Source organism: Nomascus leucogenys, chromosome 6 (genome assembly GCF_006542625.1).
Source record: "Nomascus leucogenys isolate Asia chromosome 6, Asia_NLE_v1, whole genome shotgun sequence".
Taxonomy (NCBI): domain Eukaryota; kingdom Metazoa; phylum Chordata; class Mammalia; order Primates; family Hylobatidae; genus Nomascus; species Nomascus leucogenys.
In genome coordinates, this window is record NC_044386.1 from 90,169,084 (window position 1) to 90,221,092 (window position 52,009).

At 44.4% G+C, this 52,009-nt stretch overlaps 1 protein-coding gene and 1 pseudogene across 3 annotated transcripts; one reads left to right on the forward strand and one right to left on the reverse strand.

Moving 5' to 3' along the window:
• Positions 1-10,845: 10,845 nt before the first annotated feature.
• LARP6 (La ribonucleoprotein 6, translational regulator) lies at positions 10,846-33,203 on the reverse strand. 3 transcript variants are annotated; one of them, XM_003267168.4, is made up of 3 exons: positions 32,833-33,203; positions 15,608-15,818; positions 10,846-12,412 (listed from the first exon to the last, which is right to left on the reverse strand). In XM_003267168.4, exons 1-3 carry the CDS (start codon positions 33,030-33,032, stop codon positions 11,348-11,350), a joined length of 1,476 nt encoding a protein of 491 aa, XP_003267216.2. In that variant the 5' UTR covers positions 33,033-33,203; the 3' UTR covers positions 10,846-11,347. The 3 variants fall into 3 exon arrangements, with proteins under 3 accessions (XP_003267216.2, XP_030670533.1, XP_030670534.1); XM_030814673.1 differs by lacking the exon at positions 32,833-33,203 and adding an exon at positions 32,291-32,762; XM_030814674.1 differs by lacking the exons at positions 10,846-12,412; positions 15,608-15,818 and adding an exon at positions 30,344-30,658 and having other exon boundaries at positions 32,833-33,128.
• A 4,459-nt stretch (positions 33,204-37,662) lies between these two features.
• LOC100597654 lies at positions 37,663-39,151 on the forward strand (annotated as a pseudogene).
• Positions 39,152-52,009: the final 12,858 nt, after the last annotated feature.

The window sequence follows — 52,009 nt, forward strand, 5'->3', positions numbered from 1 at the left end:
TTTAATTTTGTAAGAAAATGTCAGCCTTTTCTAGAGTGCCCAGGAATCCTGTACCATTTTGCATTCCAACCAGCCACATATGAGAGTTCCAGTTGCTCCACATCTTTCAGCACTTGGTATTATCAGAATTTCTTATATTAACCATTCTAATTGGTATGGAATGGTATCTCATTGCGGTTTTCAATTTGCATTTCTGTAATGACTAATGATGTGGAAGCACTGTTCATATGTTTATTTCCCATCTGTATATTTTCTTTGTACGTTCAAATCTTTTATTCATTTGTTTTAAATGTATTGTTTGCTTATTGTTGAGTTTTAAGAGTTCTTTATATACTCTGGGCACAAATCCCTTTTCAGATATGTGATTTGCAAATATTTGACTTATCTTTTCACTTTTTAAGTGTCTTTCACAGAGCAAAAGTTTTTAATTCAATGAATTCTAGTTTGTTTGTTTATTTATTTATTTTGAGACGGAGTCTTACTCTGTTGCCCAGGCTAGACTGCAGTGGCATGATCTTGGCTTACTGCAACCTCTGCCACTCAAGTTCAAGCAATTCTTCTGCCTCAGCCTCCCAAGTAGCTGGGATTACAGGCGCCTGCCACTGCCCCTGGCTAATTTTTGTAGGTTTTTTTTTTTTTTTTTTTTGAGACAGAGTCCTGCTCTGTCGCCCAGGCTGGAGTGCAGTGGCGCAATCTCGGCTCACTGCAAGCTCTGCCTCCCGGGTTCACACCATTCTCCTGCCTCAGCCTCCCGAGTAGCTGGGACTACAGGCGTCGGCCACCACGCCCAGCTAATTTTTTGTATTTTTAGTAGAGACAGGGTTTCACCATGTTAGCCAGGATGGTCTTGATCTCCTGACCTCGTGATCCTCCCGCCTCGGCCTCCCAAAGTGCTGGGATTACAGGCATGAGCCATTGCGCCTGGCCACTATTTTATAGTATGTCTTAAATTGGGTAGTATGAGTCTTTAACCTTGTTCTTTCTTCAAAATTGTTTTGGGTATTCCAGTTCCTTTACTTTTACATATACATTTTATAATCAACTTGCCTATATCTACAAAGACTCATGCTGGGATTTGTTTGGAATTGCCTTAAATCTACAGATCAGTTGGGGGGAAGTCTGGCATTTTAACTATCATAACTCTTCTTTTTTTTTTTTTGAGACAGAGTCTCACTGTTTCGCCCAGGCTGGACTGCAGTGGCGCCATCTCGACTCAATGCAAGCTCCACCTCCCGGGTTCACCCCATTCTCCCACCTCAGCCTCCTGAGTAGCTGGGACTACAGGCGCCCACCACCATGCCTGGGTAATTTTGTTTTTGTATTTTTAGTAGAGACGGGGTTTCACCATGTTTAGCCAGGATGGTCTCGATCTCCTGACCTTGTGATCCACCCACCTCCCCCTCCCAAAGTTCTGGGATTACAGGCATAATCCACTGTGCTCAGCCAATAACTCTTCTAATGCGTGAGCAGGATATCTCCTCGTTTATTTAGGTCTTTGATAATTTGTAGTTTTTAGCACATTGATCCTGCATATGTACTTTGTTAGAGTTATGGCTGCGTATATCATGCCTTTTGGAGCTATTATAAATGGTACTGTCATGAGCCACCATGCCCGGCTTGTTTACTTTTCAATAGCATGTTATATTATAATAAAGATAATTTTTTTCAAGATGGAAAAACAAGCACCTAAATTCAGTTACCAAGTTCAGGTGATTAGATTATGGGCTATTTATATCATTTTTAAAATGTTATTATATAATGGTTAGTAATCATTTTATAACTTCTAATTTTATAATTATATGAAACATAATTTATATAACTATAATTACCATTAAAATGTCAAGTTATATTATATTATTATATCATTTATAAGTTTATAATTTATAGAATATAATTTTTATGAATTGTAAATTTATTTAAGCCAGTTCTTTAAAACTTTGTCTGGCCCTTAGAGATGCATACTTAACGTATATAGGGCTGAAATGAATGATAGCTGGGATTTGTTTTAAAATACTTTAGCAAAAAAAAAAAAGAAAGAGAGAAAGATAGGAAAAGGGACAACAAAAGTAAATGTAGAAAAAATGGATAATTGTTGAATCTAGGGAACGTACTAGAGTTCATAATATTCTCCATTTTTATGTCCTTGAAAATTTTTCATAATAAAAATTAAAAATAGCTCTGCACTCTTACCTACTGTCATTCTCTACCCCTTTACATGGTTTTATTTTTTCCAAATGATTGTCTGAAATTATCTTGTTTATTTGTGTATTGCCTGCCTCCCCCCAAGAAGGATATAAGCGCAATAAACACAGGATGTACCTGAGTCTTATTCATTCCTCTTTCCCTAGCAACTCAAACAGTTCCTGGCAGGGAGCAGATGTTCAATTAATTTTGCCAGCACATTACAAGTAACATGATTTTTCAAGCAGGTAGTGTGTTGTAGTTGATGGGTAGTTTATTTTTGATGGTTTTTAAACAATAAGACCTTAGTACAGCTCTACTCTTTGCCCCAAAGGGATCCCGGCTCTTTACATAAGTGACCCAGCTCTTTCCTCCTTGCATGGAGAGCATGATTTGGATTGAGGCAGAAACGAAATCCCCTCCAGAGTTCTTTACAATCATTTCATGGCCCCAAATCTGGTTATTTGCCAAACGGTAAAGGCTACAAGGCCCAGCACTTTAATTTGACCAACTGTTAAGTTCCCCTGTGAGGTTGTTATTTTCTGAGAACTTGGAGGTTTTACAGCCTCAATCTTCCTTTAATTGTTTTAAGGTTATACTAAACGAACAACAGATGTTGCACTCCATAAATCTGTTATTACTGGCTTCTGATCGGTTCTTAATGTCAAAGTCCGCTTCTTCCTCTTGTGAAGAAGACTCCGTCTCAAAAAAAATAAAAGTGAAACTGATCTACTCGTCTGTCTTGTTTATTTTCCTTCTTCTTTCCTTTTTTGTTTTTTTTTTTTTTTTTTTGAGCTGGAGTCTTGCTCTGTCCCCCAGGCTGGAGTGCAGTGGTGCAATCTTGGCTCACTGCAACCTCCACCTCCCGGGTTCAAGCGATTCTCCTGCCTCAGCCTCCTGAGTAGCTGGGATTACAGGTGCCTGCCACCATGCCTGGCTAATTTTTGTATTTTTAGTAGAGACGAGGTTTCACCATGTTGGCCATGCTGGTCGCAAACTCCTGACCTCAGATGATCCAGCCGCCTCGGCCTCCCAAAGTGCTGGGATTACAGGCGTAAGCCACTGCGCCCGGCCTTGTTTATTTTATTTACTGTGGGTTTGTAGACTTACAGTATTAGAAGAATAACTTTTGTATAAAGAAAATATGTATTCATGTTCATAACAGTTGCTATATGTTCTTCACTGAAGTCTGAAGTCATGGCTGACTTAACATACGACAAACTCAATTACATTTTTTTCTTTTTTTTTTTTTGAGACTGAGTCTCACTCTTGTTGCCCAGGCTGGAGTGCAATGACGCAATCTCAGCTCACTACAACCTCCGCCTCCTGGGTTCAAGCGATTCTCCTGCCTCAGCCTCCTGAGTAGCTGGGATTACAGGTGCCTGCCACCACGCCCAGCTAATTTTTGTATTTTTAGTGGAGATAGGGTTTCGCCATGCTGGCCAGGCTGGTCGCAAAATCCTGACCTCAGGTGATCTGCGCCTGCCTCGATTGCATTTCTATAATTGAAATCATCTGGGCATTGTTGATTGAGTTGGCCCATCAGAGTGTATTCCAGGGGCTTCAGGATGGGACCATCACTCTCATTTTACACATAAGAGAGGCGATACAGGAGGTCTCTTGGGTCCTGACTTCTGAAAGTCCCTACTGGCCTTTGGCCGCCACTCTTATTAACCAAGCTCTTCCCCATTCATCCCAGGAGCTCACTCATTTTTTTCAGATGCATCAGGGGGTCAGAGCTCAAGAGTTCTCATCCCAGATTTTATCATGCTGAATATGCTTTTCCATAGCTTACAATGAGACCTACAGCTACCCCAAGGTATATTCCAGAGCTGGAGTATTTCAGGACAAGGAGAAGTTGCCAAACAGTGTTGAATTATAGAGCCCTTAGGATTTACATGCTCTGCAAGAAAATCAGCTTGGATATTTGGAAACAATGAATTTATGTTACACTGTACAATATTTTTAAGGCCAGGAAAAATTCGTTTTTATTCAGTACCTATTCAACAAATATTTTCTGAGATCTTGCCACGGGCCAGGCACTATAAGATGTGTGGAGATACATGGTCTCTTACCCCATTGTTCATAATTCAGCAAGGAAATGATGCAAAAACAACTGGCTAAAATGCAGAGGGAGGAGTGTGCTAGATTAGTCTTTCCCACCCTTCTTACTTAGGATGAGTTTATGTCTGGGAGCTTTAGTGATGGTATATTTTTGAGAGCAATTTCTTTATGGTAGGATGGTGTCAGGCTTTCCACGTATCATCCTTTTAATTCCTTACAAAAAACCCTGATGTTGTAGGCATTCTCATCCTTATTTTACAAGTGAGGGAACTGAAGCTTAGAAAAGTGAGACAGACCTGAGAGTTCTGCAACTGGCAACGCTGGAATTTCAACTGGTCTTTCTTGTTCCCCAACCACAGGGGCATACCCTCAACTCGGAGCAGGTGCCAGGTTATCAGCTGTTTAGATAAGGCTATGTCCCGGTTGGACACTAGAGGGCACTGAGATAGCAAAACAATCGGAGGAATTTGCCTCTGGCTACCACTGAACAACCATAACAAATTGAAATTCCCAAATTCATCTCTGAAGGCGACTTAACTGTAAATACAGCATTGAGAAGGCAGGTCTGCACCTACTGTACTCTCTGGTTATAGGTAAGGAAAAGGATCACCTAGGATTTATCTTTCATCCAAAGCACTTCAGCCACAGTAGTTGCTCAGGAATCTTTGTGGTTTTTTTTTTGTTTTTTTTTTTTGAGACGGAGTCTCGCTGTTTCACCCACGCTGGAGTGCAGTGGTGCGATCTCAGCTCACTGCAAGCTCCGTCTCCCGGGTTCACGCCATTCTCCTGCCTCAGCCTCCCGAGTAGCTGGGACTACAGGCGCCCACCACCACTCCCAGCTAATTTTTTATATTTTTAGTAGAGACAGGGTTTCACCGTGTTAGCCAGGATGCTCTCGATCTCCTGCGCTCGTGATCCGCCCGTCTCAGCCTCCCAAAGTGCTGGGATTACAGGCGTGAGCCACCGCGCCCGGCCGAATCTTTGTGAAATTGAACTGAATATCTGGGTGCCATCACAAGGCACATATCTAGCTGGCTTCTGCTCCTCCCACAGCTGATTCCAAATCTGGGGTGTTGTGCAAACAGCTGCCCAACTGGAAATTGGTCCAAATGAAGGCAGCTTGGTTCACCAATGGGCTGTCTACACACTCCGGATATGTCTCCCACTACCCAGAATGAATCGCAAAGGACTAATGCAATCAACATGACTGTCATCCTGAGGGATGCTTCATGAGGATGAAATACTAAGATTGTAGCTTACAGGATTATTATTATTATTTGAGAGGGAGTTTCACTCTTGTTCCCCAGGCTGGAGTGCAGTGGTGAGATCTCGGCTTACTGTAATCTCCACTTCCTGAGTTCAAGAGATTCTCATGTCTCAGCCCCCGAGTATAGGCGCATGCCACCACGCCTGACTAATTTTTTGTATTTTTTAGTAGAGACGGAGTTTCACCCTGTTGGCCAGGCTGGTCTCGAACTTCTGACCTCAGGTGATCCGCCTGCCTCAGCCTCCCAAAGTGCTGAGATTATAGGCGTGAGCCACCATGCCCTGCCCAGGATTATTTTTTCATTAAGGGAATTAGCATTCACCAGGATCTATGTCAGTGTTGGGAATAAAAAGTCAACATTCCTTGTTGGTTTAATCCTTTCTTCCTTAGATCTTTGCTGTTAGTTTCTAGGTAGCTTTTCTGTCATGTTTACAACTTACAAGAAGTAGAGTATATGGATGAAAATTACTGGGAAAAGCTAGCTCACATTTTACGGAAAAAGTATTTAAAAATAATCGATGAACAATATGTCTTCAATGAGTACTTGCTCATGTGTCTGTCTTGTGTGGCAGAAACCAAACAGAGCCTTTTTCAACCCAGCCACACCCTGGAGTGATGCAATAGTAAATGAGACACAGGCATGGTCACATATTCAGGATATGAAGCTGGCCTGCCAGCTCAGGAAGTTACCCCAGAGTCAGACGGGTGGTGGATCAAGGAGGAATGTTCAGAGAGCCTTCCCCACAAAGCACACAGCACAGCAGGGCATAACAGGCAGTTGGGCTCTTTTTCTCTGTACAGGAAGAGGCAGACTGCAATTTTTTATTTTTATTTTTTGAAGTAAGGAAGTTATGTGACCAGAGCCCTATTTCAGTAAGATAGGTTTGGTAGCATGATAGGGGATAAGTTAATGCAGAGGCTTAGAGACAGAGAGACCTTGGGAGAAGGGTGTGTGGAACTAAGTAAGCACTGGGGAAGAAGGGAGTGTGTAAGAAATATCTCAGAGCCAAAAAATGACAGTTCTGGATTGTTGATTGAATACGGGAGATTTGGAAGGGAAAGGTATAATATGGTAGCCTCACGTTCTTTGAACATTTACCATGGGCAAATTACTAAGCATTTTACAGGTATTGACTCATTTAATTCTTTTTTTTTTTTTTTTTGAGATGGAGTCTCACTTTGTCATCCAGGCTGGAGTGCAGTGGCTCGAACTCGGCTGGCTGCAACCTCCTGCCTCAGCCTCCTGAGTAGCTGGGACTACAGGCACACACCATCGGGCCTGGCTAATTTTTGTATTTTTAATAGAGTCAGAGTTTCACCATGTTGGCCAGGCTGGTCTTGAACTGCTGACCTCAAGTGATCCACCCGCCTCGGCCTCCCAAAGCGCTGGGATTACAAGCATGAGCCACGGTGCCTGGCCTGACTCTTTTAATTCTAACAAATTGTATGAAATAGGAATTATTATTATCTACTATTATTATCTATTATTTATTGGAGAGGAAACTGGGACATAGGGAGGCTCAGTTGTTAGTCAAAGGTCACTAGGTCTTCAGAACCTGCATTCTTCACGTATTCCACATGGCCTCATCTCCAGTCTGGGTGACACGGGAGATGGTGATGCCACTGGCTGAGATGGGGAAGTCAGGAGAAGGAGCAGATGGGCATGTGTCTGGAGCAGGAGGGAGGGTGGACAAGGTGGTGTTTTGGATATGTGTAGCGTGTAGATGTTCTGCCAGCACCTCAAGTGGAGATGGTCACCAGGCCTCGTGTCCCAGTGTGGAGAAGGAACTGGTTTTCATTAAAAATAATGAAACATCTGTAAAAATACCATTGGCTGAGTTTCTCAGTCAAGCTATTCAAGAAAGGCTGGCTATGCTAACAAACAGGAAGCCCATGCCCCAGATGAAGATTTGGCCAGAGAGTTAGAAGGAGCAGGTTCATCAACAAGGTGCTCAGACCCCTGGAACGCCTACAAGAGACCAGGACTAAGCCTTGAAAAAGGAGGAGGGAATTAATGTGCCCCTCATTCCAGTGGCCAGAGCTTTCCGATGCTGCCTGCCTGTTAGAATCACCTAGGAGTTTTTTATTTTTTACTTTTTTTTGAGATGGAGTTTCGCTCTTGTTGCCCAGGCTGGAGTACAACGGCACGATCTCGGCTCACTGCAAACTCTGCCTCCCAGGTGCAAGCAATTCTTCTGCCTCAGCCTCCAGAGTAGCTGGGATTACAGGCACGCACCACCACGCCTGGCTAATTTTTTATTTTTAGTAGAGACGGGGTTTCTCCATGTTAGTCAGGCTGGTCTTGAACTCCTGACCTCAGGTGATCCACCCACTTCGGCATTCCAAAGTGCTAGGATTACAGGCATGAGCCACCACGCCTGGCCAAGTTTTTAAATTTTTATTTTAATTTTATTTTTTTGAGACGGAGTCTGGCTCTGTCACCCAGGCTGGAGTGTGGTGGGACTATCTCAGCTCACTGCAACCTCTGTCTCCTGGGTTCAAGCAATTCTCCTGGCTTAGGCTCCTGAGTAGCTGGGATTACAGGCAAGAATCACTAGGAGTTTTAAAAAATACTCATGCCCTGGCCTCACCCCAGAACCAATTAAATCAGAATATCTCAGGGATTGCCAGAGGCAGTTGGTTGTTTTGTTTTGTTTGAGACAGGGTCTGACTCTGTCACCCAGGCTGGGTGCAGTGGCATGATCTTGGCTCACTGCAGCCTTGACCTCCTGGGCTCAAGCAAGTCTCTCACCCCAGTCTCCCTAGCAGCTGGGACTACAGGCGAACATCGCCATGCCCAGCTAATTTTTTATCTTTGTAGAGCCACTGTCTTGCTATGTGGCCCAGGCTGGTCTCAAACTCCTGGCCTCAAGCGACTCTAAAGTGCTGGGATTACAGGCATGAGCCACCATGCCTGGCCCATAGGCAGGTTTATTTTTATTTTTTTGAGATGGAGTCTCACTCTGTTGCCCAGGCTGGAATGCAGTGGCGTGATCTCGGCTCACTGCAACCTCCAACTCCCAGGTTCAAGCAATTCTTCTGCCTCAGCCTCCCAAGTAGCTGGGATTACAGGTGCGTGCCACCACGCCTGGCTAATTTTTTTGTATTTTTAGTAGAGACAGGGTTTTACCACATTAGCCAGGATAGTCTCGATCTCCTGACCTCATGATCTGCCCGCCTCAGCCTCCCGAAGTGCTGGGATTACAGGCGTGAGCCACCGTGCCCAGCCCCATAGGCAGTTTTTAAAAGCTGTTTAGGTGACTCTAATGTGAGGCCAGGGTTAAGAATTGCAGCAAAAGGAGGCTTGTCTTTGGAGGTGATGATCAGAGAGCAGGATAAGTAGTGACTAATGCCCGCAAAGCACTTTTCCATTCAGAAAGCACTTGCACATATATGACCTTATTTAAGGAACATCTTATTGTTATCCACTGGTTTGTGGGAAGAACTGTGAACCAGTAAAATAAATGACTTGCTGAAGGTCACAGTTGCTTAGTAGAAAAGCCACGACTCGACCTCAGATCTGCTGACCCCCACTTCAGGGTTCTTGTATAATGTCACACAGGGCAATACGACCGAAGGAAGGCCAAGTTCATCTGTATTCACATGTAAAGGTGAGGGTGTAGGTATTTTTAAAAGTAATTATGATCCACGAGGGTTAATCTAAAAATAGAGCTGTGGCTTGTGTAACAGGCATAATAGGGTGGAACAGCCTTGAATGTCACAGGCCAAGAAGAGCTGGTGAAGCCCAGATGGCCCGATGGCCAAGGAGCAGGTGGAGTGGCTGCAGGGAAGGAGCAGGCAGGGGGTGATGGGAGCAGAGTCAGGGAGGGAAGCATAGGGCGGGGTTGGAGGGGGCCCTGACATTGCCCAAGGTCAGGAGTCCTGGCGGTCTAGGCATAAGCCTTCAGGCTACCTACAGCTGGTAGTGCTGGAAATGGCAAATCCAGAACAGTCCTGGAGGCATTTGCCAGTTAATATGAACTCTTCTGCATCTTAAGGGACAAAGCATCTTACTATCTAGATAATAATCACCTGCTAATTTGCATAGAGCCATATCATTTAGGATATACTATCTTTGTCCATTTTCACAAGTTTGGGATATTATTTTCCTACTTCAGCAGCTGCATGTGTGATACTGGCATAATAATTCCTTATGATGGACACTGAGAGTAAGTGAAATGTGTCTAACCAAATGCCTAGCATGTAGGAAGGTGCTGAATAAATATTAGCACCTTTTAGGGTGGGTTCTTTTTTGAATATGGATAGTAAAGATCAGAAATGTTGAGTACCACTTAGTGGTTAAACAGTGTGGGCTCCAAAGCCAGACCACTAGTTTCAAGCCCAACTCTACCAATTTAGCTGTTAAGCCTTGGACAAGTTAATTACCCAAGTAAAGTCTGTTTTTTTCTGGAATAAAATAGAGATAATACCTGAACATTTCTCTTGTAGTTTTTGGGCAGATTAAATGAGATAATGCATGGAATGGAAAGCTCTTAGCATAGGCCCTGGCACCTAATCACTGTTCAATAATTATTAACAAGCTCTATTAAATCCTGCCAAATAGCCAGAGCATAGGCCAACACTGGAATCTAGGCCAATGCTCTTTCTGCTACACCAAGGCAGCTCCTGATGATAACAAACATTAACCCAAGTGAGAAGGAAAGAGAGCTAACATGTATGGAGGGCCAGCTGCATTCCAGACATGGACATCATGACAAAGCAATTCACAGGGAGATGATGAGGTTCACGGGGCTTAGTAACCTTTCCAAGGTCACAAAATAGTGAGAGATGTGGGGGTCAAATGGACTGACCTCAAGTCCTGCAGCCTTTGTCCATCCAGTGGTTCTCTAGCTTGCATCAGAATCACCTGCAGAGTTTGTTAAAACCGAGATTCCAGGCCTTTCTCCCAGACTTTCTAATTCAGTGGGCCTAGGGTTGGCCTGAGAATCTGGATTTCTAACAAGTTCCCCGGTGAGATCAATGCTGTGGGTCCTGGACTGTACACCCTCAGTATACGCCAAGCTGCCTTTGCTCAGTAAAATTCATTGTGATGAGACACCTCTCAGGCTGCCAGAAGCCCAAGGAGAGCCCTGGGGCTGCCCTGGGGTACAGTGAGGAACCCTAAATGCCCTGACTTGATCACTATGCATTACAAACACGTAACGAAGTTTCTCATGTAGCCCGTAAATGTGTACAAATAAAAAAATTTTCAAATGTTCTCTTAAAGAAAAGAAAGATGTCTCTGCTAAGCTTCTCATGGCCTCATGACATACCACCCACAGCTCTATCAGACAGGCACAGACTTTTGTCAGGCACAATCTATAACCTCGAAGTCAGCACTCCCAGTTGGGTGTTTTATTATTTATTTACTTGACAGGTAACATCGATTTGGTCCTATAAGACACCATGCTACAGGCTTAGCTACTTGCTGTTGCACAAGAGAACTCTCCTGAACTCTCAGGAAGCCCTTGCATGGCCTATCGAGGACAGCTCAGTCACTGAAGGAAAAAATTCCATACCAAAGAAGAGAGATGCTGCCAGACTTTCCCCAGGGAACCTCCGTCCCACAGCCCTTCAGGGCCATCACACTCACACACATCAGCCATCATCAAAATAGTGGCCATGCTGGGAAGAACAGGAGTCCTGAACTAGAAGGTGGTCTTCAAACCGTGGCGTACCGATTTATGTATATTACAGATAGATAAATTAAGAGGTCTACATGTATACAAAATCTCTCGAAGGGGAATGAATTCCATTCTGTCATGCCAGGTGTTTGTCAGAACCTTGAAAACGAAGGTGGTTTTCAGTGGAGCTGGTATTAAAAATAGAAGGTATTTATACACAGGCCCTGCTCCTCTCATGGCCATGAAATCCTCTGGTGTTGTCAGGGCCCCTGGGCAACCTCAGCACCCCTACGGGTAGCCCATCTGCACTCTGCATCTTCCGGGAGAGCAGGGGACTCGCACCGGGGCTTTTCTCCTGGGTCCCCATCTCGGCTTGGCGGCGCCTCCGGACCCAGGGGCTGCCAGAGGGAGTGACGCTGCTGTCAGAGGAATAATCCATACACTTGCGGAAGATCTCAGGGCTGGTGCTGCAGTTCAGTCTACCTTCCTCCGCCAGTGGGGACTTTCTGGAAACGCCTTTGCGTTGGGCCAGGGGGCTGCTCCAAGGACTTGTGCAAGGGGAGGCATTTGGACTCAGAAAGAGATTCTGGTGGCCAGAAGGGCTGAGCTTGTTGGTGGCCGCGTGCCGTCGGCCCGCCATAGGGGACGTGGGGTTGCTCTCGGGGTCAGAGGAGCTGTTGGCGGAAGACTCATCACCCATGTACTGAAGCTCCTCGACTCTCTTGTTCAGGGACTTGTTCAGGTGGATGCTCGCAGTGGGCTCCTCGTCATGATTTTTGTCTTTGGCAGGTTTCTTTTTGGGTGGCTTCATACCAATCAGGACAGCTTTCATGTTCTCTTTGCCCTGAGATTCTGTGATCATGAACTCATGGGCTTTGATGGCTGCTTCCACCTCCTCGAACTCCACGATGGCGCACTCCTGGGTCCCCACTTGGCTGTAGCGGCTGCTGATCCTCCGGATGTCAGGGGGCAGCTCTCTCCCAGGTTTGAGGATCCGCACTGATGAGATGACTCCAAAAGTCCCGAAAAGCTTGAGTAGGTGTTCCATCACCTTCTCCTGCACCCTTCCATTCTTCTGGGGGGTGGCCAGAGCCCACAGCTTAGGAGACAGGTAGAGATCATAGACCAGGAGCATCTTGCTGGGGAGGTTCTCGTTGGGGAACAGTGGGACAGGGGTGGTCCTCCTCACCTTCCGGTGGTCCTCATTCAACTCAAGGACCACTGAATACTTCAAGGCATGTGCTGTGGTTCTCCAGTCCCGTGTAAGGTGTTTCACCTGCAGAACATAAAGCAAATCTGAAATAGTATCTAACGTCCTTGTCCATCCTTGTGTATGCTATAAGCTCCCTCCCTCACTTCCTTATCCCTGTAGCACCAGAATCCCTGTATTCTAGTGTCTAGAATCATACGTGGTATATGTAAACACTCAAAAATCTAGTGAATGAATAAGTGAATGAAAGCAAGTTCTACCATTTCAAACAAGGGCACCACAGCAGTGTTGTCCAACAGAACTCTCCATGAAAATGGAAATATTCCATTCTGTGCAAGTTTAGAGGTTAAATTTGCAGGCTCTGGAACAAGGCTGCTGTATACACAAATCAAAGGCCCACCTCTAGCTTGCAGTAAGACTTGGAAAGTTATTCAACCTCTTAGTGCCTCGACTTGCCCTGGAAAATGGAGATGTTAATAGTGCCATCTCAAAGAGCTGTCCTGAGGATTAAACGAATCAATATATACATGTACATATGTATGTACAGACACATACAAACTCATTTACATATAAAACAGAATAGTGTCTAGCTCACAGTGAGTACTAAATAATCATGTGCTATCATTACTTCCAATATTACATGCTATTATTTTGATAGGATTTGGAGATTTTAACATTCAAATGCTTCTCTAAAGCAGTATTTCTGCATTTCTGCATTTGATACAGAGAAGGTTCCAAAAGATCTTTCACATTTCACTGCAATATCTCCTGAGAATGACGTGGACTATTTCAACTTGAAATTAAATCCAACTTGGGCCTCACTAAGAACGGTGAAATAATCCCTCCCTCCTCCTCTGTTGGTGGAAATTGTATCAATGTTGCAGTATAGGGAAGCTATACTTATACTGTAAAACAGCAATTTTCTAGAGGCCCACTTCCAGTGAAGGGAATGCCAGGGGGAATGAGTCATCCCAAAGAAATAGTGAAGGTGGGCGGGGCGGGTAACCTGAGCCCGTAATGGCGAGATCCCCCTGAGTCCTCTGAGAACAGGCCAACATAGCTGCTCTGCAAAAGAAGTGGGAACTCCAGGTGCCTCTGAGCATAAAATAGGAACTTCATGAAACTCAGGAAGGAAAGGCTCACTCACTGGGCAGGATGGGGAAACCTTGGCAGACCCATTGCTATACACAGGCTCCTAGAGAGAGAGCACTGTCCACTGTAGCCTGTGGTTTCTGGGTGAAATGGCTCAGACTTAGGCTACTAGAAGAACACAGGGCCAAGGGCACAGAGAAGCAGGCCCAGGCAAAGGGTCGGATTTTGGTGGACAGAGTCCATGAGGAATCCAGAAAGGGTGAAGCTGATGACTGCAGGTGAGTGTGAGGCTGTGGGAAAGCCAGGCAGTGGCTCACTGTGGGGTGAAACATGGTGGAGTCTGCTCCGAAAACAGCTAGGGAGGGAGCACTTGGGAGATAAAAAGAGACAATTTCCTAAGCCTGAAGCTTGAGCTAGGAGCACCTGGGAAAAGCACAGCACTGCCTTACTCAGAGGGCTACAGAAGTCTGTGGGGGACCACATCTCACTGCAAGAAAAGCAGGCTCTGGCAAGGACTGCATATCCCTCCTGAGCCAGAAGCAAGGTCCACTGGGAAATCTCGGTTACAGTCTCAGCATCCTAAGCCTGGGTCTGTGACCATTCATAAGGAAGGGCCAGGTAGCACCTGAGAAAAGGGACCAGGGAGCTTTCATCCTTGTGCAATTACTAGAAGAACTCTAAAGTTTCAGAAGCGTTGTGATTTCCCTGTGTTTTTTACCTTTGTCATGTATGTTCCCCTTTTGTGATTAACAGGAAATCCTTCAGAATGAAAAGGATCTTTGCTCTGATTTTGGAGGTGTTAGGGAGTCTGTCTGTACTCTGCAGCCAGGTTTCAACAGAGAAGAACATTCCTAAATAGGTCCATAAGTGGCAGCTTAAAGAGGAAAGCAAAACAGGCTGACTCTCAGGGTCCCTGGGGAGGAATAAAGAGATGTGCTGGATGATTCCACTGGCTGCTTCATTTTGGGATTCCCCCACAAACACTTTTCATATGAAGGTTTGCTCACTGTTCTCTGGCCATTAAAATATCCCTTCCATTCCCCTGTACTTAGAAAACTCCTACTTATCCTCCAAAATCCTATTTCAATGACACCTTCTCTGGGAAGACTTCTCAGTTCTCCAGGCAGGGTTAGTTGCTCTGATCAACTAGCTCCCAACAGTACTGTGTTCTCTCTTTTGTCCTACTGTATGTGGTCACATTGTAATCTTTCAGATCTCTCTCCTTTATTGGACTGTGAGCTTGTCAAGGACAAGGGGGAGTATGATTTTCATTCTGTACATCCTGCGCCTAGCACAGCACTCAGCAGAGACAATGAGTATATTTGATGAATGAATAAAGGAAAAAGAGCGACAGGGCCAGGCAGAGTACACCAGTGGGTGAGGCAGGGAAGAGGTCCAAGGAGAAAAGCTCTCCTCCAGTGCTCTCTGACAAAGTACACAGACAACTTGGCCGGGACCCACTTGTTACGCATCCCGTTATGCAACAGGCCGCGTGGTGCTTTTCCATTCTAGTAAATGCACTTCCCCTAGGGAGACACAGAGTTCTTACTCCAACTAGTCTGTCAACTCTCTGAGAAGTAGACAGTACACAGCCCAAACACTGGATCTATATATGGCAGGGACAAGCAGTCTGCTGCCCAGATGGCAGCAATAATTACAAATCTCATCTCCCTATTGTATAGATGAGGATGATGGCGTCACACAGGCAGAGCATGTGTGTCTTAGAGAAGGCTCATTTCTGAGAGTTCTGCGTGCTCATTCTCTCCCTTTGCTTATTCAACTTGACAAATGAAAAGCTTGGATTTCATATAATTTTAGGCCTGGCAGGTATCTCTCAAGGCCTTCGAGTCCGTCTGTCCTGGTATCACATCCTCCTAGCCACCCACTTGCCTGGCAAAAGTGCCTGAACTTTAAGAACAAGTAATACTGTTTCATAACTGCTGCCAGCTGAGATTTGTCCCAATGCCCAGGACCCTTTTAATAGTGTGGGAGTATATTCTGAACAATCCTAAATCCCTTCTCCTAGCCATTTTTCTCTTTTTCAGGCACAGACTTAATTTTAAAAATTGTTCATCATCAGGTCTCAAGGGAGTTAAAAAAAAATATTTAGAACCACAACCTAAAACAAACTTGAAATCCTTGAAGCAGCTTCTGAGAACCAAGCCTCACCTTTTTGAAGGACGTGAGTAGCTTAACACTCACATATCCCAGCTTGTTCCTCCTCACGTGTTTTAGCAAAAAGGCGTCCTTCTCCAGGTTTTCATCTGAAAAGTAGAATTCAATCTGATCCACCAGTTTCTTGATCAACTCCTCGTCCGGGGGCTTCCACTCCTGCTCCAGGTCCTCACGCTCATTCTCGCCTCCACTTGCAGTGGTGCCACTGAGACCAGAAGGAGACACCGGGTGTTAGGGGTTGAACTGTGTCCCCCAAAAATTCATGTTGAAGTCCTGACCCCCAGTACCTTGGAATATGATGTTATTTGGAAATGGGGGTCACTGCAGATGCAATTAATTAAGATGAGGTCTTACTGGAGTAGGGTGGACCCCCTAATCCAATACAACCGGGGTCCTTATCAAAAGGGGAAATTTGAACACAGACATGCACACAGAGAGAACATCATGTGAAGGCGAAGGGAGAGACTGGGGTGATATAGCAAAACCCAAGGAACGCCAAAGACTGCCACTAGAAGCAAGGAAAGATGCCTAGAACGGATCCATTTCTAGTACTTTCAGAGGGTGCATGGCCCTATTGACACCTTGATTTCAGGCTTCAGGCCTCCAGAATCATAAAACAATATATTTCTGTTATTCTAAACCATCTAGCTCGTGGTATTTTGTTACGGCAGCCCTGGGAAATGACACTGGGTCACATGGCCACAGAAGGAGAGGTTTGCCCCCAAACAGCTAAGAAGTCAATCTTTCATTTTTAACAAGTATGGAGGATCATAAAAATAATAACTGGCCAGGCATCGTGGCTCCCATCTGTAATACCAGCACTTTGGGAGGCTGAGGTAGGTGGCCTGAGCCCAGGAATTTGAGACCAGCCTGGGCAACAGAGTGGGACCCCTGTCGCTACCAAACAACAACAACAACAAAAATTAGCCAGGTGTGGTGGTGCACGCCAACAGTCCGAGCTACTTGGGAGGCTGAGGTGGGAGGAGAGCTTGAGCCCGGGAGGTCTTGGTCACAGTGAGCCAACATTGCACCACTGTACCCCAGACTGGGAGACAGAGTGAGACCCTGTCTCAAAATAATAATTATTATTATAATAACACCCTCTGCTGACATGTATGTGGCACTCTGCCACTGGCAAAATGCCTTTCGCATATACTGTCTTATTCTTCCTTCTCTACTTCACCCCCTCAAATCCTGGTTTCTAGAAGACAGTATAGCAGAGTTACTTGACCTTTCGGTAAGATCCTCCATATTTATTAAAGAATAAAAGCTTGATTTCTTAGCTGGTTCAGGACAAGACCTGGAGTGCAGTGGTGCGATCTCCATGTGGATACATGATCACTGCCTCTCAGGAGTCACTGCAGTGGTGCAATCTCCATGTGGATACATGATCACTGACTCTCAAGCCATCTGCCTGGCCTCCCAAAGTGCTGGAATTACAGATGGGAGTGTAATTTCCTAGGGCTGCCGGCTCTAGGAATCCTGGCTTTAGAGTTAAGATTGCCTGGGTCCAAATGCTTGGTTCAGACTGAGTATCCCTTATCCAAAATGCCTGGGACCAGAAGTGTTTCAGATTTCCAATTTTTCCAGATTTTGGAATATGTGCATATACATAATGAGATATCTCAAGGATAGGACCCAAGTCTAAATGCAAATTCATTTATGTTTCATATACACCTTATACAGATAACCTGAGGTAATCTTATGCAATATTTTTAATAATTTTGTGTGTGAAACAAAGTTTCTGAACCATCAGAAAGCAAAGCTGTCACTATCTCAGTTTTTAACCCATGTTAAATCTGTGGTGTCATGGTGGCGCTCAAAATGTTTCCGATTTTAGAGCATTTCAGATTTTGAATTTTTTGATTAAGGATGTTCAACCTGTTTATTAGTTAAGTAAATTTAGGCAAGGAACTCCACTGCATCTCACTTCAGTTCTATTACCTGTAAATTGGGAATCATGATAGTCCCTACCCTCATGTGAGTGTTGTGAAGATTCAATGAATTAATATATGAAAATATCCAGAAGAGTGCCTAGCGTACCCTTAAAGCTCAGTAGGCATAGATACATTCCCTCGCTCATTCATAAGAGGCAGATCTAGGATTTAAACTCAAATCCTCTGTCTCCAAAGCCAGTATACATAATACCTTATATGTTTTGCTAGGACCCTGCAATGGACTCTGGAAACAATCCCATCACAGGGGCCCTTCTTAATAAAGCCCGCTATCACCAGCAGCACCACCTGGGTAGACGTCCTCCTCTCCCTCTCCCTAAGATCATTAGCTGATAAGCAATCCTGGACAGAGCTTCCTTAGGAGGGCTAATCTTTCATAAGGGGATTATAACAATTTCAAACCAATAAACATTTAGAGAATATTGATTATCCACATCATAACTGATGCCATTATTAGAAGATTGCAGAAAGTTGCAGGTAGGTAGTTATAGGAGTTGGTTTAGCAACTCAATGTCAGGACCAATAATCTCAACAAGGCCTATTACTGTGATCACTTAAAGCTGGAAAAGACACATACATATATGTCCTTCAACAAAATTTTCACTGGCTCTCAGCCTCACAAAAACAAAAAAAAAAAGAAAAGAAGCAACTGTGGAATACTCACAATGAGGGAAAAACAAATATTCTGGCAAGAGAGAAAAAAGCAAATAAATCTATTTTAAAATTTTTCAAATTCAGAAATTACAATTAGTATAAATATAGGCATTGGTTGATTAAAAATAAAGAGTTTTAGCTATTTGCCTGTAGGCAGCCTGGAATGGCTTTTAAAATACCTTATTGATGTCTCAAATGTAGAGTGAAGAGGCCTGGCGTTGTGGCTCACACCTATAACCCAGCACTTTGGGAGGCTGAGGTGGGCGGATGACTTGAGGTCAGAAGATCGAGACCAGCCTGGCCAACATGGTGAAACCCCATCTCTACTAAAAATACAAAAAATTAGCCGGGTGTGGTGGCACATGCCTGTAATCCCAGCTACTCGGGAGGCTGAGGCAAGAGAATCCCTTGAACTTAGGAGGTGGAGGTTACAGTGAGCAGAGATTGCACCACTGCACTCCAGTCTGTTTGACAGAGCGAGACTGTCTCAAAAAAAAAAAAATGTATAGTGAAGAAAATAATAGGGAGACTCAATTTTAAAGTTTTGTTTTTAAATCTTGTTAAAATGGGATGATAAGCGTCAGACATTAAGCTGACTCACCCAACATCCAATAACAAACACTTTCTCAATTGCCTTCTTTCTTTTTTTTTTTTGAGACAGAGTCATGCTCTGTGGCCCAGGCTAGAGTGCAGTGGCACCATCTCGGCTCACTGCAAGCTCCGCCTCCCGGGTTCACGCCATTCTCCTGCCTCAGCCTCCCGAGTAGAAGCGACTACAGGTGCCCGCCACCACACCCGGCTTCAATTGCCTTCTTTACTCTAGAGGCTATAAAAACTAAATGTTATGGCTGGTAACACTTAAGTGAAAATCTCTTGGCCCTGTCCCTTCCCCTTTTATCTGCTTTGAATGTGGATGTGATGGTTGAATCTGTAGCAGCCATTTTACTACCATAAGGAAAAGGCCAAAAGAATCGGCTTGGCCTGATTTGTTGACATTATTGGCCCTGACATTATTGAGTTGTTGGACCAGCTCTTATAACTATCTACCTGCAGATTTTTTATTATTACATGAGAAAGATCAAATCCTATTTGTTTAATTCACTTGTTGGGTTTTCTATTACTTAAACAGCCAAATACAATAGTAACCTCAGCAACACTACATGGAGAAAAGAGGTCCTCAAAACATGCCAAAGGGAAGACATCAGTGGGACAACCAATAGGATGAAAAAGGAGACGCAAGATGGACAGAACAAATTTCAGTTTATTAAGGAAAGTTTATCCCCTAAAGAGTAGTTAAAACAGATGGGTTGAGGCCGGGTGCAGTGGCTCATGCCTGTAATGCCAGCACTTTGGGAGGCTGAGGCAGGCGCATCACCTGAGGTTAGGAGTTTGAGACCGGCCTGGCCAACATGGTGAAACCCCATTTCTACCAAAAATATAAAAATTAGCTGGGTGTGGTGGTGGTCGCCTGTAATCCCAGCTACTCAGGAGGCTGAGGCAAGAGAATCGCTTGAACCCGGAGGGCGGAGGTTGCAGTGAGCCGGGATCACGCCATTGCACTCCAGCCTGGGTGACAAGAGTGAAACTCCATCTCAAACAAAAACAAACAAAAAACAAATGGGTTGGATATAACAGACAAAATAACTACAAATGCAAAGGGACTTCCTGGCCCAGCTAACAAAGATGTCAGTAAATCGCAGGGGATGGGGCCGAGTGTGTGCTAATGGCCAGTGAAGAGTTTTGAGCAGACTCAGGGGTATTGGCAAAATGGTCTAACTTACTACAAATAGCTAGTATTTCAGAAGTGACTGCACTACCAAAGGGACCCACAGACAAGTTAGTCCTATTCCCAAACTAGAGCAACAGATGCTATTACAAAAGGTAAACTCATAAACAAATAAAGCATAATGGAAGGAAGGCAGTATAATTTCTCAATCTCTCTAATGCTTATTCCAGAGCTTCCCAATCTTCCCAAGGTCTGCCGTGTCTGCTTTACTGCCTGCAGATGATTCTATCTCAGACTGGATGGAGAGGATAGAGTTCATCCAATCAAGCTTCTCTAGACCTCCGTTGGACAACCCCTTCTCCCTTTTCCTAACCTTCGCTCCAGCTTGTTCTGTGTCTCTAGACATCCATCAAAGAACTTGTAGCCATATCCAGGTGTCTCTTCTCCATCTTGGTCCTTGATATAGTTTGAATGTATGTCTTAGCCAGATCTCATGTTGAATTGTAATCCCCGGTGTTAGAGGTGGGGCCTGGTGGGAGGTGATTGAATCATGGGGTGGTTTCTCATGAATGATTTAGCACCATCCCCTTGGTGCTGCCCTCTTGATAGTGAGTTCTCATAAGACCTGGTCATTTAAAAGTATGTAGTACTCCCCCCTACCCCCACCATCACCAACTCTCTCTCTTGCTCCTGCTTTCGTGATGTGATGTGCCTGTTCTCTCTTCACCTTCTACCACGATTGTAAGCTTCCTGAGGCCTCCCCAGAAGCAGATGCTAGTGCCATGCTTCCTATACAGCCTGCAGAGCCAAGAGCCAATCAAGCCTCTTTTCTTATAAATTACCTAGTCTCAGATATTTCTTTACAGCAATGCAAGAATGGCCTCACACAGTCTTCTTGCCCCCGATGCAGGATCTGACATTATTGACCACCTTCTTCTTGATACTCTCCCCCCTGGGCTTATGTGACTTATTCTTTTCTGATTCTTCTCCCCATTTTATTGCCCTCTATGTCTCCTCTTTCTCTCTCCATTTCTTTTCTTTTCTCTTTTTGAGACTGGATCTTGCTCTGTCGCCTCAAGTTGGAATGCAGTGGCATGAACACAGCTCACTGCAGCCTCAGCCTCCCAAGCTCAAGCAATCCTCCCACCTCAGCCTCCCAAGTAGCTGGGGCTATAGGAATGTGCCATCATGCCTGGCTAATTTTTCTATTTTTTTTTTTGTAGAGATGGGGTTTTGCCTTGTTGCTCAGACTGGTCTTGAAACCCTGGGCTCAAGTGATCCACCCACCTCAGCCTCCCAAAGTGTTGGGATTACAGGTATGAGCCACCATGCCTGGCCTCTCTCCTCATTTCTAAGTGTAGGTGTTACCCAGAATCTATCCCTGACACTTTATCCCCTAGCAACCTCTACACTTCAGCTCCTATAAGCTCATCAAATTCAAATCTACCCCCCAGCCTGTCCGCCGCCCCACACCTTCCTCTCCTTCCTGAGCTGCAGTCCTCAATTCCTAACTGCATGCCAGACATTTCCACTAGGACAATCTGATGTAGCATCGGATTAAATATGTCCACAATCTAACTTCTCACCTTCTGCAGAACCTGACCTCAGGCAGGACTGAAGCCTGGGCCTATCAACAGGCATTCTATCTGGGAAGTTGACCTTCCTTTCACACAGTCTCACAGTAGACTATCCATAATGTATCGGGGGTGACTCTGCATCAATTATTTGCACTCACTGAGCAGACAGGCAGATAGCCAGAGATTCCAGAACAGGTGGGTGATACTGTGGAGTTGACATAAACCCTTATGCGAGTGCAGAGGTGAGCTTCTTGCACTTGGAGGACTCCACCCTCTGCATGAGTGCTGTCAGCAGCAACTGTGCACCTCCAAAGGGGGATCTTGGGGGAGTTGGAAGGCCTATGTTATATCCAGGAGCAGGCTGCGTTGTTTCCTGTTTGTGAAATAGCCTTCAAAAGGGAAAAGATACCATATCTTTTATGAATATTGTTTATATCCTTTAAACCTGAATATTGTCAACTTATTGCTGATTACAACCATCCTGTGACAATCATATATCTTCCCTTCCAACCCACCCCACCAACTACTTTCCCTATTCACTATTCTATGTACTTAAGCTCAAGACCTAGGATGTGTCCTTTCACTCTCTCTTTTGCCCCCCATATTTAGTCAATTATAAAGTGCTTATTTCATTTTGCAGGGCCTCCCATCTGTTCTCTCTTTGCCATTCCAACCATCCTCATTATTTCTCCCTTGGACACTATTAATAGCTCATGAAAACATGATTCCAAAAAATTAAAGTAATAGATAAACATAGCAAAAACTAAAATAAAATAGTAGGGAACTTATAAAGAAACCAACAATTCCCCATTCCACCTTTCCTCCCTAGAGGTAACTTCTCTTCAGCCATTTAATTCTTAGGAGAGTTATCTCATAGCTCTATAAAATATGCTTATAGCTCTATTTCTCACTTGCCAACTGTAGTCATTCTCTATTCATGTCTTACTATATAAAATGAGTATTTGGGGTCACTTATGACTTATGTCCCTAAATAACCCCTTCTTCAAATTTTCTTTTAGTTTTTGTTCTTCTATTAGCCTTCTATTTGTGGTTTGGGTGTCTTTTTTTTTTTTTTTTTTTTTGAGACAGAGTGTCACTCTGTCACCCAGACTGGAGTGCAGTGGCATGATCTTGCCTCACTGCAACCTCTGCCTCCTGGGTTTAAATGATTCTTCTGTCTCAGCCTCCTGAGTAGCTGGCATTACAGGTGCACGCTGCCACGCCTGGCTAATTTTTTGTATTTTAGTAGAGACGGGGTTTCACCGTGTTGCCCAGGCTGGCCTCAAACTCCTGAGCTCAGGCAATCTGCCCACCTCGGCCTCCCAAAGTGCTAGGATTACAGGCGTGAGCAACCGCACCCAACCCTCTTTTTTTTTTTTTTTTTTTTTTTTTTTTTTAAGACCATCTCACTCTGTCGCCCAGGCTGGAGTGCAGTGGTGCGATCTCGGCTCACTGTGACCTCTGCCTCCCAGGTTCAAGCGATTCTCCCACCTCAACCTCTCAAGTAGCTGGAACTACAGGCACGCACCACCACACCCAGCTAATTTTTGTATTTTTAGTAGAGACGGAGTTTCACCATGTTGGCAAGGCTGGTCTCAAACTCCTGACCTCATGTGATCTGCCTGTCTCAGCCTCCCAATGTGCTGGGATTACAGGCGTGAGCCACCATGCCCAGCCCTATTTGTGTTTTAAAATAATATACTTTAAGTGGTTTCTTATTCCATAAACATTAAAAAGTATTTTTCAATTCCTTGCTACATGTGATATATTACACACTACTGTCCTACCCTCTCTTCCATCTCATCTATTTCCAACCTTCCATATTGCATCAGATGTACTTTTATTTCATCTTGCCATGGTTCATAATATTTCATTCTATTCAGTAACTAATATTCTATATTTTATCTGTAGACACATACTGAAAATTGAAAGTCAATCAGTTGTATTTTATTATTATGACTATGTAAACACTGTTCGCTACATGGCTAAGTCATTTGCTAAGATTACATTTCTTGTCTTAAAGTCCTATTAGTTGACTGACCACCTGGATTGGTCCTCTATGTTTATTTTTTCTTTCATGTGATCTGTCTTTGTCTTTGTTTGTAATTTACACACTAAGAGATTTCTTTGACATTATATTCTAACCTTTCCTACGGAATTTTTAAATTTTAGTAGTTATTTATTTAGTTTCTAAGAACTCTTTTTGATCCTCAGATCATTCCCTTCTAAGACTTTCCTACTCTTGTTTTGTGGATACAGTATCTTAAGTTCACTCTCAGGGTGCTAGTTGGAGTATAAATTTTTGAGTCTTTTGTTTCAACATCATCACCTCTGTATCCTTTGGGGTCAGTTCTTCCATTTAACTTTCATGCCACTGATTTTCTTCAGGTGACTAATAAATAATCCATTTTTTCTTTATTAAAGAGTTTAACAAACTTATTTTAGAATAGTTTTAGATTTACAGAAAAGTTGTGAAAATTGTACAGAGTTCCCATATATACACCTAGGCTTGCTCTGTTATAAATATCTTGCATTAGTATGGTACATGTGTTACAACCAATGAACTAATTACAATAAGTTCATTAGTTCATTATATATTATTATTAGCTAAAGTCTATATTTTATTCAGATTTCCTTAGTTTTTGCCTATTGTCCCTTTTTCTGTTCCAGGATCCCATCCAGAACACCACAGTACATTAATACATTAAGCTGTCATGTCTCCTGAGGCTCCTCTTGGCTGTGACAGTTTTCCTTGTTTTTGATGACCTTGACAGTGTCGAGAAGTACTGGTTAGGTACTTTGTGGAATGTCCCTCAACTGGGATTTTTCTGATGTTCTCTGTCATGATTAGATTTGGATTATGGGCTTTTGGGAGGAGGACCAGAGAGGTAAATTTCCATTCTCAGCACATCCTATCAGGGTACATGCTATCACCATGAATGATCACTGTGGATGTTAACCTTGATCACCTATCTGAGGTAGTGTTTGTCAGGTTTCTCCCCTGTAAAACTACTCCCTTTATCCCCACTCCCATACTGTGCTTTTTGGAAGAAGGCCACTGTACACAGCCCACACTTAGGGTGTGGGGAGTTATACTCCACATCTATTCACTGTGAAGACAAAAGGTACATGCTGCTTTTTCTTGGTGGGTTGTATGGGTTCCCTCTGCAGTTGCACACTCCCACTGGTTTTCTTCCTAGATGGCTGTATGTACACAGGTAGGGTATGCCAAGAGGCCGGCTTCACACGAGGGTGAGCAGCAGGGAATCATTAAGCTGGGGGCTCTACTCAAATGGGGAAGGCTTTACTCTGCAGCTGCCAGCTCTGCTTTCGCATCCCTAGATCTCCGTAGTGAGCTCATTCAGTTCCTCTAGAAAATAATCTTGTCTCTTTTTATTCCCCCTTAAAAATAAAATACCTGCTACTTTTCACTGGCAGACAGAGAGGCTAGGAAATTGTTCTAAAGGAAGAATTTAAATTACCTTTCAGATATTTGTAGCCCTTTTTACTCCTGCATCTTTGGTATACTTCCCAACCACAGTCTTTCTAGGGTTCTGTCTTCCCACCTCCTGCCACCTCCCATGTTATATTTTAGGCTACAGCCTCCTCCACTCTGTGCCATATTACATGTTTTGAAGAACAGCTAGAGTATGTCGCTGCTTTACTTGATGTCACTGATTTACTTTAATAATAATAATAAAAGGTTTTCTATTTCCTGTTAAATAAAATTCAAACTCTTCAGCTCCCAACTAGGCACGGTGGCTCACACCTGTAATCCCAGCACTTTGGGAGGCCAAGGCAGGAGGGTCATTTGAGGCCAGGAGTTCGAGACTAGCTTGGGCAACGTAGCAAGACCCTGTCTCTACAAAAAATTTAAAAATTAGCTAGGTATGGTCGTGCACACCTGTAGTCTAGGCTATTTGGGAGGCTGAGGTGGGAGGATTGCTTGAGCCCAGGAGGTCGAGGCTACAGTGAGCCATGACTGCGCCACTGCACTCCAGCCTGAGTGACAGAGTGAGACCCTGTCTCAAAAAATAAATAAATAAATACATACATAATAAAAAAAAAACCAACAAAGTATTCAGCTCCTTATTCAGATTCACTTAGAATCTGGCTGTAACCAGCATCAAAACTTATTTCCATCAGTTTCCTTTCAGATCCTTTGCTCCAACAAACAGAAAGACATAGTTATCCGTAAGTGTCACAAGCTTTCTGGACTCTGTGCCTTTGAGCTTGCTGTTCCTGTCTCTGAATGCCTTGCTCCTCTCTTTCAGGTCTAAATTCTAGTCACACATTAAGGTCCATCTTAAATGCAATTCTCCTAGGAAAAAAAAATCATTTCTACTTCTCCCAACACTTATCTATATTTGTATTATAGCTACTTGTGTGCACATTTTATTAGCAGCCTGAACACTGAGTTGACAGTAGAACTCAAGCTGGTTTCTTTCATTATAGTATTACCCCAGAGCCTTGCATGTAATGGGAATTTAAAAAGTATCACCAATGTAAAGCAAATAGTTTTGAGGGCAAATCATACCTATCAGGATCCTTTGAGGGAGGAAGTATGGTTTCTGATGAATATGTTCTTAGTGGCCTTTCAAGGAGGCTTGAAAAAGTTTTACACTTAAGGTTTTGCTTTGTTTTGTTTTTTAACAAAACATTGTAAACTGGGAGTGATGAGGTCTTTTGTTATAGCTATAAACCTGTGAGAAATAGGTAGAAATAAAGGGGTACATTTTAAAACAGGTAATTGGGTTCCACGATCTTGGCTCACTGCAACCTCCGCCTCCTAGGTTCAAGCGATTCTCCTGCCTCGGCCTCCTGAGTAGCTGGGACTACAGGTGCGTGCCACCATGCCTGGTTAGTTTTTGTATTTTTTAGTAGAGACAGGGTTTCATCATATTGGCCAGGCTGGTCTCAAACTCCTAACTTCGTGATCTGCCCACCTTGGCCTCCCAAAGTGCTGGGATTACAGGTGTATCATATTTGTAAATGATTTAGAGAAACAAAATGATTTGTAGCATAAAACATCCAAGGCTACTTTTTTCATAAAATATCGAATCTGGTTAAACTGATTGCACAGTTAATCAAATGATACCCTACAGGGGGAAAATATCCAAACTAAAATGGTGGAATAATGAGACCCTCACCACAACTTTCAATCCAGGAATGATTTCTCGGACTCATCGTCTATCATTGCAGATGGTGGAATATGGTATTTTGGCCACCAAGACCAAGAAAATGGTGGACACCAATAAGGAAGGTACCAAACACAAAAGAGAAACATCATTTATGAAAAACACTAGGGTCCAGGTCCTGTCTGTGTGAGATTTCTTTTGACTCACCTCTAGAACAAGATAATGAATGTGAAATGGTTCAAAAAGGACAAATTGATAATGCAATATAAAAACACCAGGGTAGATTCAAAAGATAAAGATTCCTCACTGAGACAGATTGAAAACATACACAGGTATGTTCTCAACTTTGTTAAAGGCATCACCCTTTTACAAACCATATTTTGGATGGTGCTAGCCGGGGGCACATCTTATGCTTGGGTGGCCCATGGGTTCTTATATATTTATTACAGAGACATGAACTTCCTCTCTGACCCTGTCTTCTGCCATGATGTTCTGGCATAAGCCCTTGAGCCTGGGAAAGGGATATGCAACTAGTGGATGTCTCTGCAGGTCTAAATAATGATTCATAGTATGGAGTAGAGACTACATATATAATTTTGTCATATATACATTTATATATTTATAAATGTATATATGTACATATATACATTTTGTCAGTTCCACATCTGACAAAAAATTGACATTAATAAAAAAGTAAGAGGCCAGGCATGGTGGCTCATGCCTGTAATCCCAGCACTTTGGGAGGCCAAGGCGGCCAGATTACTTGAGGTCAGGAGTTCGAGACTAGCCTGGCCAACATGGTGAAACCCCGTCTCTACTAAAAATACAAAAATTAGCCAGGCATGGTGGCAGGTGCCTGTAATCCCAGCTACTCGGGAGGCTGAGGCATAAGAATCACTTGAACCTGGGAGGCGGAGGTTGCAGTGAGCCAAGATGGCGCCATTGCACTCTACCCTGGGTGACAGAGCAGGACTCTGTCTCAAAAAAAAAAAAAGTAGAGACTTTCATTATCACCATCCAAAGCAGGGAAAAAGACAGCCTGTACAATGTCCCTAAAACATCGTGGAAAAAAAGAGAAACCTAGAAGATTGTGTTGTTAAATGAAAAGCAGGTGGCTCAATGGTTTTAATTGTTCATATTAATATTTAATATTATAACTTTGACTCATTTTTACACATTGTAAGACAAAGAAAGTAAGTAATTATGTTAACGTTATCAGGAACCAAGATTTTCAGTATAATAAATAAACAGCAAAAATCCTGTAATGTAAATTTGAATTGGAGTTATTGATATGTGTTTTTTAAAAAACATATTTCTTGGCTGGGCATGGTGGCTGACGCCTGTAATCCCAGCACTTTGGGAGGCCAAGGCAGGCAGATGACAAGGTCAGGAGTTTGAGACCAGCCTGGCCAACATGATGAAATCCCGTCTCTACTAAAAATACAAAAATTAGCCGGGCATGGTGGCAGGTGCCTGTAATCCCAGCTACTCATGAGGCTGAAGCAGAAGAATCACTTGAACCTGGGAGGTGGAGGTTGCAGTGAGCCACGATCAGGTCATTGCACTCCAGCCTGGGCGACAAGAGCAAGACTCTGTCTCAAAAAAAAAAAAAAAAAATATATATATATATATATATATATATATATACACATATATATGTATTTCTTAGTTCTGTCCACTGAAAGGCTCTGAAAGCAACAATACTCTGGCAGAAGTTAGCTTTCCTAATTCCAGGTCTTGGTTTCTAAATACTTTCTTACTGGTATTTGAAAAAACCAGAGATTCCTGTGGAAATGGCTGAATTCCATGACTGGAGTAGGAAAAGTACAAATTATGCCTGGAATATGTAATACCAGAAAGCAAAGAAGTGCTTAAAGACTAATGGGCATGTAACAAAAAGACACAAGGAGGCCAGCTTCAAGGGGGTCTGCTGGCTGCAATGTAGACATTTTGAGCACCAAAAATGACTGTGACTAATTATTAAAAAGTGAATAAATACAAATCCATGAATCGGAGAAAGAGGGAGAGTATAAGCTTGAGGAAGAGCCCTCATTTAAATTATTTAGTGTGCTACTATATCAAATTATCTCTTTGAAAACTGTAATTAAAGGGAAATAAGCATTTTTTTGCCTCTTTAGGAGAAACTTTTGTTCAATCCAGATGATGAGACAAAGCTTTTTTTTTTTTTAATAGAGCAATGCTGGCTAATAAGTGTACAAAAAATGTGAAAATTAGAAAATCCTCAATTTCCAGTCCCCAGTGAAATAACCAACTTAGGTAAGGATCATCAATAGATGCTAAAATAATTAAGTGAAAAGTCACTGGGGAAAGAATATTGCAAGATAAATTGATAACTTGGAAGAAATGCATACATTCCTAGAAACATGCAACCTACCAAGACTGAATTATGAAGAGATAGAAAATCTGAACAGACCAATAACAAGTAAGGAGATTGAATCAGGAATCAAAAATCTCCTATCAAAGAAAAGCTCAAGGCCTGATGGCTTCATTGCTGAATTCTACCAAACATTTAAAGAACCACTAATACCAATACTTCTCAAACTCTTCTAAAACTTTGAAGAGGAGGGAATGCTTCCAAACTCATTTCACAAGGCCAGCATAACCCTGATACTAAAGCCAAACAAGGAAAAGAAAACTATGGGCCAATATCCGTGATGAACATAGATGCAAAAATCCTCAGCAAAATATTAGCAAACTGAATTCGACAGCATCTTAAAAGGATCATTCACCACGATCAATCCCTGGGATGCATGCATGGATCTACATATGCAAATCAATAAATGTGATACATCAACTTAACAGAACCCAGGATGAGAAGCCCACAAATAACTTGTTAACTGCAAAGGGAAAGACAATCTGTACGACGGAGAAATCTCCTTAATCGAATGGTCAAATTTAGCATCACTAAAGGTGGGATGGCTCCTGAGATGATGGAACATCAAGTTACAGGCACGGAATATGAGGCATTCTTGACAAAATGTTTAAACAGAATCAAATCAAAACCTTAGCCCTAACTTCCAGTTTATAAGAAGCATATGGTACAAAAGAGCAAGTAAAATAAGACCATGAGAACATTACCAGACTAATCCAAAATGTGAGACATTCAACAAGACGTCCGACCTCTTCTGTCCAAAATAGCAAAGCATTAGGGAAAAAGAAATTGTGGAAGTTTCTAGATTAATAGAGTCTAGAGACATAAGAAGCAAATGCCTCAATCCAGACCATATTCTGGTTTGAGGGGAAAAAAGAAACAGCTGTAAAAGACAATTGTGGCACTATTTGGGGAATCTTGAATGTGGAACTTGGCTATTAGCTTATCTTCAGGATTACATTAGGGAATGATAGCTAATTTTCTCAGTTGCAATAATAGTGTTAGGGCTTCATAGGGAATGTCATTAGGGTTACAAAATGAAATATTTAAGGTATAATCTTGTGTAAAACATACCTCAAATGGTTCGGGGAAAACACATACATTGTATATCCATTCACCAAATATGGCAAAATGTTAAGTGTTAAATCTAGATTATGGGTATATGAATGCTCATAGTACTATTTTTTCATATTTTCTTTATGTTTGAAAATTTTTACGTTAAAAAGGTGAGAATAAAAGGAAAGGCATCTTTTTAATGAATGAGATGTGGGGAGATGATCAATGAACATTTTAGAGGCTGTAAAGACTTTTCTTTATTGTTCGTTTATTCTGTTCCCTTATATAAGCTAGGTATTAGGTATTCTGTTCCCTTATATAAGCTAGGTATGGAAATACAAAAAGGAGTAAGATAAGGCAGCTGTCTTCAAGGATCTCATTGTCTAGGGGAGGGGAAACACAAATATCTCAACACCATGGAGTGAGTGTGGTGACAGAGATACGCATTCAGTCAACAAACATGTCCTATGTGCTGGGTGCTGTGTTAGGTGCTGAAGATACAATGAATGAAGCAAGCATGGTCCTTGAATTCACCGAGCTCCTATTCCTGTGAGGGAGACACAATGATAGAATCACAATTGTGGAAGGTGCTAGGCATAAAATGTACAGAGTACTACAGCAACAGAGAAGAAAGGAAACACAGCCAGCTCTGGGGTGGGGATTGGGGGTGGTGGAGAAGAGGCGGTGAAGTTTTAAAGGCTGACTAGAAATCAGTCAATCAGAGGACCTAGAGGTGGGGGTGCAGAGGCACGTAGACACAAAATAGCCCCCTATGCTCAAGGAACTGGATGGAATCACGGGAGCATGAACTGTTGACAGGCAGGGAAGGAAGCAATGGGCTGAGGAGATGATGTGAGTGGGTGTCGCATCTTAATGAGCAGATTGAGGAATCTGGGCTTTCTCCTGTAGGCTCCAGGAGCTGAGAACATTCATATCGGGTGATGGCTGCTGCCATGCGAGCCTGGGCCCAAACAGGGGATAGTGTGGATCCTGTTCTTGGCTACATCTCCTCGTGCTCTGGGTGCCTGCCCACTAGGCTCTGTCAGCTCCCTGAGGAACCCAAGGGATTTTCTGGGATCAACTCTATGCCAGTGGGCAGCAGGAAAGGCTTCAGACTGAACACTTGCTGAGACTCAAGCCACGGGAGCTGGGCAATTCTGGAGGAAGTGCAAGAGGGGTTCAGGCAAGAGGCCTACACATACTGAGGCTTGGTTTCTCCTAGACCTCCACAGGGGATCTTTCCAGGCCTTAAACATAAGTAGAGCTTTAATCCTGGCTAATGATACAATCTCACAAATCTAGCCCTCAGGATAGGGATGGCTATTTGCCACTGCCACAGGAAAATAAAGTTATAAGGATAAACCACTCGGGACTATTTTACATACTCTGATATTATCTGACTAGGGGACTGCCTTTTCAAGACTGTGAGCTGTCAGTGACTAAGGGTTCATCATTTTTATGCTCTCGGTACTTAGCACAGAGCTAAACGAATCAGGCCTTGCATTATAAAGCACTGATCTATCTACTTTGTCATATGCTATGGTCCAGCTTTCCTGCCCTACCCTGGTGGGCTGACTTTTCTCCCCTAACAACTGTCTCTACTGGTTTGCCCCGAATCTCTGGGTCCAGAAGTCTGACCCTTTAACCTGGGGAAGGGTGAGCCAGTAATAGAGAATTGCTCTGGGCCCAGTATTCTTCCACCCTTGAGTTGAGTATTCTCCCAGTGAAGTAGATATACGCTTGCCAGGACAATCCTGCAGAACCTTAACAACTAAACGCCTGGGACAGGGTCCTAGAAGAAAGAGAGCCCCTAATAAGTGCCCGTTGGCATCCACCAGAATGTGCAAGTTCTGTCGTTTCCCCACTTTCATGTCTATGTCTATGTTTTATCTCCTTTCAACAGCAGGAACAAAACACTAGTCCTTAAGGGCTTGGGCATTAGTGGATAGGAGCCAAAGTGCCTGAGGACAAAGCTCAGGACCCGGGACAAGGTTAAACAAGTGCCATAGCTGCTCCAAACTACCCAAAACCCAGGAACCCCCCCCGCCCCAACCCCGCTCCGCCGCAAGGCAGCAAGATGATGCAAACATAAAGGTCTGGTGGGAAAGGCTATGTGAAAATGGGAATACCCCAGGGCGGAGGATGTAAGGCAGCAAGTCCTGTATCCGTCTCAAATTACCATGAAATCCCACCTCCTGGAATCCCTCATCAGCAAGTGTCCGCTGTACCTGGCCTGCTACCACCTAAAGACTGAGCGCAGCCAGCAGGACTGAGAAAGGCAGGGCGATGACGGCAGTGAAGGGTAAGTGGGACCACTCGCAAAGGGAGGGGAAGGCGGGCAGGGATGGACTTTGCGGGGATGGGGAGGTGGTGTCTTGGGGGAGCCCACAGAGAAGAGGCCTCCTCCAGAGGAGGCGGTGGCTTGGATGGCCCGTGAAAGTCCTCCTCCTGGATCCCTGAACATCCCCACGTCCAGGCCCCTCAGATCCCGGCCGCCAGCCCTGGGAGCCTCGGTGGGGCGACGAAGCTGCGGGCTGGGGCACCGGCTGCCTCCACGGGCCGGTTCTGACTCAGGGGCTCGGCCCGGAGCTGCTTCCCCGGCGGCGGGGCTGACTCAACCCCCTCTGCCCGAGGAGTTGTCGCGCGCAGTCAGCGCCCCGAACTCGCGCGCGGCCCGGCGCCCCCTCGGGGCCCACCTCCCGGGCCGGCCGCCGCGCCTACCTGTGTCCGCGGCTGGGCTCCTCCTCGCTGGCGCTGCCCCAGCCGGGGCTGAGGTACCGGGCCGGGTCCCCGGCGCCCCGCGTCTCCGCCCCCTCCTCTTCGTCCTCCAACTCGTCCACGTCCTCGGCCTCCTGGATGGCGACGCGGATCTGCACCGCCGTCTCGGGCCCGGGCCGAGCCTCCCCGCCGGACTGGGCCATGGCTCGCGGGACTGCGGCGCTGCCGGGGTCCTCACGCCGCGAGGCCCAGCCAGCCGGTCGGCAGCGACTGCGACGAGGGGGCGGGGGCGGTGCGAGCGCGCCTGCCGCTCGGCCCAGGGGAGGGACAGGGGTCGCGGCGCCCCGCCCCGCGCTGCCGCCGCCGCCGCCGCCGCCGCCGCCGCCACCACCACCACCACCCCGACCGCTAGTGGAGCGCCCGCGCAGGCGGGGCCTCGTAGGTGGAGGGCGGCTTTCCGGAGCTCCTCCCGCGGAGGCCCGTCCCGGAAGGATCCCCGCGACCCCCGATCACTCCCTCAGTCCTTTCGCCGCTGTGGGGCCCCAGCCCGAGAGGAGGTGTGAGGGCTCCCTCCTCCTGCGCCTTCTTTCACGGCGCCGCAGGGATGGGCGCAGCACAGCTGACTTCTGTTTGTGCTTGACTCCGGGGGTGGCAGCCACAGACCACAGCTCCAGGGGCTTCCAGGCCTCCTGCGTGTCTCCCCCACTGGCCTGCCAAGATGAGAAAATCTGCATCGTTAGTCTCTTTGACATAATAACCACCCTAGACCGCGTCTTAGGAGGTCAGGGGCTTGGCTCCTGCCTTGCCCTCTATCAGTTTTTCTCCAAGTGTGGTTCCCAGACCAGGAGCATCAGCTGCACCAGGGAACTTGTTAGAAATTGAATTCTCAGGGCTCATCCAGACCTCCTGAATCAGAATCTATGATTCAGAACTTTGTGTTTTAACAAGGCCTCTAGGTGATGCTGAAGTTCACAAAAGTTCGAAAGCCGATGGCCTGTAGAGTATTCCCTGCACATAGTATGCACTCAGATGTTTGTTGAATGAATAAAGGGAGCTATTGAAATGTCAGGATGTTCTAAAACACGGCCACCTTTTCACGTGTAACTTCAAATTGAGTGTAACTTCAAATTGAGTTCCATCTCACCTCTCCAAATGTGACCCAGAAACTAGGGACAGGAGCATAGAAATGAATAAGACTGGCCGGGCGCAGTGGCTCACGCCTGTAATCTCAGCACTTTGGGAGGCCCAGGCGGGCGGATCACAGGGTCAAGAGATCGAGACCATCCTGGCCAACATGGTGAAACCCCGTCTTTACTAAAAAAATACAAAAATTAGCTGGACGTGGTGGCGCACGCCTGTAATCCCAGCTACTCGGGAGGCTGAGGCAGGAGAATCACTTGAACCTGGGAGGCAGAGGTTGCAGTGAGCCGAGATTGTGCCACTGCACTCCAGCCTGGGCAACAGAGCAAGACTCCGTCTCAAAAAAACAAAAAAAAAGAAAAGAAAAGAAAGAAAGAAGGAAGGAAAGAAGAAAAAGAAATGAATAAGACCTGAATCTGCTTTCATGTAGCACTTTATTTAGAGCCTTAAACATAATTTATCATATTAATTTGCCACACTGGGACCCCAAAACAACAGAACCCTGGACCAATACATTTGTTTTGATATAGGAACGCAAGTTAGGATAGGCTTAGGAAATGAGGTCTCCTGGAGGGCAGTGTCCTTGTAAAAGAACACCATGTATAGGGTCCTGGGTGTCTGGGCAGGGCTGGGGAGAGACCCAGGGGCCCAGCGAGGACAGCCCCTCTTCTTAAGGACACTAGAATCTGGTCCCTTTCTTTGTCGGATCTCTGTTTTGATAGAAGAGGTCCTAAAATAAGTAAGTAAAGGAAGAGAGAGAGACCTTTGGTGCTATTGCTGTTTCTGCACCAGAACAGCTCACATCCCTGGATCTGAGCTACTGGGAAAGGAAGAGGCAAGAGGTTGACAGTGTCTTTTTCCAGCCAGCTGTGCCTCCCCCCAGGGCTACAGAGGCTATAGATCCTCTGCAAGCACCTGTGATGAGGCTCAGAAGGAAAGAGCTGCAGCAGCCACCATGCCTTCCAGTTTGATAATTTCAGTTCCTGAATTTCACAAAGTGATACCCATTATCTATCTCATTTAAGCCATGTCGTGTGGCAAAGACATCAGGGGTTGTTATCCCTACCCACAATGATGGCTCACATTCGTCTCAGGTTTTATAGTTTATGAACAATTCATACATGTCTTTTCAGGGTTTCCAAATGCCTGATCGTAAGAGTCCCCTGGGGACTTTTCTTAAAATATAGATTCTGAAAATATAGTTTGAAAACTGACAGTTGGTGGGTGAATCTGGGCTGTAGAAGCGTTTTACTTGGTGAGAGTTTTGAAAAAAAGAAATTGAATTTATATGTCCTTACATTCAAACATATCTGCCTATGTTGTTTCTGTGATTACTTATTTCTGACTCCTCATAAAGGAATTTTGGATCTAGAAAGAATGTCAGACATCATCCAGCTCTGAGCTGCTCCTGGTAGGGAATGGGTAGTCTGGCAGAGTACCCAAGAATGGGTACTCTTGGGGGTACCCATTAAGTCATAGCATAAATATGGGGCATCTTTCCGGGGTATCAGTTTTACTTAGCTATTTGAGAGAAGAGCCACAATGTATATATTAAAACAACTTGGAATATCTGTGAAATCAAATGCAAAACTTGCACAGAATGTTTAAGGCAACTCACATAAGTTTCTCATTTATAGTAGTTGGCTTAGAATAATGCCTAGAGGAGCGGAGGATAGAAACCCTCATTTGCACTAGGGTTATTTCATGGGAGAAGTCCAACTCGATCACTTTTGCCATGAGGAGAGTGAGTCCCAGTGAGGCTTAGAGGGAAGGGCCTCTTCTTCCACTTTGTTGCACCCCATTTTGTCTAGCAGGGAGCCTTCATCTAGGAATGCTTGCTGATTTGCTTTGATTAGTCCTACCCACATACCCATCATCTGTGTCACTGGTGAAGAAACCAGGGCTTTTCAAGGGCTCCTTCCGGTTTCCAGCTTATTCCTCCCCAGAGCCGTGGCAGGGGAAGGAGGCCAGTCCCACCCAGGCCTGTCTTAAGCATCATTGCAGGGAGTTTGCATCACCACTGAGATGATTAGCAAAGCCTCTTTAAACAAAATCATGACCTCAGCCTGGAGTTGGCATCTTTCCCTTCCCTAGAATCTTGACAGCTCATTTTCATAGTAAACTCACAATGGGAAACAGCGTTTTCCATAGCTCCTGAGGATGAAACAAAAGGAAATACATTGACAAGCCATCAGGACTGACTGAGATTAGGTTGAAGGAAAAACTCAACCCTAGAAGACCTTTCCAGTATATACAAGGGTGTTGTTTGGAATTAATTGGAAATATTTTTGAGTGTGCCTGGCACTACAGCTGGAAACCAAGGACTTGGAATAAGATATTGTGGTGAAGCTGGGAAGTTGGGACAAGGCTAAGCATTGAAGAGAAGAAGAATAGTCCCAGCTACTCGGAAGGCTGAGTCAGGAGGATCCCTTAAGCCCAGGAGGTCAAGGCTGCAGTGAACCATGATGGCACCACTGTACTCCAACTTAGGCAACAGAGAGCAACCCCATCTTCAAATTAAAGAAAAAAAAAGGGGGTCTGTTTAAACTGTAGGTTAAGAGAGCATTTTAATCTACTCATTTAATCATTTGTTTAAGCATGAACCAAATACCAGGACCTGTGCTATATTCAATTTTGTAAAATGCCTAAGACATGATCCATGAATATCAAGAGATGGAGGGAGCCTAGGAAAGACAGCCTTCAATAATAAGACTGTGTCTATGCACTAAATGCTGTAACAGAAATCCATACAGGGAGGCACAGCCGGTGAAAACATCCCCAAGGATGCTTTGAAGCTGACTAGAGAAGCTCACACATAAGCAGCAGGGTATAATGGAAACACGCTCACTTCATTATCAAATAGATCTGAATTCAGACCCCAGCCTTGCTGCTGCTTAGCTTCATAACCTCTCTGCTGTTCAGTTTTCTTACCTGTAAAATGTTCTGAATGATCTCCACTTAACTGAGTTGGGCACACAGATCAAACTAGGTTGTTTGTAAAAAATGTCTAGCACAGACCTGGCCCAGATTAGACACTCAGTGTATGCTAGTACATTATGATGTGGCCTTCCAAGAACCTTCATACCAAGAAAGCCTTAGCCTGAATGGGAAACACAAACATTCAAGTTGCTGAATATGTATATTGCTCCATTGTAAATTAATGAATCAGTTTTTTTTCTAGATGCCATACTCTTATAAGTTGAGTCTGGTCTGCAGAAGTGTTTTGCTTCAGAGCCAACCTAATCCTGAATACACTGACAAAATGGAGGACTTCCCTGGCCAGAAACCAGCATCTTTCTATAGTTTCTTTTTTTCTTTTTATTTTTTGAGGCAGGGTCTCACGGCTGGGTGCAGTGGCTCACGCCTGTAATCCCAGCACTTTTGGAGGCCAAGGTAGGCAAATCACTCGAGGTCAGGAGTTCGAGAGCAGCCTGGCCAACATGGCGAAACCCTGTCTCTACTAAAAATACAAAAAAATTAGCCAGGCTTGGTGGCGGGCGCCTGTAGTCCCAGCTACTCAGGAGGGTGAGGCAGGAAAATCGCTTGAACCCGGGAGGTGGAGGTTGCAGTGAGCCGAGATTGTGCCATTGCACTCCAGCCTAGGTGACAGAGCGAGACTCGGTCTCAACTAAAAACAAAACAAAACAAACAAAAAAAGGACCAAGAAGCAGCTTCTCTGCTCCTTCTGGAATCTCCGCCTGGTTCAGCCCGCCTGCCTCCACTCCTGCCTCCACCATGTCCATCAGGGTGACCCAGAAGTCCTACAGGATGTCCACCTCTGGCCCCCGGGCCTTCAGCAGCTGCTCCTACACAAGTGGGCCCAGTGCCCGCATCAGCTACTTGAGATTCTCCCGAGTGGGCAGCAGCAGCTTCTGGGGTGGCCTGGGTGGAGGCTGGCTAGTGGGGCCAGCGATATGGGAGGCATCACCTCTGTCACGGTCAACCAGAGCCTGCTGAGCCCCCTTAACCTGGAGGTGGATCCCAACATCCAGGCTCTACACACCCAGGAGAAGGAGCAGATCAAGACCCTCAGCAACAAGTTTGCCTCCTTCATAGACAAGGTATGGTTCCTGGAGCAGCAGAATAAGATGCTGGAGACCAAGTGGAGCCTCCTGCAGCAGCAGAAGACGGCTCAGAACAACAAGAACAACATGTTCCAGAGCTACATCAACAACCTTAGGTGGCAGCTGGAGACTGAGCCAGGAGAAGCTGAAGCTGGAGGCAGAGTTTGGCAACATGCAGGGGCTGGTGGAGGACTTCAAGAACAAGTATGAGGATGAGATCAATAAGCGTACAGAGGTGGAGAATGAATTTGTCCTCATCAAGAAGGATGTGGATGAAGCTTACATGAACAAGGTGGAGCTGGAGTCTTGCCTGGAAGGGCTGACTGACAAGATTGACTTCCTCAGGCAGCTGTATGAAGAGGAGATCTGGGAGCTGCAGTCCCGGATCTCGGACATGTCTGTGGTGCTGTCCACGGACAACAGCCACTTCCTGGACACGGTCAGCATCATTGCTGAGGTCAAGGTGCAGTAGGAGGAGATCGCCAACCGCAGCCGGGCGGAGGCTGAGAGTATGCACCAGATCAAGTATGAGGAGCTGCAGACGCTGGCTGGGAAGCACGGGCATGACCTGCAGCATATAAAGACTAAGATCTCCGAGATGAACCGGAACATCAGCCAGCTCCAGGAGGAGATTAAGGGCCTCAAAGGCCAGATGGCTTCCCTGGAGGCCACCATCGCAGATGTGGAGCAGCGTGGGGAGCTGGCCGTTAAGGATGCCAACGCCAAGCTGTCCAAGCTGGAGGCCGCTCTGCAGTGGGCCAGGCAGGATATAGTGTGGCAGCTGCGTGAGTACCAGGAGCTGATGAATGTCAAGCTGGCCCTGGACATCAAAACTGCCACCTACAGGAAGCTGCTGGAGGGTGAGGAGAGCCGGCTGGAGTCTGGGATGCAGAACATGACTATCCATACGAAGACCACCAGCGGCTATGCAGGTGGCCTGAGCTCGACCTATGGGGACCTCACAAGCCCCGGCCTCAGGTACAGCCTGGGCTCCAGCTTTGGCTCTGGCGCAGGCTGCAGCTCCTTCAGCCGCACCAGCTCCACCAGGGCTGTGGTTGAAGATCGAGACCCGCAATGGGAAGCTGGTGTCCAAGTCCTCTGATGTCCTGCCTAAGTGAACAGACGCGGCAGCCCCTCCCACCCTACCCCTCCTGCGGCTGCCACAGGGCCCTAGAGGGAGGCCGCTGTGCATGGTATCACAGGGAACAGGAGACCCACCTGAGGCTCAGCCCAAGCCCTCAGCCCACCCGCGGGGGAGTTTACTGCCTGGGGACACCCCCTTACCCATGCCTCCAGCTACAAAACAATTCAATTGCTTTTTTTTTTTGGTCCAAAAATAAAACCTCAGCTAGCCCTGCCAACTGTCAAACAAACAAACAAACAAACAAACAAAAACAAAAAACAAAAAGGAGAGATGAGGTCTCACTCTGTCACCCAGGCTCAAGTGCAGTGGAGTGATCATAGCTCACTGTATCCTCAAACTCCTGGGCTCAAGCTATTTTCCTGCCTCAGCCTCCCAAGTAGCTGGGACTACAGGCATGCCACCACACCTGGCCAGTTTAAGTTTTTTGTAGAGATAGGGTCTTTCTATGTTGTCCAGGCTGGTTTCTAAGTCTTGGCCTCCCAAAGTTCTGGAATTACAGGTATATGGCATTGCACTCTGTCCTATAGTTTATTTCTAACTTCAATATGAATTAAGATAGTTATCCATAGGTATGAGATTTTTATGAGAATTGTCCATTAATATTTATTCTTTCTTGCCTAACAATATCAATCCCCAGTTTTAGATGGCTATATGGCCACCTAATTAGTGATTACATTTCCTAGCCTGCCTTGCATATTGGTATAATCATGTGACTAAATTCTGGCCAATAGGATGTGAACAGAAAGGTTTTCTGGCGCTTCTGGGTTGTGCGTCTCTGGCTTTTTCCTCTACCCGTTGGCTAAAGTGGCCTTGTCGAACCCAAGGATGGAAGCCACATGTTAAGGAGAGTTGAACTGACAAACATGCTCTGGATTTATTTGCTGGGCTATAATCTGGATCATTATTTTAGAAAGAAAGAATCTCACACCTTGTCTAATAGACTGTATTAACCTGTATCCTACTTAATATCTAATACTAATGCCTAATATTAATAGAAGATTGAAGTACCTAGTTCAAGGCCTAGGATATAGTAGCTACTCAATAAATTGGTGTTGAATTTGAATATAACAACTTAAACATTTATTGCATGGCAAAAGCACGCAAATTATGTGGTAAGAATGATGCAGGAGTCCAAAAGGAATAGAATGTAGTTCCCCCTATTAGCATAGGAGCTCGTGTTCTAGTGGGGGAACCAGATTCTTTATTTCTTCTTCTTCTCTCCGTTCAGAAGAATAGCATGATCAGCATTATCAATGGAAGTCAGTTCATTGCTGCAGGTGGTAAAAACAGTGGGGTTTTCTAAAGGGCCCTCAGTACTGTCTCCCACTCCACTAAGTTTGAGGTGCTCCCCACAAAGCAACAACATCCCCAGTTTGGGTCCCACCATTTAAAAATAACATCTTGCTCTCATAATATTAATTTCTTTGTAGCATATTATCAAATTGTTTTGACACATACTTTGGAAAGTATATTCAAGCTTTACCTGCCATTCATGTCTTGTGGAGGACTGGTTTATCAAACTGATGGGGAATGTCACATGTTAAAAATAGATGGAGACCCTTAGCCAGGCATGGTGGCATGCACCTGTAGTCCTAGCTACTCGGGAGGTGAGGCAGGAGAATTGCTTGAACCCAGAAGGTGGAGGCTGCAGTGAGCCAAGATCACACCACTGCACTCCAGCCTGGGTGACAGAGCGAGACTCTGTCTTAAAAAGAAAAAATAGTTCAGTTTTATTTTAGAGGGGTGAAAGAAGGACTAGATCTAGGCGAGTGATCGGTAACCGCAGGTATAAAAGTGATTGGTAGAAATTCTAAGAAACACAGGCACAGGTACTCATTTTTTTCTTGAGGGAAAACCTAAAGAACTTACACAATGCTGGACCACACATAGCAAGAGAGCCAGCTGCCTACTCCGGCCTGAAGGGCGAGCCCACCCTGGTCCTCCATTCCCCAGGAAGACACAACAGCAGTCAATTCTTCTCCCTGATCAGGGTGAGGGCTTCATTAGGTCAGCGATTCTCAACTGAAGTTGCATGTTAGAATCTTGGAATCACCTTGGGGGCTTTTAAAAATTCTGATGCTGGCCGGGCGCGGTGGCTCACGCCTGTAATCCCAGCACTTTGGGAGGCCGAGGCGGGTGGATCACGAGGCCAGGAGATCGAAACCATACTGGCTAACACGGTGAAACCCCGTCTCTACTAAAAATACAAAAAATTAGCTGGGCATGGTGGCACGTGCCTGTAGTCCCAGCTACTCAGGAGGCTAAGGCAGGAGAATCGCTTGGACCCGGGAGGTGGAGGTTGCAGTGAGCTGAGATTGTACCACTGCGCTCCAGCCTGGGTGACAGAGCAAGATCCCATCTCAAAAAAAAAAAAAAAAAAAAAAATTCTGATGCCCTACCAATTAAGTTCTGGGGTTAAGACCTAGACATCAAACATCAGGCATCATACCTAGCTTTCAAAGCTCCCAAAATGATTCCAACATGCGGCAAAATTCAAGAACCTCTGTGTTCGATCTTTCAAGCCTTATTTTTCAGGTTCCTCCCAACAGGTCTGGAGACTTTGGCTACTGGTTCATCTGATCTCCAGGTGCAAGTAACCAGCACAATTCAACCCCAGCATCTTCCCAGAGTTTACTGAGGAACTGGGTGACTCAAAGATGCATTTCTCGTGTGCACTATTTCTTAGCAGGAGCAGGCATCAGACCAGGCTGCTGCAAACAATTGTTCAGGTTGTGCACAGCATGAGGATGCTTGGCATAGGGGATAAAGGGATGAATGACTGCCTAAACTCTGCTCACCAAGCTGTCACCCTGGCCTCGGACTTGGTGTAACTAGAGGGGAAAAGGGTAACTATTTCTAATTCTCACACATGAGCTAAAGTGGCCCTTTGTGCCAGTAGTGGCCCTGGTTCAGGCCTGCCTAAGGTAGAGGCAAAGTGAAATTCAAGGACCACGTGCATCAGAATTACTAAGGAACTTATTTAAATGTATAGCCTGCATCTTCACTCCAGATCAAATGAGTCATATCTCTGAAGACACAGCCTAGAAATCTGTGTATTTAACAATCTCCCAAGTGGTTTCCATCAAGCTGAAGTTTGGTGGCCACTGACCGAATGTATGGGATGGTCTTTCAATAAAAATAACAAATTGAACATCTCCTACATGCCAGGCCCAGGACACCATTCAAGGATATGAGAGCAAATAAGACCCCATCCTTTCCTCAAGTATTCTGGTCTAATAGAAGACAGACAAAAGCTGTGGGTCCCAGGAGGAGCCCAAACTATGACTTCTGCTGGAGTTCAGATATCTGGCATATTCAGAGAACCAGTTAGCAGATCCAAAAATCCCTACAGGAGGGACTGAAGCTCCTTCCAGAAGAATAGTCATCCCGGAGAAATAGGAGCCAGGCACCACAAGCCTGACCCACTAACAAAGCCTCCATTGTCAGAAAAGATGAGTGATTTGGGGGACAGAGTAGTGTCTGATATGTGTTTGTTTGCCTGTGGGCCAAGGCCCTGCTACCCAACCTCTGTGGTCATATATCTGAGCCCCGTGGAAAGCTAGGGGGACTGTACATGAAAACTGAAAAGCCTGTTTCCCTATAACCCCTATAAACTATTTCAGCAGAAGGAATATGACTTTGGGACTCCACTGTCTGAGGGTGCACATCACAAGGGGAGGCATTTTTTGCCACTGCTCAGAATAACATCTCACAGCTTTGGCACCTCCTGTGCTGCTCATCAGCTGCAGGAGGAGACTTTGGTGACTGGTGGACACAGTTGTGCCCAGGGAAGTGCTTGTAGTGCCCATTGGACAGGGTATTATCTAGCAGAGGAGGCTGGGGCAGTAAAGGAGGGACAATGTGCAGACACCAGGTGGTGACTAGCTAGATTCTTCTATGAACACATATGAGACACCCCCAGGGAATGTCCACAGATACTTGGGCAGTGTTTGAGGGGCTAGGTTCATGTATTAATAACGTTAGTGGGTAAAAGGGCTCAAGTGGAAAGAGCTCCCCCCAGAATGGGTGACAGACTCTGTTTCTCTCCATTTGTCATCACTTTTACAGCAAGAACTTGGTGCCTAATCAGGATGACTTCTAATTTGTAGCCCAGACTGCACATTCTAAAGACACTGAGAGGCCCTGAGGCATGGGCACCAGGATGGATGAGGCATTGAGAGGGAAGAGCAGGGCCCTGGAGTTCCCAAGGGGAGAGGTGTGGGTGATTTCCTTTGCCTAATTTAGACGGTCTAGCGCATTCTGGCTCCAGGCTGCCTTTCCGCCCTCATCTCATGTTAGTCTTGCCCTCACTCCCTCTGCTCTGGCCATACTGAATTTCTCTTAGTTTATCTCAAGGTACCACTCTTCTGTCCCTTAAACGTGCTGTTTCAGATGCGTGACATGCTTATTCTCTCCTTTTTACCTGGCCAACTTCTAATCTTTCAGGTTTTAGCTAAGATATCACTCGGGAACTTTTCTGGATTTGCCAGTTTAGTGTACAGGACATTCAATGCTGTCCATAAATTCAGATGTGGAGAAAATGTAACTCTTTGGGGTGATGGAAATGGAATCTCAGTTTCAATTTGGGTTCTTCTCATAACTTGGGCTAGGGTCAAAATTCCAGGTGTCTGCTCATCAGTTATCTGTGTATCCAGGAATCTAGCAACTGAGATGTCCATATCATTAGGTCAGGGCTCTCTTAGCTGCTTCAATGCCAAATTTGGGGCACTAGGGTCTTTGCTAGGCCCTCTATAACCCCATGTGCCTAGAGTCAACACCACCAGCACAATCATTTTCTTCCTTTTTTCTCCTGCTTCCATTCTGGAAGAAGTCTTTTCCAATTCAGGGGCAAGTTTCTTTCATCTTGAACTTGGATCCTCCAGCAATCCTCCTGCCTCAGCCTCCCACGGTGCTGGGATTACAGGTGTGGACCCCATGCCTAGCCATTTCTCTTAACCCAAATCCCTGTTCTGCTCAGTGGTTACTGACTTCTTTCCCAAAACTTTGTATTAGTTTCATAAATACAGAAAGGTTGAAATAATAATAAAATGAACATTCTTATGCACTCTCCTGAATTCAAAAATCGTTAAAAATTTATCACCATCTTTTTTTCACCTCTCGGTACTTCAGCCTGTCTTCTAAAGAGAAAGACATTCACCTACAAAACCACAATACCATGTTTGCATGTAACAAAACTGTTGATAGTTCCGTAAAATTATCTAATAGCTAGTTCGTATTCATTTCCCCAAAATGTTTCATTCCAAGAATGTTTGTTATGCTTCAGAACAAAAACCAGGATCCAATTTAGAGTCACACATTGCATTTGCTGTTTAGGTTGTTCTAATTTATTTACATCTAGAATAGTCCCTCCACTATTTTATATTGTTATTGTTGCTTCGTGACATTGAAGTTTTGAAGGATTCATGTCCGTTATCCTAAAGAATTCAGGCTTTTGAAAACAAAAGCCAGAGAACTCTGCCCCAGACTTTCCCTGAGGCAAGAAGTATAACCTACTTGTCTGGTTTTTTGAGGACTGAGAGTTTTCCCTGGCCATGGGACTTTCAGCGTCAAAACCAAGAAAGTCCTGGGCAAGCCAGGATGAATTGGTCACCCTAGAGGCAAGAAGGTATGGATTTGGATATTTGCTTGAATGGTTGCAAGGCATAGAGTGAAACATTTTTTAAAATGAATAATCCAATATTATGCAGCCACACTTGATTAATAAGTAGGTTCATAGCATCCTGTGGTTATACTCTTGCAATATGCATCATATTTTTCACTCTGTTTAACGTCTGAATTTCCCAGTAGACAGTAAACTCCACGAAGGCAGAGACATGTATATCTTTCTCATTACTCTAATCTCATTGCATCCCCATAGTTCTGGTACACGTCAAGTATTTATTTATTTATTTATTTATTTATTTATTTATTTTTGAGATGGAGTCTCTCTCTGTCACCCAGGCTGGAGTGCAGTGGTGCGATCTTGGCTCACTGCAACCTCTGCCTCCAGGTTCAAGTGATTCTCTTGCCTCAGCCTCCCAAGTTGCTGGGTCTACAGGCATGTGCCACCATGCCTGGCTAATTTTTGTATTTTTAGTAGAGATGGGGTTTCACCATGTTGGCCAGGATGGTCTCCATCTCTTGATCTCGTGATCCACCCACTTCAGACTCCCCAGTTGCTGGGATTACAGGCGTGAGTGACCATGTCTGGCCACTAAGACATTTTTAAATAGTAAGGCTGCAGCCCACTGGTAATTTCCATACCCCTGTTCACTGAGTATTATTAGGTTAGGTTTCTGCATAGAAATCTTAACAAGCATTCTGTGCAACTGTCCTGGCCTTACAGATGAGACTTCAGAAGTTTAAATCATCTTCAAGATCAAATTAAGACCTTAACTTCTAAGTCCTCAGGGTCTTCATGCAGTGAGGGGATATAGATAAGAGTAGAAAATTATCTGGGAATCTGGAGATACTTAACCCATTGGCTAAGCAGCACTGGACCATATACCAAGGTCCTAAGGAAATCAATCACACCTTAAGAAAATTTAATTAAATTGGACAGAAATTAACATAATTTCATTCAGTCCTTGCCTTATTCTCCAGATTTGAATCCCCCAGGGTCATTAAATGATTGGCCAAGGAGAGGTTGGGGTTGGAAAGTTGAAATAAGGTATAATTATGAACCTGGCCTGAACTCCAGATCGATTCAAGGCCAAGTCTGGCCTTTGGAAAGTCTTTGGGGTTAAAGATTTGGTAACGGACTTAATGTAGCATTGGGTACCTGATTATAGAGAATTCAAGTGGAGGCTGATCGGAACGGAATCCTGAAGGCCAAGTGCCCAAGGCTATCAAGGTCCAAGCAAAAGACAGCATATCTCAATGCCTGCTTTCTCATTCCTTTCACCCTCTTTGGAAGAAGGTCTAGTTGAGACCCGTGCTGAGTCATGTAGGCCTGCCTTTGTGACAGGAATCCTCATACCAGACACTCTCCAGAGAATGAGGCTTGTAAGGGGCACCATGAAGTATCAAAAGAAAGACTGATAGACAAGAGCATAGAGAAGAAAAGAACTTCCTGTGAAGAAGTTTTGAAATGCATGATGAGATTTGTTTTTTTCTTCTGAGCATCAACAGAGTATTTTTTGTGTCCTTCACATCAGGGTGAAGAAGACACCAAAGTACTGTCCAGGAGATGATGGGAATGGCCATTTTTGGAGCAATTACTGTGTACTTGGCCTGTGACCTCATTTAACCCTTGCAGCAGTCCCAAGTCCCTATGATCCCAGTGAGGTATTATTAGAAAACTGAGGCTCGGCAAAATTAAGTAACTTGCTAAAGGTTATATGGCTGGGATATGGAAGTGCATAAAGATTTGTCCTCACACTGTCAGACTCCAAATCTATGCTATTCCCACTATCCCACCCTGCACTCTTCTGAAGATGCCATGGGCCTAACAGTCCTTAACAGTCTCAGAAGTGGGGGCATTATTAAATCCAGGTGAAAAAGACAATCATTGCTGGCGTGCTATATGAAGGGCACTGGAAAGACTTTTGCTCCCCAATTTTCTCTACCACACCTACCACAATGCATGCAATCTTGTCATGCATTTCTTTGAGATGAGTATTGGGGTCCTGCTTCTGAGAGCCATTCAAAGTGGACTAATCTGATCTAGAGGTTGTGGGGTGAGGTGCTCTGTACTCCTCTCTGTCATCTCTATTTTGACATATCCCAGATGCTCCGGCAGCTCCGTTTCTGGGTATTAGCTGTGAAGTTGAGAGCAGAGTGTTTTTCCTTCTCTTTGGCTTGATTGTCTTTCACCCTTGGGGGAAAGGGAGGGGGTGCTAATGGCTTGGAGGGTGGCCAGACTATTCCATTTTGCAATCTCCAGCCACAGCTGCTAAAGAAAACATATTGTATTTTCATTCTGTGGGGAAAACATGTTTTGTTTTGTATTCTTGTGTAACCATGAAACATCTGGGGTAACCTTAGCTAAAACTTCCTTCCAGTGTTGTATTTGGGCTAAATGATATAGAGAAATTTTCACCTTGAAATGTAAGCTATGACAGTGTAATACATTATTATGACATGTGCTTGGATACACACCCAGTAGGGACCCATCCAATTATTACAACTCAGGCCCTCTAAACTAAAACCCCTTATCCTTATGTTACATCACACTGTCCCTTATAAATGGTCAGGGCCAAGAAAATGATATTTGGTCACTCAAAATTGGGGAAACACTGTGAGGGTTTAGGGAGAACTCTTCAATGCTTTCAACTGGTGGCTCTCAAAATTGAGCATGCATCAGAATCACCCAAAGGGCTTGTTGAAACTCAGATTTCTGGCTCCCATCCTAGAGTTTCTGACTTAGTAGGTCTAGGGTAGAGCCTGAGAATTTGCTTTTCTAACAAGTTCCCGGGTGATGCTGATGCAACTGGTCTGGGAACCATACGAATCTCAGCTTTAAACTTGGGTCACCCCAAATGTGGAATCGAATACAATATACAGGAGAGGCAAAAACTATATACAATGAAAAGCTTCAGTTTCATGCTTTGTTTTGTTTTTCTAAATAGGTAAGAGCTGATGCTAAGATGAGATAATCCCATCTAATCATTGCCGGTGGTAGTACAGGTTAGTATAAACATTTTAGAAAACAAATTGGCAGTAAATAAATATTTGTAAGCATTGATCCCACTTCTAGGTACCTCTAAGAAAATAATCAGAAATAAGCACAAAGATTAAAGTACAGGGATGTCTATTGCAGCTTTATGTAAAATGATAGATACTTGGAAATCACATGAATATCCAATAGTTTATTAATTATAATAATATCTCTACAGTGGAGTATTATGCCACCATTAAAGTAATTGGAGAAAAAATTTTAATGATAAAAAGAAATGTTTAGGATAGATTATTATAATACATGAAAAGCTCAGGTCACAGAGCTATATTTATCATTTATCAACTATATAATACATATATACTTCTACAAACAGCATATCAACTAAGGAAACACACTGACATGTTAACAGTGATGATTTCTGGATAGTATTATATTTGTTCTATAGATGCCATTCACTTCTTCCCTGCCTAATCTTCTAAAATAATCTATCCCACTCAAAGTCTCCCCTCTTCATAATATCCTCTTCTGGAAGGAGCTTCTTAGACTGCCATATTTAAACCAAATGATCCCACCCTTTCAATGGTAGGCGATTGGCTGTATGGACATGTGATCCAACGTGAACCTACTAGTGAGTGTCTATCAAACACTGTACTGCTAAACCCAGAAACTAGGGCTAGACAGCTGTGGGATGTACATATATTGAAGTAGGGCTGGTGGGCATTTTAGGCTGTGTGCAAGCAGAGGAGGCTACTACAGATCTGCTGCTTTATCAGCGATTACTGTCAGTACAATACAGGCCCAGGAGCTAAGCAGCGCACACATGCAGCAGCCCACCCACACAGGCACAAATCCTTCTTAAAAAGCAGGTAATGGGGAGAGGTTGTAAATATTAAACTGTAATACCCTTGTCCCTGTTATGCTTCCAATATTCTCCCTTTTTGCCTTGAGCTAGTGAGAGTGGGTTTCTCTTCTTTGCAATTGTCCTAAATTAACAGGTGATTTTTATTTGCTTATTTGTGCATGTTTGCTTTTTTAAAATCAATTTCCCACACTGAGTTTATTACTGATTTTATTAACAGAAAAATATTAAAATTAAAATCTTGAGCTGCAGCTAAAAAAAAAATTATTTAGTGCAAAGTTTCCTATTTGCTCACTAGCCCCTACATCCAGACCCTCTTATTTCTGACACTCTGAGCTTCAGAAACTGAGAGGTTTTCTTTGGTTTCTTTCAGTTTGGTACAAAATTCAGAGGACAATTTAAGTTTGGAATGTGTCCAAGCAAAATTCTTTTTCTGTACTGAGCTAAGAGGATTCCAACAGCAAAGACTGATACAGAATAAAAGATATAGAGCATGGTTTTCTCCATTGATTTATAAACATGAAGATTGGAATGGATGAGTCATCAGCAAATTGAATTGGGAGGGATTGCTGCAGAGCAGCCCACACTTTGTCATAAAAATTCTGCTGCAGTATCACACTAGCTCAACTGTGGTTTACCATTTTTAGAAACATGAGCAAATGCACTATAGTTGGTTACCACTTTTTTGTGACACTTGAGGTTCATGTGAAGGTGTATCAATCCCAAAGAGTGATACACTTCAAGACAGGACCATTTGGTATAAGCAGTAGGTAATTGTTTTGTTGTTTTTTTTTTTTTTTTTTTTTTGAGATGGAGTTTTGCTCTTATTGCCCAGGCTGGAGAGCAATGGCGTGATCTTGGCTCACCAAAACCTCCGCCTCCCGGATTCAAGCGATTCTCCTGCCACCTCCCGAGTAGCTGGGATTACAGGCATGTGCCACCACGCCCAGCTAATTTTGTATTTTTAGTAGAGACAGGGTTTCTCCATGTTGGTCAGTCTGGTCTCAAACTTCTGACCTAAGGTGATTTGCCCGCCTACGCCTCCCAAAGTGTCAGGATTACAGGCATGAGCCACCGCGCCCAGCCAGCAGTAGGTAATTCTTAACCCTTTCAAGGTCATCATCTCAATTTATTCCCCACTGGGAATCAAATTATAACTAAAAAATGATTGCAACTCGTTTTAAGAATTTCTAGATATGCCGTAAGATATTTGAGGGCAGGGACTGATTCTGCCATGCTTAGTTTTATCCCTGGTTTGTTGAATGACTGAAAAAAACATTCATATTGATCTAAGAGATGAGCCTAGGGAATAAGTGCTTGGGAATTAACTTTCCAAAGGGTCCGGTTCTGGGACTGGGTTTAGAAGCTTGAGATGATGTCGAAGATAAAGTTGTGATACACTTTAGGGTTTCCAAAAAGTGTATGTTCTAAAAGGATGAGAAAATTTTCAAGAAGGAGAAATTGCTGTCATTTTTAAAAAAGAGGAAATTGAGACCAGAGAAGTTCCATAGGCAGCATCTCACAAAGCTCTTATATCCACTGAGGAGAGTGATTTGCATGTACGACCATGGAGACCCTAGAGAGAAAGAGGACCTTTTCTCCAAGAGATTCCAAGACTTGTGAGAGAAATGACTCTGGCTCAAAATATCTTATAAACTTGACATAACTTTTTTTTTTTTTTTTTTTTTTTTGAGACAGAGTCTCACTCTGTTGCCTAGGCTGGAGTGTCATGGTGTGATCTTGGCTCACTGCAACCTCCGCCTCCGGGGTTCAAGCAATTCTCTGCCTCAGCATCCCGAGTAGCTAGGATTATGGGTGCCCGCCACCACGCCCAGCTCATTTTTGTATTTTTAGTAGAGACGGGGTTTCACCATCTTAGCCAGGCTGGTTTTGAATTCCTGACCTCAAGTGATGCACCCACCTTGGCCTCCCAAAGTGTTGGGATTACAGGCGTGAGCCACCGCACCCGGCCAACTTGACATAACTTTTAAAGATTGATTGCCAAGCTGAGGTAAGTCTACACTTTCAGTTGATGTAATTTTGTGTAACAATTATACTTTGCTATCCCCTCACTGAACTAAAACATCATATACAGTCAAAATACTAACTAAAGCTATTATACAAGAATAAAAAACTGAGTGTCATGGTGAGGAGGGAACAGGAAAATAGTGATTGTCTTTTCCTTAGGGAGTCTTTACCACTAGTGTATCAGGTAGTGCTTGCTGCATGACAAACAACCCCACAGTTTAATGGCATAAAATACAACCATTAATTCATCTCACAGTTGCATGGGCTGACTGGGCAGCTCTTCTGTCTGGGCATGCTTGGCGGATTTGCTGGACTTCCTGATGCTTCTTTGGTCAGCTGGCATGTTGGAGGCAGCCAGATGATCTAGAATGACTTCCTTCACGTGTCTGACAGTTGGAGGGCTCTTTGCAAGGGACCAGCTGCTTCTCCACATGGAGTCTCCTCCATAGTGGTCTAGCTTGAACTCAGTCACATGGTAGTCCTAGAGTTCCAAACACAGCAAGAGGACAAGCCCAGGGCTCAAGCACTTTTAAAGCCTCAGTTTATAATACCTTTGCTAATGTCCTATTGGTGAAAGTAAGTCACATGACCAAACCAAAGTCAAGAAGTGGAGAAATAGATTTTACCTCTTGATGGGAGTGGAAGAATTTTTGGCTATTTTTACAATCTACTGCAACTAGCTGGTAGGCTTAGTAAAGAAATAAACCAATAGGTACATGGAACTGTAGAAAAGGATTGAGATATCAAGGATACAGTCCTTGACTGTAGAAACTCTACATTTCCTGGGTGTTTTTAGCAAACCAGTGTGTGAATGTCATTTAGTCCAGCTAGGGAACTTTCTGTTTGGGGATTTCCCTGGGTTATGTTATCTCAGAGCCCAACATAACTTTTGAGACTCTGATCAGAGCTGCAAACGCCATCTTGCAACAATCCTGAAAGTGTTCTAGATGTCTGAGATCCTTCTGTTCTGACACTAACCAGGGAGGGATGAGCTCCCTGGAATATCTGCAAGACCATCCCTGCTGGTTCAGGTGAGAAAGAGGATCTACCTTTTCTTCTCAAAGACAGGGTTTAAGAGCCCAGAGGTACAAAGGGCAGGTGGGTGGGCAGCAATGATAGAATAGCCTAGTTATTTGAACTGGGATCAGGAAAAGGAAGGATGTAAATAGTAAGCCTGCTCCAAGAGGGAAGCAATCAAATTGATAATTTGATAATAAGCTGAAGACTGTGACCTGGAGATAAGTTGGGGAACATTTAAAGGGCTGGTGGAAGAAGTTTGACAGTCTCTTGAAGTGGTTTGCGTTTTTTGGTTTTTAGATGACAAG

Excerpts from the sequence above, each read along its gene's own strand:
- LARP6 (XM_003267168.4), bottom strand. The coding sequence starts at position 33,032 with ATGGCCCAGTCCGGCGGGGAGGCTCGGCCCGGGCCCGAGACGGCGGTG. Across the intron at positions 15,819-32,832 it reads GAGCCCAGCCGCGGACACAG|TGGCACCACTGCAAGTGGAG; the intron begins GTAGGCGCGGCG and ends TTCTGGTCTCAG. Across the intron at positions 12,413-15,607 it reads TACTCACGTCCTTCAAAAAG|GTGAAACACCTTACACGGGA; the intron begins GTGAGGCTTGGT and ends TATGTTCTGCAG.